At 50.3% G+C, this 71,416-nt stretch overlaps 2 protein-coding genes across 2 annotated transcripts; both read left to right on the forward strand.

The window, feature by feature from the left end:
- The first annotated feature begins 36,318 nt into the window (after positions 1-36,318).
- Positions 36,319-37,290, forward strand: LOC144279555 (olfactory receptor 51G2-like). The gene has a single exon (XM_077841117.1). The coding sequence runs from the start codon at positions 36,319-36,321 to the stop codon at positions 37,288-37,290; it is 972 nt and encodes a 323-aa protein (XP_077697243.1).
- A 14,518-nt stretch (positions 37,291-51,808) lies between these two features.
- On the forward strand, positions 51,809-52,747 carry LOC144279562 (olfactory receptor 51E2-like). Its single transcript, XM_077841127.1, has one exon. It carries the CDS (start codon positions 51,809-51,811, stop codon positions 52,745-52,747), a length of 939 nt encoding a protein of 312 aa, XP_077697253.1.
- The last annotated feature ends 18,669 nt before the right edge of the window (positions 52,748-71,416 follow it).

The following is a 71,416-nucleotide window of genomic DNA, read 5'->3' on the forward strand; positions in this document are numbered from 1 at the left end:
TGGGATTGCACCCCATGAGAGGGCAGGGTATGAGGCCTGACATGTGGACTCAGAGACCTGAGAGAGGGTAGAGATGTAGGTAGCCCTGTAACTCAGAGGGGTATCTAGAGGGAAGAATTGCTGAAGCCCTCAGCCAGTCAGGAAACAGAAATATGCCCTATTAGATCTGTTACCACAGAGCAACACAGCTCTGAATTCCCACCTTCACAATTGAGCCAGAGAATAAAAGCTTTGAAAATTCATTTGCTGATTAAATTTCCAGGAGTAAATAAACCTGAGGCCATTTGGGAACTAGCTATTGATATTCCATGGGGTCTCCTGTCACTCAGCCCCTGGCGGGATCGGGCCCAGAGCACACGAGACCCCTAGAGAAATCCTGACTCAGGCCATGAGGGTTTTAACACTCTGCTTTCTGTGTAGCTTGAATGACCCACCGAGGAACCTGGGAACATGTCGGGGAGGGGTTCCCAAGCTACCAAGTGCTGCCTGCCCTCCAGCCCCTGTCAGTGAGTCACTCTGACCGCCCCGCTGAGTCCTCTGCTGCTGCACAGAACATCTGCCAATGGAAACAGCTTCCAGCCTTTACCCTTCACTTCACATTTTAAATATAGTGAAACCTGCCAACATACCCAATTCCTGCTAGAAGAGGAGCCGCCAGAGGTGTTCATCCTAGAGGACAAGGAGTCATTGGAGCGGTTGCATGGGCAGCAGGCAGTATCTGTTCAGACAGGGAGGCAGGTGTCTTTATGAAGCGTGCCGGCACATTCCCTTGGGGGCCACTTGGCCATCAGGGAACCTCAGCTGTTTGGCTTAGTGTGCACCAGCTTTAACCCTTGGATCGTTCCAGTAGGAGAAAAACTTCTCACCTGTCAGGGTGGGTAAGCACTGGAAGAAATTGCCCAGGTATGTTATGAAATCTCTATAATTGGAGATTTTTAAGAACAGGTCAGACAAACACCGGTCAGGAATGGTCTATATAATACTTAGTCCTGCCACGAGTACAGGGGACTGGGCAGGAGCTTTTGACCTTTCCATACCCAGAGTGAAGCCATAAACTCCGTCACTCCAAACTTCATTTATGTGACGAGGACGAGGCCAGATGAAAAGCCTCCAGTTTCTCTTGGGGATCCAGGCAGCAGCCGCTGGGCAGTATAGTCATAACTCAGCTTTCAGAGAAAAATGATCCGTTGAATGGGTGAAAAGGAAACATTTTTGTCTGAGTCAAAATTTTTCATGGGGGAAAAAACCTCTCTGATTTCCAGTCCAGCTCTAGCGCAAATAATGCACCTCTGTCCCTCGTGCTACAGGACCACACCCCTAGGTGGCAGCACTCGCCCTCCAACAGCCTCTCCCACACTCAGCACCCCCCTGGACTTCTGCTAGGGTGGCTACCCCAGCTCTGTAACAGAGGGAGCCCCTGGAAATGGCTTGTCTGCAGCAGCCCATCCATCAGTACCTTTTCCAGCTCCAGTATAGGGAGATGGGGCAACCAGAACAGCGAGCAGTATTCAAGGTTTGGGCATACCGTGGATTTATATGGAGGCAACATGATATTTTATGTCTTGTTTTCTATCCCTTTCCTAACCGTTCTTCACATTCTGTTAGTTTGATTTGGTTTTGGTTTTGGTTTTTGACTGCTGCTGCACATTGAGTGGATGTTTTCAAAGAACTATGGGTAATGACTCCAAGATCTCTTTCTCGAGTGGTAACAGCTCATTTACACCCCATCATTTTGTATGTGTAGCTGGGATGATGTTTTCCCACGTGCGTTACATTCCATTTGTCAACACTGACTTTTATCTGCCATTTTGTTGCCCACTCACGCAGTTTTGTGAGATCTCTTTGTAATCTGTTTGGGATTTAACTATCTTGAGTCATTTTGTCTCGACTGGAAATTTTCCCACCTCACTGTTTACCCCTTTTTCCAGATCACTTATGACTATGTTGAACAGCATGGGTCCCAGTACAGATCCATGTGGGACACCACTAGTTACTCCTCTCCATTCTTAAAAATGACCATTTATTTCTGCCCTTTGTTTCCTATTTTAACCAGTTACTGATCCATGAGAGGACCTTTCCTCTTAACTCATGACAATTTACTTTGCTTAAGAGCCTTTGGTGAGAGACCTAGTCAGAGGCTTTCTGAAAGTCCAAGTACACTGTATCCACTGGATCCCCCTTTCCTACATGTACCAAGATCACTTCTGGAGCCTTTTTAAAAAATCAGCATTACATTAGCTCTGTACCAGCCACCTGGCACAGAGGTTGATTTAAGTGATATGTTACATACCATGATTAATATTTTTCAATTGAATATTTGCGTTCCTTCAGAACTCTTAGGTGAATCCCATCTGGTCCTGGTGAATTATTATGGTTTAATTTGTTCCAAAAACCTCCTCTAACGATACTGTGGGACAGTTCCTCAGATCTGTCACCTAAAAAGAATCAGGTGCGAGAATCTCCCTCATATCCTCTGCAGTGAAAACTGATGCATTTATCCTCCCTGCAATAGCTTCATCTTCCTTGTCTGCTCCTTCAGCACCTCGAGCATCCAGGGGCCCCACTCACTCTTTGGCCGGCTTCCTGCTTCTGGCGTACTTTGAAAAAAAATTGCTGACAGTTTTTGTGTCTTTTTCAAGTGGTTCTTCAAATTCTTTTTTTGGCGTGCCTAATTCTACTCTTACACTTGACCTGCCAGAGGTTATGCACCTCTCTATTTTCCTCAGGACGATTTGACTTCCAATTTTTAAAAGATGTCTTTTTGCCTCTAATCACCTCTTGTACTCTCTTGTTTAGCCACAATGGTGTTTTTTGGACATCTTCCTGGGGTTTCTTCTGTGGTGGTGGTTATTTAGTTTGAGCTTCTATTATGATGTTTTTAAATTATTTCCATGCTGCTTGCAGGCACTTTACTCTTGTTACTCTTCCTTTTAATGTCCGTTAACTAACTACCTCATTCTTACGTAGTTCCCCTTTCAGAAGTTAAATGTCACCCTGGTGAGCTTTGTTGATATTTCCCTCCCTACAAGGATGTTAAATTGAATTACATTATAGTCACTATTACCAAGTGCTGCAGATATATTCACCTCTTGGACCAGACCCTGAGCTCCACTTAGGACTAAATCAAGAATTTCCTCTCTCCTTGTGGGTTCCAAGACTAGCTGCTCCAGGAAGCAGTCATTAGTGGTACCTAGAATTTTCTCTCTGCATCCCGTCCTGAGGTGACAAGGGGCATAGCGAGCAGATCGAGGGACGTGATCGTCCCCCTCTATTCGGCATTGGTGAGGTCGCATCTGGAGTACTGTGTCCAGTTTTGGGCCCCACACTACAAGAAGGATGTGGATAAATTGGAGAGAGTCCAGCGAAGGGCAACAAAAATGATTAGGGCTCTGGAACACATGACTTATGAGGAGAGGCTGAGGGAACTGGGATTGTTTAGTCTGCAGAAGAGAAGAATGAGGGGGGATTTGATAGCTGCTTTCAATTACCTGAGAGGTGGTTCCAGAGAGGATGGTTCTAGACTATTCTCAGTGGTAGAAGAGGACAGGACAAGGAATAATGGTCTCAAGTTGCAGTGGGGGAGGTTTAGGTTGGATATTAGGAAAAACTTTTTCACTAGGAGGGTGGTGAAACACTGGAATGCGTTACCTAGGCAGGTGGTGGAATCTCCTTCCTTAGATATTTTTAAGGTCAGGCTTGACAGAGCCCTGGCTGGGATGATTTAGTTGGGGATTGGTCCTGCTTTGAGCAGGGGGTTGGACTAGATGACCTCCTGAGGTCCCTTCCAACCCTGATATTCTATGATTCTATGATTCTGCGATTCTATGACATGTCCCTAGTCAATACAGGGATAGTTGAAATCCCCTATTATTATTGGGATTTTTTGTTATTGTAACCTCTCTAATGTCCCTGAGCATTTCACAGTCACTGCCACCATCCTGGTCAGTAATATATTCCTATTGCTATACTCTTATCCAAGCATGGAATTTCTATCCATATGCTATGGTTCAGTTTGATTCATTTAAGATTTTTCCTATATTTGACATTCTCTTTCTTTCACACATAGTGCCACTCCCCTACCAGCACAACCTACTCTGTCATTTCTAGTCTACATTTTGTGCCCTGGTATTACCCTGTCCCATTCATTATCATCGTTCCATCACATTTCTGTGATGCCTGTTATATCAATATCCCCAAACCAAAGGAGTGGTGGCAGATGGTGGGAGTAATGTTCATGGCTGTAAGGCGTTTTTGGTATTTATACTTGCCCACAAGCACAGATTTCAGCCCCTGGAATAAACCCACCCCACCACTTCACTTTGCATTCCCAAGAATACATCCCACAACTTCCTCTCTGCCAATGTACAATGCTCTGTCTTTGCCACCAAGGCCAATTTTTAGTGTCTTTTGCAGTTAGGAATTCTTGGATCTTGGTGGTTTCAGCAGAGCAGGCGTTCCTTCTTCTCTCTTGGAACAGTCATGGTTTTGCATTATACAGGGGAGAGGTTACTAGCACGTCACCCTATAGTGCTTTGGTTTCTTTAGCAAATACTGAATGCAGGTTAGCTCTGTTAGTGGACAAGGGAGAGGTTACTAGCACTTTACCTTGTCCTTTTCCCTGCTGTCCAAAAGGAGGAAAGAAAAAAAAAACCAGAAGGAGGGACAGGCTGATCTGTAGTCGAAGTGAAGTCATCTCAAGTTGGAGGGGTCTTTTTGCAGTAAGAAGTATGGGTCCAGGCAGTCAGTCCTTGGCACTTCACAGCAGTGTTGGTAGTTAGCAGGACTTAATAAGGGCCTTTCCAGCATGGGACCAGAGTAGTCTTTTGTTGATGGACCTTTATTTAGACCCAGTTACCTGGTTTTAACAAATGGCAGGTTTGCTTAGGATCCTTGGAGCAGGACTTCTTTCACCTGTAAATACAGAGACCTCACACATTCTATTAATGTTTGGCAGTGTTTTACAGATCTCACAGCTGCTTGGGCACATTTAAGCCCCCCTCTTTTTTGGCTGTTAGCCAAATTCTAGCTGTGAGTAGTGTCCTTGGGCAAGCCAGCTTCTTATCTTTGGACCGAGCCTGCCAGCTACAGCGTTGAATTAGCTTGTCCTTTGTTTTATTTTTTTTTTCTTTTTGGCTTTTATTAACCTACAAAGGAAACTTTTATTTTTTACTTACACATCTTTGTTCAAAAATGAACACATGTACATTGCCCATTATACAGCACTTTAGTTTTATTGTTTAATGTATGCTACATACACCCTTCTAGGAAAATGACTTTATTACAGAGCTTTGGAGCAACAAGCCAGGACAAGCACACCCACTTTTGAGGAGTCCACTTGGTACAACCTCTGGTGTCCAATAGCTTTCCTCCCTCCCCAGCCCTTTGGCTAGAAATTTGAGGTAGCCAGAAGGATCCCATGTATAATATGGGGAGTGGGTTAACCTTTCATGTCCTTGCTTTTAAAGATTGTTGGTGTGCAAATTTTAACAGCAATTTTTTTTAATTAAAAGATCTGGCCAATTAATTTTTTTTTCTTACTTAAGCAAATGTATTAAACTTTGGTATATTACATTTTTTTTATACTATTTAAACACTTTGTATTTCAAGTTGAATGAAACAAGTATCTGCATTTTGATGTAACCCTTCTATTTAGTTTTAAACTAAACTGTTCTATGAAAAATTAAACACAGCAATTTTGGCCACAAGACAAACATCACAAGACAGGACATAGAACACAGAACAGAATTCCTATTGTGCCAGTAAATTCATGAGATGTTGAATTGCTTTTCAGCTGGCATCAGGTTTTTTTTGATTTTTTGAAAGACAAAAAGAACACAGATTTACCCCTTCTGGGCAGTCAGTCATTGCTTAAAATATTTTTTTTATACAAATACCCGTGTTAATTGCAGGCAAAACAGAGGAATTACACATATTTTTTTGTATTTGTTTTATAGGCAGCCAAGGTTTTAGTGGCTTTTACCTTATTAGTTAGGTAACTTACATTAAAACAAATGCTTTTTGGCTTGCTTTTGGATCCACAGCTTAAAGATTTTTACTTTAAAAAGGGCAAAATAAACTTTACCAGACTTTTGATTGCCTTTTACTTTTAACTTTTGCTGTTAAACACACAGCGACCTGAAAAGGAAGACACCACTTATTGTAGCTCCTTGGAGCCTAATAAAATATTAATTAAGTATAATTAATTATACACTGTATAATTGCATTCCTTTGGAAAAGGGCCCATTTTCCCCAAAATGGCTGCAAAGAAACCAATAATTCTTTTTTTTTTTTAGTATTTTACAAAGTTTAACTGCTTAATTTTTTTTAGCAACTACAGAGTTAACTTTTTACTTTCCTTTTTTAAATTACTTGCTTATCTACCAAAACGACACCCAATTAACTTAGATGTTACCATTTTAGGTATTATTTTGGGATTTACGTTTTTTATTTTTGTAATTATTTATTTCTTTTTTTTCACTATGACCTTCAAGTTTCCAACCTGTTTTTTAATTTTTTTATTTGTTGCCTGCCCGCTTGGGCCCGATTTTGTTTTTCTTTTTGAACTGTTCCTTTCATGAGCACCAGCCTTGTCCCACTACCAATTTAACAAGGAGGGTGGGCTTTTTAACTAGCCCCCCAGAACTTCTGGTCTCTTTTTTTAAATATTTTTACTTACAAGGGCTACCTGAGTTCTCCCCCGTGAGGCTTGTCACCTGGACAGAACGCATGGCCAATTGGCAAGCAAGGAGGTGACGGGCATAGGTCAGAAAGCCGAGGGTAAGCCGGAGGAGGAGCAGAAGCAGGCATAGCACACAGCAGGGCTGGAGACCCCTGAGATGAATAAGAAAAGGAGGAGGAAAGAGGACGTCCTTTTGCACGTGCATAAGCCCAGTTGTCCCATACATACCAATAATATATCTGGGCTGGAGCTTTGTTCTCCAGCCTTTTTCTAAGTGCTGTTAATTTTTTCCCAGCAAAGGAACCATTTGGTGGCCATTTGAAAGGTGTTTGAGTTGTTAGTGCTGGCCACTTAACCTTGAACAAGATTACAGCTTTTTTTTTTTTTAACCTAACCCATGGGTACCAGAAATATTTTCCCAGTTTTTGAGAATTTTAGCCAAAGGGGTCCCCTTACTTACACTCTGCCCAGAAACCATAATGGGCTACCAAAAGGACACCAAATGTGCCACCTTATCGCCTAAGCGACGGCTCACACCCCCGTTCCTTGGAGTTCTTAAAAATGAACTCACCCTGTGCCGGCTGGAGCTGTCCGAGAGGAGGAGTGTAGCCTTGCTTGTTGGGGCGAGCCTAGAGTCCCTTCGTGGTCGCCAAAACTGTTACGAATTATACCTAATTAGTCACGCACACAAACTGCTGCGAATTATACCTGACAGGTCACGCACAGAAACTGCTGCGAATTATACCTCACAGGTCACGCACACAAACTGTTACGAATTATACCTGATAGGTCACGCACAAGAACTGCTGCGAATTATACCCGATAGGTCACGCACAGTTTGAGTCTAGGCTGAGGCACACGAACAAAGTCCACAACTGCAGAGTTCCCAAAGATACTAAGTTTATTACGCTTGAGCGTGGTGCCCCCCTGCTAATCAGGAGGGGACTCCGAATGCAGGTTATACAGAGATTATAGACCTTTTAGCAAAGCATGTTGCCCTCGTGCATTGGAAACCTTAGCCAATAGACAAACCCTTCCCTTATCTACCACCTATCCCTGCTAAGTGCATCCCTCGTGCTAAACCATTTCTTTAACTACACAACATGGTCCTAAAGCAATGCACCAGTAGCCTTTCTTATCAGGATGGGAGGCTCACATCAAGGCCAGGAGGCAGGGAGTTAGGAACAGACAAAGAACAGAAACTGGGAGTCGAGACAGGCTGGAAACAAGGGGGATGGGGGTTCATAGGAATGCAGTATCTAAGGAACACTCCTCCTGGTGCATGATGTGCTTGCTTTTAGACAATGGTGGGCCCCAAACCGAAATGGAGTCACATATGCACATATGCTAACTTTTCCTTAACACCCTACTGCACTTTGTCAACGTCTATCCTCTTTTCTTGCCTAGGATATAGAGTATCCCCTTTAATAAATCCTCCCCTAAGAGATTTATCCAGGCTCTTGGTGGATTCTCCATCACTTGACAATTTTTGAATCACGATTGGCTGTTTTTTCTAAAAGCTCTGCTCTAGGAATTATTGTGGGGCTGGTCTCTGGCCTGTGCTATATAGACAGTCAAACTAGATGATCACGATGGTCTCTTCTGGACTTGGAATCCATGAACCATTCTCCTTAGATCCCCTTAAGTGGAGCCCATGGGAGCCCCAGTTCTCATTGGACAGTACCAGAGAACAGACCCCTGTGTGACTGTATCTTCCCTGCACTGCCTTGATATTCCAAGGAAGCTGGTGCATTTTTCCAGTTCAAGCCCCCCCCTCCCCCCACCACCACCACCCCCACCCCCCCACACACACACACTCTGGGCCCAGTACAGCTACACAATTAACGTGCTTCGAATTCCACGAAGTCAAGGCACTTTGCTGAAGTGGGGACCTCAGTAAATAACCAGCTGGCTGTAACCTTGGTCCTTCTTTATCCATCTCCTATGCACCACTGTTTGACCCTGCCCCCTGCCATGTGCCATGCTGGAAATTACATTGCCAGCCCATTGGCACAAGGACCAGGGTCTAAATCTTATCACTGGGGGTTAGTGGCCTAAACACTCTTTGAAGATATAGGCCCATGTCATTATAACTGAGCCTGGCACACTTCTCCCTGAGGCCCTGTCCCCACGCCACCCCTTTTCCCCGAGACCCTGCCCCCATGCCACCCCTTTTCCCCAAGGCCCTCCTCCCACCCTGCCCCTTCTCCCTGAACCCCTGCCCCCAAACCTTCTCCCCGAGGCCCTGCCCCCACCCCACAACTTCTCCCCAAGCCCCTGCCCCCACGTAACCCCTTCTCCCCGTGGCCCTGTCCCCACGCCACCCTGAGCCCCAAGTCCCAGCCCCCACCCCACCCCTTCTCCCCAAGGCCTTGCCCCATCTCGCCCCTTCTCCCCGGGGCCCTGCCCCCACCCCTTCTCCCTGAGCCCCACCCCACCCCACCCCCAGCTGCCAAGTTGGGAACAGAACCTTAATCCCCCATTTCCCAGCCTAGCCCCCTAACCATCAGACCATCTTTATACATCACAGCACATACAGGGTCATGGGGAAGCAGGGTCCGCCACAACATTATTCTCAGAGGGGAGAGGCTACTGCAGTGCATATGATCAAAGGGTGCAAAGAGATCCTGGAGTCATTGTGGCTGGTTCTCTGAAAACATCCACTCAATGTGCAGCAGAGGTCAAAAAAATGAACAGAATGCTGAGAATCACTATGAAAGGGATAGATAATAGAACAGAAAATATCATGTTGCCTCTATGTAAATCCATGGTACGCCCACATCTTGAATACTGTGTACAGATGTGGTCACCCCATCTCAAAAAAGATATATTGGAATTGGAAAAGATTCAGAAAAGAGCAACAAAAATTATTAGGGGTATGGAACGGCTGCCATATGAGGAGAGATTAATAAGACTGGGACTTTTCAGCTTGGAAAAGAGACTACTAAGGGGAGAGATGATTGAGGTCTATAAAATCATGACTGGTGTAGAGAAAGTTGATAAGGAAGTGTTGTTTGGGAGGGAGATTGAAAACAAGTCTGGAGGGTGGTGAAGCACTGGAATGGGTTACCTAGGGAGGTGGTGGAATCTCCTTCCCTAGAGGTTTTTAAGATCAGGCTTGACAAAGCCCTGGCTGGGATGATTTAGCGGGGGATTGGTCCTGCTTTGAGCAGGGGGCTGGACTAGACGACCTCCTGAGGTCCCTTCCAACCCTGATATTCTATGATTCTATGAAACATTTTTTAAATGGTCCAGTTGTGTTTCTCCCAAAACATTGTTATAAAATCACAATCAAATGGTTGTTCATGAAAGAAAAGATGTCAACACATTGTTGGATAAATTTTTAGAAAATATAATCAAATAAAACCATATTTTGGCAGGGGGATGAAGAATTTTGACAATATCAATCATTTGTTGTACAAATGTATTGGTTTTGAAAAAAAAATCAGCAAATATATTTCTTTTGAAAATTTGGACCAGCTCTCATAATAACACAGAAATGGGTGTTGCTTTAATTCCCAGATTTATCAAAAATAAAACTCCACAACTCAGTTTATTTTTATTTATTTAAACTCTACATGAAAAATAAAAGGGTTCTCAAGAGGTCACAAATGTGTTGCGAACAGAACAGTTTGTACTATATAATTTCAGTATTGTGAACCTCCAGAGTGCAAAATTCTTGAGTCAGGTCCTCCCAGAATCAAGAGATTGGTTCCAAAACCATGATTTTTAAAAAAAAAATAATATATTTGAATTCTGTTTATTCACCTTCTGGGTTTTCAGTCTTTAGGATGCACTTGGGTCACATTTGTTTCTTTTCTGAACAACCATGAATGCCAGAAACTTACTTATTGTTGTCATGGAAGCTGAGAGTCTTGTATAATCACGTGACTCCAGCAGTTGAGGCTTTGCATCAAATACAGTGAATCTCCGGATAAAATGCAAGCATGGGCAATGCTGTGTGAATATGTACAGTAAATGGCGGTGTCCTTAGTCATACTGAGCAGAGAATTGCTTAATCAGATTTTCTTCTGAAAATTCTCCTCTCCTTGTCTCTGAATTGAACAGTGCCAGGGTGGAAGATGGTGGCACATAAGAACATAGGAAAGGCCATATTGGCTCAGACAAAAGGTCCATCTAGCCCAGTATCATGTCTTCCGACAGCGACCAGTGAATGTTGACAGACAGACACCCGGCCAGGGGACCCGTCCCATCCGGAGCCTCATAGCACCTGCCTCATTCACTGTGGTGTTAATCCAATTTAATGCCATTCTCCAAGGGGTTATGCTGGCGAACACCATTCCAGAAGGATGTTGTTGATGAAAGAGAAGTCAGAAAAAAGCCTCAAGAATGATTCAAAGGTTAGAAACCCTGCCTCCTAGTGAGAGACCCATGGAGCTCAATCTCTTTCGCTTGACGAAGAGAAGGTTACGGGGTGACTCGGTCACAGTCTCTAAGTACCTACATGGAGTGCTGGGGAGGGGCTGCAGGGAGGGTCTTGCCCACCTCTGATGCCTGCAGTGGCTTTGTGATGTCAGGACCCACCTGGTCCTGCCCCTTTATGATGCGCCACTGGAACAAACAGCCCCTCAGGAGAGATCCAGCCGCAGCAGCAGCAAGGAGCGCAGCATCTCCACCCCAGCTCGCGTCCAGACCAGTGCCATGTTTGGCACGGGGGTGGGGATCACGCAGAGCTGGTTCTGTGGCTGCTGGGACAGCTCCTGGGTGTTGTACACCTGTGTCCTTCTGGCCCTGGTCATCTGTGTGGCTGTGGTGACCCAGCACAGCTTCTCCTGGAGAAGCAGGATGGTAGGAGGACACCACCCCCACCCCCCGACCACCCTGCAGCCGTCCTGCGCTCTCAGCACAACCTGCCTGGACACAGCCCCATGGAAGGGAGGGCGGGATGGGAGCGCCCGAGGCCCCCTGTTCTGACCAGGCCCCGTTGGGCTGGTGGGGCACATCCGCAGAGAGAGACAGGCCACAGACAGAGCCAGTGGCTCCATTCGTTGGTTGACCAACAAACTCTCCCAGCTCCCTCCCAAAGGCACAAGCTTTCCTGGGTCCCTGGCCTCCCAGCCGGGCAGGGAAAGGGCAGTCAATGGGGGGTGGAGAAAGGGGTAAGCAGGGACAGATCTTTGGAGAGCCGGTGGGTGTGATCGGATGGTGCTCCTGGCTCGGGCGGGCAGAGTCCTGCCTCCATCCCAGATCAGGTGGAGAGCTGGGCTTTGAGGTGGGAATCATAGGAGATGGGGAGAGAAGAGGAAGCCAGAGCACAGTGCGAAGCCCAAGAAGACCGAAGGCCTGATCCCCATTCGACTCATAACACCGGGGGCAGAAATCACCCCCCAGAAGGGTCAGACCCAGGGCCCACGGACAGCGGAGGAACCTGCCGCCCCTCCCCCCGGGTTACTCTGCGGCTGATGCCGTTTCGGCTCAGGCAGGGTGCCCAGCCGGCTACAGTGTCTGTGTTTGATACCCAGCTCCCCAAAACAACTGGGCCTTGAACGGCTCAGCCGGCCCCATTCCCAGAACTAACGTCCCAGCACATGGCCCTGCTCTGGCTTCCTGGGCTCGGGGTGCAGGGGTCCCCAGAGCCCCAGGGGCGATGCGGCAGCTCCTACAGCCTCGGTTTCTTGAACAGGCGGTAATCTGCGTCTCGGCTGGGCCCAGGACAGCAGGCAGCCTGGAGTTCAAGGGACTGAGGGAGTGCCAAGGGCAGCCTGGTGCCCAGGCAATAGAAAGGGGAGCCCGGGGCATTCTCTCCAGCCTGTGTTCCCTGGCATATGGCCATGGGCTGGGTGAGGGGCATGGGCGAGCCAGGGACTCCTTGGCATGTTGTTGGAGAGGGAAGCCCAGGTTACCCGGCTGGGAGGCTGCAGAAAGAGGCCAATTCCTACACTCCGGCTCTGTGGCTGCCCCTACCCAGAGCTAGGGGGCGATTCCCAGCTGGCAGGAGGTTCTCACCGAGTGGGCCCAGTGGTGGCACGGGCAGCGGGAGCCGTGCCACAGGCTAGCTGCCCCCATCCGTACCCACAGCATCCAGATGGGTCTGTACAAGCCTGAGCTGCCGCTGTGTACGATGCGGCGTGTACACCTCTGGCTTTAGCGTGCTAACTGGAGGGGCTATAGCGTGAATCTGCACAAGCTGGGCATCACCCTGCCAGCGTCAAGGGCAGACGGGTCCTGGCTTTTCTTCCAGGGCCCTGCTGTGAGTCCGGTGTGGCGATGGCCCGATGTCGCGGGGGGGACGGGGACACAGGATTGTTCCGATGACACTCGGGTGGGGAGCCTGGGGTGTGGCCGGAGGAGCCTGGAGTTCTCCAGCTGCAGAGGGGGGGAGGGAAGTGCGGGCAGCCCTGGCACCGGGCTGGGATGGGCGGGAGGCTGGCACTGCACAGCCTCAGTCTGGGTACCACATAACTCTGTCTCTTCCTTGTCTCCCGCAGGCCCTTCTGGTCAGCAGGCTCCGGCGGAGGGGGACGGAGGACGAGGGAGAAGGTAAGGCCCTGCCTCGCATTCCCTGCCGGCTCCCGGGCTCAGAATCCCAGGGCCTCTCCCAAGTCCTTCACCCTGGCCCAGGGATCCCACACGAGGCCCCCAGGGTTGGCCTGTCCTTGGGGATGGGAGGGGGAGCCAAGGTGCTGATTGGAGCCGGGATAAGCTGACATGGTGCCAGCGAACCGTCTTCTGGGGGGGATTTGTGGCGACGGAGGCAAACGCCCGATTGTCTGTCCCCTCTGGCTGGTTGTCCCCATGTCCTCCAGGGCTTGGTGCCGGCTGATGGTGAGCATCAGGGGGTGGGGATGGGGGGAGGGGAGCTACCTGCCCTTCCCAGGAGCCTCCTAAACAGGGCAGCTTTGCCAGCAGGAGGTGATGCCTACTGCCCTGCATATCTTGTCTCTTTATTTCACCCCGTCTGCTCTGTCTTGGGTAGGGGTGTAGCCCTCTGGCACTCTGTTGCTGTGCATCGTACCAGGGCTTGCAAGGCCAAGGCAGCTAGGTGCTGCCAGCCCCTGGCATTTGCCAGAGAATTTTCCTGGGATCCCGCACACTGGCTAGACCCATTTCTGCAGGATGGGGCACCGGCTGAGTTATTTGCATTAGGATGATGCGCCATCTGGGTTTCTGGTACTGGGACAGTGCACTGGCCGGGTTCACAGCCCTGGCACGATGCCCTTGCCGGGTTCACAGCGCTGGGACTTTGCCCTGGACAGGTTCGCAGCACTGGGCCAGCGCACTGGCCGTGTTTGAGAGGGGGCCTGGCGTGGTGCTGGCGGAGTGTTTCATCGGGCCGCGTGCTCTCACAACTCAGCATGCCAAGTCCTGGAGCAGCAGCGCAGAGCGGCCAGCGGCCAGGGCACTCAAATGAGAGGGCGGGGGGGGGGGCATGCCCTCTGACTTTTGACTGGCTGTAAGGGCGAGCAACCGGAGGCAGGGGGTGCAGAGAAGAAAGAGCAAGCGGCGGGCAGGGTCTTGGAGGGAAGCAGTGGTGGAGGAGCAGGGCTTGGTGTGGGGGTGAGGCCTCGGGGGGAATGGGTCACATGAGGGCAGGGGCGCCGGGAGAAGGAGGGGCACGGGGCGGGACCTCGGGGTTAGGGGCAGTGGGGGAGTGGGTTTCAGAGTGGGGCGGTGCGGGTGGGCGGGGTCACAGGGCAGGTGCCTATGGCCCCCGCTACATTCAGGGAGCTTCTGTGGCTCCTGGCCCAGGAGCAGCTCCACGTCCCCGTCTCTCCTCAGGAGCCCTCTGTAACGATGCTGGTTCTGGTGGGACCCAACTGAGAGCCAATTCAGGACAAATTGCTTAAAGCAGGGCAGTTACAGCCTAAGGCTGAGGTTTCTATGCACACCAAGGCAAACCAAACCAGCCAAACAGAGCGGCCTTTGGTTTTACCCCACTGGCTAACCACAAGTCACACAAGCAATTCCCTTAGACACTCCAGTTTCCCAGTATCACCACCAGTGCCACTCGTTATGGGGATAAATGGTTATGAAAACCAATGCCCCAGTAAAAGAAAAATGGTTCTCCTGATCCCAAAGGACCAAGCCCCAGACCCAGGTCAATATACAAATCAAATCTTACCCACAAATCATGCTGTTGCCAATCCTTCAGAATCTAAAATCTAAAGGTTTATTCGTAAAAGGAAAAAGATATCGATGAGAGCTAGAATTGGCTAAATGGAATAAATGACATACAGTAATGGCCAAGTTCTCAGTTCAGGCTTGCAGCAGTGATGGAATAAACTGCAGGCTCAAATCCAGTCTCTGGAGAACATCCCCAGCTGGGATGGGTCTTTCAGTCCTTGGTTCAAAGCTTCAGTGTAGCAAAGTCCCTCCAGAGGTAAGAAGCAGGATTGAAAATCAGATGGAGGATATGCAGCAGCTTTTTATAGTCTCTTGTCATGTGGTCTTTCTTTCTGTGTCCCAAAGACAAGCTGCCCATCCCATGGCCTGGAAAAACCTCAGAGTTCTGTCCATAGGCAGGTCCCTGCATGCCTTGCTGAGTCCCAAGGCGTGTCTGCCTTCTCTCAGTGGGTCAGGTGTATCGCTGATGGTCCTTAATGGGCCATCCAGCAGGCTAGGCAGAGCTGACACCAACTTGTCTGGGGTGTCACCCAGAAGCAGAGCACAGGTTTGAAATACAGACGGTACAGAGGCAATATTCATAACTTCAACTACAAAAATGATACACACACACAAACAGCATCATCATAATCAGCAAACCATCACCTTGTCTTAGACACCTCATTTGACCCCCTTTATACAAGATTTGGTGCCACCACAGGACCTTGGTTGCAACGATGATCTATACGGTCCCAGCTTATGTCAATAACGTCACACCCTCTCTGCTGTTCTGTTCTAGGTGCAAAGAAGCAGCGGGTGAAGCAGTCATGTGACCGGCTGTGTCGGGACCCCCCCAGCCATGCTCGCCGGGCCGCCAGGCGCCACTCCATCCGCCAGCTGCTGTGTGACAATGCAGACTGCACCCTGTGCAACAAGGCAGCCCGGCAAGCCGAGCGGCTGGTGTACGCCGACAGGGCCGGCGCGTGGGTCCCTGCCGGGCCAGGGTCACCGCCCCCTCCTGCCTCTGGGCCCAAAGGAAGGAACCTGCTGGACAGCTCCATATGGAGAGGCCTGGACGTGCTGCAGTGGTGTCGCTCTAGGACATGCCTAGGCGACCGGGTCCTCCCACCCGCGCCAGAGCCTTTCCCACCCAGCAAGTCCCGCTCCACTCCTGAGCGCCAGGCAGGCAGGCGGCAAACAGAGCGCCGCCCGCCGGGGGAGGATGAGGAGGGGCTGCCCCGCCCGCAGCAGGCCGAAGGCTCCTCCAGGGAGCGGGAGGAATGTCTCTGCTGCTCCTCTCTCTGGGATGAGACTCTCCTTCGCAGGCAAGAGCAGGCCCAGAGCTTCTCGTCCAGCCACCTGGAGCCGGCCCATCACAGCTGGGAGCAGGCCCAGAGCTCCTCGTCCAGCCAGCCGGAGCCAGCCCATCACAGCTGGGAGCAGGCCCAGAGCTCCTCGTCCAGCCAGCCAGAGCCGGCCCATCACAGCTGGGAGCAGGCCCAGAGCTCCTCGTCCAGCCAGCCGGAGCCAGCCCATCACAGCTGGGAGCAGGCCCAGAGCTCCTCGTCCAGCCAGCCAGAGCCGGCCCATCACAGCTTGGAGCAGGCCCAGAGCTCCTCGTCCAGCCAGCCAGAACCGGCCCTTCACAGCTGGGAGCAGGCCCAGAGCTCCTCGTCCAGCCAGCCAGAGCCGGCCCTTCACAGCTGGGAGCAGGCCCAGAGCTCCTCGTCCGGTCAGCTGGAGCCAGCCCTTCGCAGCTGGGAGCAGCCCCAGAGCTCCTCGTCCAGCCACTACACAGCGTCCTGCATCAGCTGGGATCAGGAGCAGAACGTCCCATGGAGCCAGCAGGAGCCGTTCCTGCACAGCTGGGAGCTAGCTCCGAGCTCCTCTTCTCTCCAGCATGAGCCACCTTTATTCACTTGGGAGCTGAGAACTGGATCAAGCCAGCACAAGACGTTTCTTCCCAGGCATGAGGAGCACCCCGGCCCCTCTCCTGCCCAGCACGAGCCCTTCCCTCCAAGCCAAGGGGAACATGGCTGGGGAGGGAGTTTCCTGTGCAGAGACAGAGCAAGGAGTCCCCAGGCCGCTCCCCAGAGGCAGGCGCATCACCCCGGTTGGGTGCCGTTTCTGGCCCAGTCCCCAGGCGGGGCCAGGATGTCAAGGCGGGAGGCCAAACAGCAACGAGACCAAGACAGCGTAGCTCCCAGGGCCCCGGGGGAAGCTCTGACGTCTCTGGCTGGGAGACCCCCAGCGCGGGGCAGCCCTGGAGCCCTGCGTTTGCCCGGCAGGATCGAACTGGCCGAAGCGGAGACCCCCTTCCTCCAGGGCGATGTCAGGGCGAGTCTCGAGCGGCACGTCCAGGTGAAGAGGCTGCAGCACACCCTGGGGCTGCCCTGCATCCTGCAGAGTGCTTTGAAGATCTTCATGCCCCCAGCACCGAAACCCGCCGCACGCAGACCCGTTGGGGCGGGCAGGGTGGTGACGGTGTCACAAGCCCTGCCCTTCCTGAGCGTCGGCTCCAGGGTGGAGCTGGAGCGGCATCTGCAAAGGATGGTGCAGCTGAAGAGATGGGGGCTGCCCAGGAGGATCCAGGAGTCCTTGAAGCTGCTGATGCCGGCCACACCTCTACGCCCCCGGCTCAGCCCCCTGCCATCTGGTAGATGGGCTCCAAAGGGGCCAGGCCCAGTGACGGGGGCAGCCCAGACGCCTGGCCTCAGAACTAGAGCCCCAGCCCGGCCCTCCCGGCTCCCCACCAGAGCGTCCGAATCCACGCCTGGCTTGCACTGCTGCAGAGACACCCGGGAACTGCAGGGCCACATTGCCAAGAAGGGCTTGGAAATCAGACTGGGCGCACTGCCCGCCGTGCTGAGGAGCTCTCAGAAAATGGCTGCCCTGGGGCGCAGAGACCTGCTCCTGCCTAAACTTATCCCCCCAGGCCACAAGGCCCCCCTGTCCCGCCACCGGCTCGGCCCACTGCTCAGGCACAAGGCGGGCAGCGTGGAGCTGAACGTGAGGCACAAGCACATCCAGTATCTCTGGGCTCTCCCCACCCTGTACGCAGAGTCCCTGTCCAAGATGGTGCCCTGCCCGCCCGGGCCACCCGCCCCCCTGCTGCCCCTGGGAACGGCCGTCGAGTTCTGCCCTCTGGAGACCCCCTTCATGGCCCCCGAAGGCCGGGAGCTGCTGGAGAGGCAGGTCCTGAGGAAGCGGCTGCAGCACGAATGGGGCCTGCCGGGCCTGGTGCGGCGATCGCTGAGGCATTTCATGCCACCCCCGCCCGCGCGCCCCAGGCCCAAGGGGAGCGTCCGGCCGGCAGCCATGGAGCTCTGTGTCAGCAGCGGGGCCCCTCCCATCCCTCTGGCCACCAAGAGGGAGCTGGAAGCCCACATCCAGCAGAGGGTGGCCAAGAGGAGGTGGGGGCTCCCCAGGAGGGTGCGGGAGTCCCTGCGGGGCTTCATGCCCCCCATGACCGCAGCTCCGGGGACACGTCCAGACACGCAAGGCAGAAGGGCCAGCCGGCCTCTCCCGGGGCTGTCAGCGAGACGGGCTCCAAGGGAATCACCCTCCAGAGGGGCACCCGGGGGCCCCATGGCGGTGGCTGTCTCCTTGGCCGGGCCCCTGGGAACTGCATGGAGCCAGCACACATGCCACCAGCTGCTGGAGAGACATGTGACCAGGAAAAACATAGAGATCCGACTGGGCCTGATCCCCCGCAGGGCCCAACACTCGCAGGAGTCCGCCTGCCGGGCGGGAAAGCTCCCTTTGCCCCGGCTCATTCGGCCAGGCCAGAGATCCCTGGAGCTGCGGCCCCGGGGGCTGCTCTTCCTGGAGCAGGCAGCCTCGGATCGCCTGGAGCTCAACCTTCTCCACAAACACCTGAGCTACAGGTGGGGGCTGCCCACGCTCTACCGACAGTCCCTGGCCAAGCTGTTCCATGCAGGCCCCACGTCTGCCCGGCCACCCTCGAGCTACCACAAAGCTGGGACCACGTTCATGGAGCAGGAGCTGCCCTTCCTCCCACTGGGAGCCCGGGAGGAGCTGGAGCTGCACATCAAGAGGAGGAAGCTGCAGCACGAGTGGGGGCTTCCTCTCATCATCCAGAAATCCTTGCAGGGCCTGATGGCAGCTGCCCCCCACCCCAGCCAGCCCAAGGCCCCTCTGCCGGCCGCCAGGGACGTGGCCATTCTCCAGGCCGAGCTGCCCTTCCTCAGCGAGGGCAGCAGACGAGAGCTGGAGCTCAGCCTGCGCAAGAGACTTATGCACCGGCGCTGGGGGCTGCCCAGGAGGATCCAGGAGTCGGTGCGGCTGCTTCAACCTGCCTCACCACGCACAGAGTTCGGGCCCCACAGCCCCGCAGAAAAGGAAGCACGGGGGCATCTCCTGCTGCCATGGCACAAGAGTGACATGCACCTGGAGCGGGGCGTGGGGAAAGCCAGGAGAGTGGTCGCTGCTCCCCGCCCGCGGCTCAGCCTGGGGCGTGACGCTCAGGAGCGGCTGCAGATCCACGTGGCAAAGAAATGTGTGGAGACCCGGCTCGGGGCCATCCCCACTGCAGTGAGACGCTCTTGGCAAAGGCTGCATCTCATCTCCCGGCTGCCCCTCCCCAAGCGGATCCCTGCTGGGGACAGAGCCCCAAAAGCCAGGAGCCCCCTGCTGCCCTTCGTGCACCTGGAGGACGTCTGCCACCTAGAGCTGAATGTGCAGCACAAACGTCTCACGGCCCTGTGGGGCCTGGGCACTCTCTACACCCAGTCCCTCAGCAGGATGGTTCCCCGGGCGCCCCGGGCGCCGGTTCCATCCCGCGAGGCCGTAGTCGAGTTCGGGGTGCGGGAGGCTCTGTTCCTGGGCCTGGAGGCCAGAGAGGCCCTGGAGCTGCACGTCAGGAAGAAGAGGCTGCAGCACGAGTGGGGGCTGCCTCTCATCATCCAGAAATCCATGCGGGGCCTGATGGCGGCTGCCCCGCACCCCAGCCAGCCCAAGGCCCCTCTGCCGGCCGCCAGGGACGTGGCCATTCTCCAGGCCGAGCTGCCCTTCCTCAGCGAGGGCAGCAGACGAGAGCTGGAGCTCAGCCTGCGCAAGAGACTCATGCACCGGCGCTGGGGGCTGCCCAGGAGGATCCAGGAGTCGGTGCGGCTGCTTCAACCTGCCTCACCACGCACAGAGTTCGGGCCCCACAGCCCCGCAGAAAAGGAAGCACGGGGGCATCTCCTGCTGCCATGGCACAAGAGTGACATGCACCTGGAGCGGGGCGTGGGGAAAGCCAGGAGAGTGGTCGCTGCTCCCCGCCTGCGGCTCAGCCTGGGGCGTGATGCTCAGGAGCGGATGCAGATCCACGTGGCAAAGAAATGTGTGGAGACCCGGCTGGGGGCCATCCCCACTGCAGTGAGACGCTCTTGGCAAAGGCTGCATCTCATCTCCCGGCTGCCCCTCCCCAAGCTGATCCCTGCTGAGGAGAGAGCCCCAAAAGCCAGGAGCCCCCTGCTGCCCTTCGTGCACCTGGAGGACGTCTGCCACCTAGAGCTGAATGTGCAGCACAAACGTCTCACGGCCCTGTGGGGCCTGGGCACTCTCTACACCCAGTCCCTCAGCAGGATGGTTCCCCGGGCGCCCCGGGCGCCGGTTCCATCCCGCGAGGCCGTAGTCGAGTTCGGGGTGCGGGAGGCTCTGTTCCTGGGCCTGGAGGCCAGAGAGGCCCTGGAGCTGCACGTCAGGAAGAAGAGGCTGCAGCACGAGTGGGGCTTCCCTGCACTCATCGAACGGTCGCTCAGAGCCTTTGTGCCGGAGCCTCTGCTACCAGGGCCAACTGCGCCCCACCAGCGCACCGAGCTGCACGTCCTCATCCTGGGGCAGGAGCCTTCGCTCATGGACGAGGACACAAGAGGCCGCCTGGAGCACCACCTCCGGAAGATGACGCTGCAGCGGAGGTGGGGCCTTCCCCGGAGGATCCAGGAGTCCTTGCGGCTGTTTGCTGCTTTTGCCCCCCTAGCCGGCCCGCAGCTTCCTGGGGCCGGCGGGGAAGGGGGCATCGGGCGAAACCAGCTGGGGCCCAGCCAGCCAGACGTCCCCGCAGGAAGCCGCTTGGCAGGAGACGGCAGAACCGAAGGCCTTGCTGCCGAGCGAAGGGACAGGCTGCAGCGGCACCTCGCGAGGAAGTGCCTCGAGATCGGGCTGGGGGTGTGGCCTGACCTGGTGAAGAGATCCCAGAGAGCGGCCAGGGCGGGGGAGAGGATACGCCTCCCCAGGCTGATCCCCGCAGGCCAGAAGCCCCCCACGCCCAGGGCCGGCTCCCTGCTCTGCCTGTCACCCACGGCTGTGGATACACTAGACATGAACGTGAGACACAAGCAGCTGGCGTACTTCTGGGGGCTGCCCACGCTGCAGGCGGCATCCCTGCAGAGGATGATGTCGAAGGCTCCGGCTGCGCCGCTGGGGAGCGCAGCGGGGAGGGCCTGGATGCAGATGAGCCTGGCTGGGAGCATGGGGGCCAAGAAGCCGGAGAGGAATGGCTACAAGGAGCCACCTCTGGTCACAGGGCCACCTCTGCTCACAGCCGAGGCCAGGGACCAACTGGAGAGCCACATCCTGAGGAAGAAGCTCCAGCACAAGTGGGGCTTGCCGCGGGTGGTGCAGAGATCGCTGGGCGCATTCACCCCCCCGCCACCTGGGAGGGGGCCCCCGAGGCGGGTCCAGGCCCCAGCCAGAGGGAGTGTTGCCGTGGGCAGCCTGCTCTTCCTGCGCATGGAAACCCGGGAGCGCCTGGAGTTGCACGTGAGGAGACTGGCCCTGGAGCGGAGATGGGGCCTGCCCAAGAGGATCCTGGAGTCCTTACGGATGTTCCTGCCACCTGCCCCACCAGGAGCAGAGCCCAGAGGCCAAACCCAGCTCCTGCTCCATGTCTCCCATAAACCCCCCCAAGGTCCTACAGCCCCCTCCATGGAGCAATCAGGAGAGCTGCAGCCAGGCCCCAGGGAGACCCTCACCCACCAGTCCCAGCACTGGCATGAAATGGGGGTAAAGGAGGGCAAAGCCAGCTGCCCTGTGGCAGTGCCCCAACAATCCCTGGGGAGCAGCGGCAGGAGAAGCCAGGAGACCTCCCAGACGAGTGATGGGGAAGGGCCCTCCAGCTCCCCATGCCACTTCCCAGAGGACAAGACAGAGCTGAAATCCACCCTGGACTTCCCTGGGAAGAAGGTGCTGGGAATTTCCCACAGGGCCCAAGCGTCTCAGAGATGGGCCTCGTGCCCAGCAGCCCATGAGCCTCACCCACAGCAGAGAGAGCAGGGCTCTGAGGAAAGTCCCAGGCACTGGAGGACCCACGATGGCGAAGGAGCTCCGCGGCTGCCGGGGACCGGCGGGCGCTCCCGGACCTCGTCAGTGGAGACAGCCGTTTGGAATGAGAAGAGGATCACACGGAAGCTGGAATCCAGCTTCAGGAGAATGGTCCGGAGCCGCAGCCGCCATGGCCCAGTGGGGAAGCAGCTTCTGTCTCTGGAAATCACGGGCCACCTGGAAATGGACCATTGCACTTGCTTGGACTGCCCGTGCTGTAAGCTAGAGGGGCGGGACGGCGCCCGCATTCTGGGGGCCGGCTCTCCTGTGTGGCATACACAGTGTATCTGTGCAAGGGGGTCAGCAACTCTCCCAGGAGACACGGAAGCTCCAAGCTTTCTGCATGCTGAGCCTGCATGGCAGGGGCAGGGCGGTCCCAGAGCGGCGAAAGATGAACCGTCTGCCTCATCTCCGTCGTCTCTGGAGGGCAGCGAGTCCAGGGTCTCTGACTGGTCTGCGGGAGAAAGCGCTCACAGTGCCTCTCGCCCAGTGCCCGACGAGCCCTCGCTGGCACGGGTGCATCTCACTCCTCCGCGGACCGCAGCACACCAGCTGGACATCCACCTGGCGCAGAAGGCCCTGGGCTCCTTCATCCTGCCGCCCTGCGTCATACGCTCCCAGGCCACCTATGCTGACATGGAAGCTGAACGGCTGAGAGCCGCTGCCCAGGAACACAGGCGGGAAATGAACATCCGGCTGCAGCGCAGGAGGGCCCGGAAAAGCCAGCTGGGAGGGCCCCGTCAGGAAGCCCTGGGAGAAAGAGCCCACCCCATGGGCACAGGGCAGCCGGGATTCCCGACAGCTGGCTCCTTGGGCCAGAGACTGATCAGAGAGTCCCAGAGCCAGGCAAACCAGTACCTGTGCGAGACGTGCCACGGCCTCTTCACCGCTGGTGAGGAGGGACTCAGCCCCCCGCCCTGTCCTGCCGAGGGGGCTGGGAAGTCAGATGTGGGGAGGACTCAGCTAGACACTCGCGTGTGCCCAAGGGACAGGGAGACGTCAGGTGACGTCTGCAGAGGGGAGCAAGGTGCAGCCTACCAGCAGCCTCAGGATCTGGGCCGTGCAGCTGGCACCCCCCTGTACGAAGGTCTCCCTGGCCCTGAGGATGGAGAGGGAGCTGGGGGCCAGACCTGGGCCCCACCAACACATCACCCCCAGCCAGTAACCAGAGACGATGCAGGAGACAGAGGCTCGCCCGCAGTCTCCGATGAACTTGTGTGCACCCTGTCCAGCAGCCAGTGGCCAGCCAGCCCCATGGAGCAGCGTCCCCGGTCTGCAGAGGGGCTGTCCCAGTTCAGCACTGAGGGCGAGTGGGAGATGGTCGGGGACTGGGACAGCGAGGCCGTGGCAGCCTGGGACACGGAGGGGGCAGGCAGCCTGGGGTGGAAGGAGAGGAGAAACACCGAGGGGCAACACAGCATGGGAGAGATGCCAGCGGAGGGGACACGCCCCAGGCCTGGAACCAACATGAGGCAGACAGAGGCGCGGGTGCTGACTGCGGCACTGCCCAGGGCTGAACAGCCGCCCCGTGCACCTCCAGGGAGAGGGGCCGAGCCACCATCTGTCCCCTGCAAGGGGAAGGGCCCCACCTTCCGGGGAATCATGCTGGGCTTCCTCAAACGCGTCACCTCCAGGGCATCAGTGGGGAAGAGAGAATGGGTCGGCGGGTCGGTGGCTGCACCCCGCGGAGCCCCGCCACCCCCTCGGAAACTCGCCCCATCCCCCAAGAGCGTGACCTTCAATGCCAAGGTCCATGTGCGGGCAGAGGTCAGGAGACGCCAGCTGTGTTCCAGCGGGGAGGAGATGGACGGTGCAGGGAGAAAGGATCCAGCTGCAGCCGCTTGGAGCAGGGGGCTACCAGGGAATGGGGCTCCCCAGGGAGCTGGGGCGGCCTCCACCGATACCAAGCGAGGAGAAAGGCAGAGGGGCAGCGTGACCAGGGGAGAAGAGCCTTCCCCAGAGGGAACAGGGCCCTCAGCAGAGTATGGTGGATACCAAGAGCGGATGACTCTGACAGTGACCAAATGCAGGGAGGGGAAGGCGCATGACCACAGTGGGACGCCGGCTGCGCCAACGGGACCTGCCGCCCCATGGCCACCACCCCCAGCCTGCCCTGCCACCAGGGGCACCAGAACAACCGGCAGGCACATGGGAGAAGGAGGCGGAGTCACGTCTCTCAAGGCGGCAGACCCACAGCAGCAGGGGGCTGGGCGGGCACACGGCCACGCAATCCGGCACGTGTCCACGGCAGGAGCCTTCACCTCAAGCCAGCTGGACGAGCAGATGGTCGTCATCGGGCTGATCCTGGAGAAGAAGCTGGGCTTGCGGCATGGCCTGTATGCCTGGGAGCGAAGCCAGAGGAGGAGGAGAGCCCTCTGGGGTCCGGGAGGCAGACAAGAGGGTGCCGGTGCTGAGCGTGCTGGGGACATGGGGGACACAATGGAGGAAAGCCAGTTGGATGATGGGAGTTGCGTGGCCAGGGCTCATGCAGGTGCTGGACCCGCTGTGGAAGGAGCTGTCAGAGCAAAGAGGACTGATGTACCCCAGGGCCCAGGCACCGACCTTCCCTGGCCGGCCGGGGCCGAGAATCCAGAGCCCGTCCGAGGTCACAGCTCCAAAAGGCTGCAGCGGCAGGAGCACTCGGCAGGAGTCTCAGAGTCTGGCTCCAACCAGCCGTCTCCCAGGGAGTCCTCCAGAGCAAAGCCCAGAGAGCAGAGGGGTCGGAGACTCAGCCCTTCACCCCCCCGGGGCCAGTCCAGGAGCCCGGTGGAAGGCCCGTGGGGCAGTGGCAGGGCCGGGGGAGCAGACAGCAGGGGGATCCAGGCTCGGAGCAGAGAGCAGAGATCCAGCAGCAGAGGGAGGCCCACCGGCAGAAGAACAAGGTCCAAAAGCAGAGAAGGGGAATCCCTGGTGCGAGAGGGAGTCCAGGATCGGCAGGGCGCACGCAGGAGGCCAGGCAAGGCCAGCTCACACAGGGTAGCCCCGCCAGCCAGTGGGGTGGAAGGGAATGCCACCGAGGACGCATCCGGGACAGTCAGAGCTTCTCACCTGGAGCGCCATGGGCACCAGGCCGGGGTGGAAACTCAGCCGGGGCCGCAGCCGGGGTCACGTCCTGCCAAGAGCACAGGCCACGTGTGCTGGTTCCACCAGCATCATGCTCACGCCCACCTTCGCAACGTACACGACAGAACGGCAGCGCTCCGCCAAGAGAACCTGTGTGCCCTCCGGGAGAAGATGCAGGCCCGGCGGAGGAAGCTGTCCCCGTCACTCAACAGCGCTGCCTCCGAAGAGGAGAGCTGCCTCCGGGCCTTGGACCAGAGTTAGGGTTGGGTTTTGGAGTTGGCTAATAAACCTCTATTTTGCGTGCAATCCACAGGAGTGATCTGGGGCCGACATAGCAGCAGGGGGGAGGGCAGGGTCTAGTGGCTGGCGCTACTGTTGCCAGGTGTCCAGTTTTTGACAGGAACTCCTGGTCGCTGACCAGACCATTAAAAGTCCACTTGGCTGCACAGTGGGGCTAAGGCAGGTTCCCTGCCTGCCGTGGCTTCGCGCGGCGCCCGGAAGTAGCGGTGTGTCCCCCTTCCGGTTCCTACGCATAGGGGCAGCCAGGAGGCTCCGCACACTGCCCCCACCTCAAGTGCCAGCTTCACAGATCCCATTGGCTATCTGAGGACAGGGCAGCGCACAGAGCCCCCTGGCCGTGCCTCCGCATAGGAGTCGTAGAGGGAACATGCCACTGCTTTCAGGAGCTGTCTGAGGTAAGCGCCACCTAAATCCTGCACCCCGACCCCCTCCTGCGCCCCAACCCCCTGCTCCAGCCCTGATCCCACTCTCCAAACTCCTCAGCCCCATCCTGGAGCCCCGTCCTGCACCCCAAACTCCTCATCCCCAGCCTCACCCGAGAGCCTGCACCCACAGCCTGAGCCCTCAAACCTCCCCCATGCCCCAAATCAATGCCCCAGACTGGAGCCCCCTCCTGCACCTCAAATCCCTCATCCCCGGCCTCACACCGGAGCCCACATGCCCAGATGAAGTCCTCTACCCCGCCCCACACCCCAACCCACTGCCTCAGCCTGGAGTCCCCTCCCACAAGCCCTGGACTCCTCATTTCTGGCTTCACTCCAGAGCCTGCACCGCCATCCAGAGCCCCCATCCCCTCCCGCACCCCAACCTCCAGAGCCAGCCCAGTGAAAATGAGTGAGTAAGTGAGGGTGGGGAGAGTGAGCGATGGAGGGAGGGGGGATGGAGTGAGTGGGGGGCGGGACCTCGGAGAAGCAGCAGGAGGCGGGGCAAGGGTGTTTGGTTTTGTGCAAGTAGAAAGTTTGCAACCCTATCAGTGCAGTGCCTGGCACAACAGGGCCCTGATCCCAGCTCGGGCAGGGCCTGTCTCACGCTGTGTCTGGGTAGCGCCCGGCACAACGGAGCCCCGATCCCAGCTGGGGCAGGGCCTGTCTCTCTCCGGGTCTGGGCAGCGCCCGGCACAACGGGGCTCTGATCCCAGCTCGGGCAGGGCCTGTCTCACGCTGTGTCTGGGTAGCGCCCAGCACAATGGGGCCCCGATCCCAACTGGGGCAGGGCCTGTCTCACGCGGTGTCTGGGCAACGCCCGGCACAACGGGGCCCCGATCCCAACTGGGGCAGGGCCTGTCTCACGCTGTGTCTGGGTAGCGCCCGGCACAACGGGGCCCCGATCCCAGCTGGGGCAGGGCCTGTCTCTCTCCGGGTCTGGGCAGCGCCCGGCACAACGGGGCTCTGATCCCAGCTCGGGCAGGGCCTGTCTCACGCTGTGTCTGAGCAGCACCCAGCACAACAGGGCCCTGATCCCAGCTGCAGCCTCTCGGTGCTGCTGTGAGATAACTAATGATAATGAGCAGGAGGTGAGCTGTAATTAGCATCCTTCGAACTGCATTCAGGCCCATCAGCCCCATACCGGAGCAGAGTCCCCTGTGCTGGGCAGACATGGCATATCCCAAGGGGAGAAGTGTGGGGCATTAACGCTGGGGCCCAGCACCTCCACAATGCTCCTCCTGTCTGAGTGGCAAAACAGGGTGGCTGGGCAACAAAATGGCAGATGAAATTCAATGTTGATATATGCAAAGTAATGGACATTGGAAAACATAATCCGAACTACACATATACAATGATGGGGTCTAAATTAGCTGTTACCACTCAAGGAAGAGTTCTTGGAGTCATTGTGAAGAGTTCTCTGAAAACATCCACTCAATGTGCAGCAGCCGTCAAAAAAGTGAACAGAATGTTGGGAATCATTAAGAAAGGGATTGATAACAAGACAGAAAATATCAGATTACCTCTCGATAAATCCATGCTACACCCACATCTTGAATACTTCGTGCAGATGTGGTCGCCCCACCTCAAGAAAGATACATTGGAATTGGAAAAGGTTCAGAAAAGGGCAACAAAAATGGTTAGGGGTATGGAATGGCTTCCGTATGAGACAAGATTAATTAATAAGACTGGGACTTTTCAGCTTGGAAAAGAGAAGACTAAGGGGGGATATGATAAAGGTCTATAAAATCATGATTGCTGTGGAGAAAGTAAATAAGGAAGTGTTATTTACTTCTCATAACAGAAGAACTAAAGGTCACCAAATGAAATTAATAGGCAGCAGGAAGTATTTTTTCACACAACACACAGTCAACCTGTGGAACTCCTTGCCAGAGTATGTTGTGAAGGCCAAGACTATAACAGGATTCAAAAAAGAACTAGAGAAATTCATGGAGGATAGGTCCATCAATGGCTATTTGCCTCAGGGCTGGAGAAGCTCTCACTCCCCGCTGCGGCCATGGGGCCGTGGTGGGGGAAAGAGCTTCTCTGGTCTTGGGGCCTTAGGGGGCAGAAAGGAGCGAATGGGGGGTGGGTCCACAGTGGGGGGGGTGGAATGGGGCAGTACTGTGGGCAAAATGGGAGTAGAGCCACATGCGGAAGGGGCAGAATGGGGGCAGGATCGCAGGTAGAAGGGGTGGGGCAGGTCCATGGTTCTGGCGCCAGGGCCCCCCCACTTGCTCTGGCCCATGGCCCCAGGAGACCATGGACCCGACCCACCCCTTGATCTGCCTCTGTTCAGTAGCTATCTCCCCACAGCCAAAAGAGCTGAGAGAGAGAGAAAGAGAGAGAGAGAGATCTTCTCTGCCCCCCTCTGTGCCTTTTAACAGGGCCATTGGCTAGCACGTAAGTCATATTTTAGGATAGTTTGTAACTTTTTATTTGAATCCATCATTTCTTTTACATGTTAATAAAGCAAACTGTACCAAATGAACCACCCCACGGACGTATGAGATCTGCATGCTATCGCTGAGGGAGATGGGATGGTCCAGTGGAGAGGCTACATGGGACTCGGGAGACCTGGCTCCTCGGGAAAGTCACTTTACCTCTCTGTGCCTGTATCTGGGCAGGTGGGGCGCATCAGCTGTGGTAGGTCATCCCCCTGGGGAAGGGAAAACTCTGATTTCAAACCAAGAACATCAGACCTGGCCAGCTGCTTTGTGAAAGTTGTATCAATCACACACTGTGGGTCTGCATTGACTAATGGGACAAGGTGAAAAGACGACATACCATAGCTAAACTAATTTAACTTTGAAGAGCTACAGATCAAGCCAAGGGCACTTATTATTTCCCGGTTGTCTTACAAATCATACTCATTTGTATCCAATAAAATGCCCAGCAACCACAGAGTCATTATTGAAACAGCTTCAAATCCAAGACCAGAATTGCTCTGTCGTATATTCACATCTATTATATTAGATACATAAAGAAATATGTTATGCTTTTAGATCTTCTGTCTGTAGGGTGATTGCTCAGCACACAATCAGGCGTGATTTAAACGTTATAAGGCCATTCTCTTTTTGATCATGGTGCTGCTATATTCTCTCGGTGTTGCAGAGATGTTTTTCCCCTTCATAGTGAGTGAGATCCCCTGTTGACTAAATTTCCCAAATGGGGTTCAATGTAATATAATATTTATAACAAAGCTAGGCCAGAGAATTTTGGGCAAAACTTTTTTCAGCGAGAAATGCAGGTTCGATGACACTGAAAAAGTTCGTGCCAGTTTCACTGCATTGCTCAGGTTGGAGAAAAAAGAGGAAAAAAAATCCTCAAAAAGTCAAGATGTTTCCTTTCAACTTTTTTTGAAAGAAAACATTTTGGTTTTTAGATCAGACGTGACTTTTCATTTTGAATTGTCCTTCACTTTGATTTTAATTTTTTTAAATATTTAAAAATGCTCAAAAGTGAAAAATAAATGTTTAATTCGATCTGAACCCTTTTTTTGTCCTTTTCCTTTTCGGTTTCCCAGACGCTTAGGAAATCTTTCATTTTGGATCAACCTGAAATTATTATTGTTTTCCCCAGCACTGCCAGCGAAGCAAACAACCAGTGAGTCACACAGCTCGGTAAAGTACGTCCCTCCCGCCTCAGACCCCGTCTAATGCTCTTGGGAGCGGGAGAGAAAACGGTGGGGAGAGGAGGAGGGATAGAGATTGGGAAATTAAAAGAGGGAAATGGAAAATGAACAGAAGGGAAGAAGAGAGGCGTTCTTTACGGAGTCACTAGGCCACCAGCAGCTCTGCCCACCTGCCTGGGAAAGGAGCAGCCCACGCTCCAGGAGTTGGCTAAGCCAGCTCTAAACCTACCTGCAGGCAGGAGCAATCTGTTTGAAATCGGGTAAGGTATCAGTCCCCGTCGTTCAATGGAACGGGCCCTTGCTATTGAAATAAAGGGCATCTGCATTCAGGAGCTAATGGGCGGCTGAAAGTGCTGCTTAGGAATTGCCATATTGGGCTTCATCTTGTTCAGTATCCTGCCTCTGGCAGTGGCCAGAAGGAGCCACCACGAGGAGCCACTCACGCAGCAAGCCTGGGCTAATCTGCCCCTAGTTACATCCCAAGCCCAAATAGCTAGAGGTCAGCTCATTCCCCAAAGCAGGAAGGTCCAGGTCCTGCCCATACTCTTGTCATAGTGGGCCTTACTGGCTCAGCTCGGGGTGTTCTCATTCCTCACAGACATGCCTGCTCTTCTCCTGAGTCCACTTTTGCAAGCTAGCCTTTGCCTTTGGCAAATGCTGCATTCTGGTTTAGACACAGCCATGCTGCCATCTCTCCAGACCGTTCCCTCCCCTGATGGCAGATCAGGTGAATGGGCTGTCAACGGGGCCATGAAATCTCTCCTCCGCTACCCCATCTCCTTTTAGCAGTGGTGTTATTTTTGTACAGTTGAACAGACTGGATCACTGGCTGTAGCCAAAGGAAACCGAGGGTTGTAAATAGATGCTCACATGTGTTTTCCTTCAGGAGAGGAAAAACCACCACTCGTCCAGGTGCCTGGGACTCTGTGGGCCTTGGGATGGTCCCAGGAGCTTCTGTTGGGCTCTGCCAAGACCTAACAATAAGCTTTGGTCTGTCCCTGCGTTTCTTGCCTTTTGATTCAGGCGCACGTGGCAGATCGTTCTCCGGCTGTGGGTGCTCAATCCCAGAGGAACCCTGCATCCTGAGCACTGCTCAGAGCATCACGGAAAAGAAATTGGGGTGAAATTCACAGTGGATCAGCCATGCACGGCCTATGCACCATTTGAGGGGGAATTTCCACACCGGCTTTAGATGGTGTCACCATTCCCCAGATGATGCTAGCTCGTTTTATCCCTGGAGCTCGTCTACAGACATCCCAAGGGTGCCTTTTTGAATGTGGTGGATGTGCCTGATCGCACAGATATCGTCAAAACATTTGCCCATGGGAGGATCCCCCAGTGTCCCCTGTTCCACATGGTCCCTCTTCACCCTCATATCAAAGTTCACTAGCTAACCCCTGCACTGCATTATAAATATGAATAGGATCAGGGACAAGGAACATGGAATAAACATTGCTGGAAATGCACTTAACTTCAGCATGTTTGCCAAGCGAGGCTGCCTCCCTCCAGGGTATGGGAAAGTGGCTTTTGTCTCAATGGGAAAGCAAAGCAAGGGATTCCCCAGTTTCTGGTGTCCCTCTTTGCAGCATACCCAGCCCTGGGAAATGGGATTAAGCAAAATCACAGGAAGAATAATTGTGTGGGAGTAAATTGTTCAAATGTCACAGCAATGAGCTCTGTGTGTGTGAGAGAGAGAGAGAGAGACCCAGCTAGGGGGAAAGTCAGCAGATTCAGATGTCTACACAGCTACTTGTATAGTGCTAGTAAAGTGGGGTAGTAGCCACCCAGTGGGCACGGGACTGGGGCTCAGGACCCCTGGGTTCTGTCCTGGCTCTGCTGCTCAGTGACTGTGGGAAAGTCACGCCCCCTCTGGGTGCTTCTATTTTCTCTCCCAAACATCTGCTTTGTCTGTCTAGACACTGAGCTCCATATGTGCACCCAGCATGCTGCAAAATGGGGCCCCAAACTCAGTGGGTCCCTCTAGGTCCTGCCGCAATGACGGGCGATCACTCGTTACCGAGTATGATCATCTTCCATGGGAGTGATGGGTCCTCAGGTGGCTAATAAGGCCAATCCTTGAACCACAAATTCTATTACAATGTGGGCAGATGTTTTCAGGCTCAGCAGGAGGCTGCTGACAGTGACTGGAAGCCAGTCTCTCCTTCCTCCTGCACATCATGTCCTCTTCAGCTTCAGCCTCTTCCTGCCGCAATAAAATCATAATATGAAACCCCGAATGGGCAGGGGACAGAATTAAGGTCTGAGGTCAAGGTTCATTCTGGCATTTCCAGCCTCGTATTCTTGACCCTGCAGCTTTAATCGTTAGGGAGAGACATGTACATGTAGACACACAATTGAGTCCTGTCGTGCTCATCACAGATTCTGTGCAACCCCTGCGCAGAAGCTGAAAGCTCACAGAGAAATGAGGAGTACTTGCTTGACACACAGGATAAAAGGAGGGGAGAGAACCCAAAAAGGAAGAGCTGTCAGAAGCCAAATAGGCCAGCGATGGACTCCAATAGCAAGGCTATGAACTGAACCATGGAAGGGCCCGGGGGACACCCACAAGAGAATCCCACGGGCGGGATGCTTGACCCAGGATATGCAGGTCTCATGTGGACCTTGGGTTGCAGGAGATGGAACAGACAGAAGTTACTACCTGGGCTGGGGCTGTTAGTAGCGGGGAGGCGGTGGGGGGGCACCAGAAGTGAGTGAAATAGAAATACCAAGGGCCATATCCTGCTCTCGTTTACATGGGTGCAACGCCTATTAACTTCATTGGGAATTGCACCCATGCAGATCGGAGCAGAAGTTGGCTCCCGGTGTGAAAATATGACCTGGTGTGTATGGCAAATATGGCTTATGTCTAGGCCATTTGAGAGATTCCCTTTGAATGTTCCAGAACTACAATGAGTCTAGGGAAACACATATGGAAATGATCCAGGAATGCAGGGTACATTCATTTGCAGCGCGGAACTGACATTTCTCTCCTCCAGCCTGAACACAAGTCGCCAAATCCGTGCATGTCACTGGACTATGATGCATTTAACAGATTGGATGGAAGGATGCTGTTTTGGTTAATGAACCCCACTGGGACATAGAAGAGGTCACTTCAATTCCCTGCTCCGCTACAGGTGCTGCGTGTGAACATGGGCAAGTCCCTTCTTTTTTCCGTGCCTCAGTTTTCCCCATCTGTAAAATGGGATAACAGCGGTTTTCCTATCTCACAGCAGAGGTTGTGAAGATAAATTTATTAACATGAGAAACTCAGCTACTGCATGGGACTGTACGAGTCATTAGCTAATAATGCTTCTTTTTCTGGCGCTGTAATATTTTGTCTGGTTTTTATTGTGCATTCCATAATATTTTATGGTTTTTAAATAAATCCGAAGCACAGTGGGGAGGGCTGGTGCCCTTTCATCTCCCTTATTCCCTTAGCAGCATGTGATGTGTGTTTTCCTTACAATTTATTACTTTTTTAATTACAGTTTCAATCTCACAATAAAAGTTATTTATATCCCAGCCCGCTGCTTTGTCAGTCATAAATCAGGGCTAACTGTAAATACGCTGCCCAATAAGCCAGCAGGGGAGAAGTAGGTCTACTGAGAAAGCCTTATAAATGGAAAGATCATTTGCTTTCCACAGTATTTTCCCTTGCACATTTCATATTGTTTACACTCAGAAAGCTCAGGCTCCCCTGAGACCCTTGATTGGTTACATGACCTCAGCTCGATCATTTTCAGGATGTGTTATATATACCGTCTGCCCCACCCTGGGAGACGGATGTCAGTCCTTCGTTCGGTCTGGAATTGGATTGTGCTGCTTTGTAACGTATGGACAGGCCGTAACCTCCCACTGCTGTGTGATCCCGGTGAGTAAGCTGTTTTAGCAGCGTCTTGATGGTTCCTTGATGTGTTAAATTCAGCGTGTAGCTAACAGGAGGGATATAGTTTATGGAGGGGGCGTGGACCTTTAAAGTCGGGAAAAGTGTCTCTGAAACAGCATCGGGGGGTTCCAGGTAGCTCAGTGATTCGGTTGAGAAATAAGATGTGTCGTTACTAGGCACTGATCAGATCCAAAACCCTGCTAGAGCCTCATCGCTAGTGATGCTGGCCCAGCCGAGGGCCATGGTACCAGACAGGTGTAATGAACCTCTGGTGCAGCTCGAGGGAAAGGCTCGGCATTGAAATCTGCACCTGCTGTCTGAGCCTCATAGGTTCCAGTTCTCTCTCTCCCCACTTTACGGCTCTGCAGGGCCAATGGAAGTAACAGACAATTAATTTTGGCCTCTGCAATCACAGCACTCAGGGTTTCAAGGGGCTGTTTTCAGTCACTTTTCTCACCACCCCTGCTCCTTAAGTCAATGGCCATATCCTGGCTGTCTTCACGTGATGTTCAGCTTGACAGGCGGCGAAGGCAACGAGTGACCAGCTCTCCCCCGGATGGAGATGGTTCTCTGCCGGCCCCGTAGAATTGTGAAGTGCCCTAGATTCCCTTGCAGAGACAGCTCGTGGGGAAAGCTTTCTCGCCAAAGCCACAGACACAAATCACACCAGAGCTTCCAAGAGCATTGGCAAAGGTAAAGGGCAGAACCCTCCACCAAGTCTGCTATAGCCCATCAACAAGGACTGCCATCTTTGTTACTTGTCTGTACAATGCCTAGCACAACTGGGCTTTGGTCCTTGACTGGTGATGACTAGGTGCCAGTGTAACCTAACACTGCTAACAATACTAACCTGCCCAGAGGACAGTTTCTTCCCAGTGCCTATTGGTTAGACATTGGCGTGTGGCCCAAGGAGGAGAATTCATGTCGCTTTTGATTTCATTATCATATTTACAAGCATGTTTAGAGACTAATGGATGAAATCTTGCTAGGAATGAAAGTCACGTGTCACTGAATATTCATATAAGAATATATGGTCATACCAGGTCAGACCAGAGATCCATCTACCCAGTATCCTGTCTTCCAACAGTGGCCAATGCCACTGCCCCAGAGGGAATGATCAGAACAGGTAATTAGCAAGTGATCCATCCCCTGTCGCCCATTGACATCTTCTGGCAAACAGAGGCTAGGGACACCATCCCCACCCATGCTGGCTAATAGCCATTGGTGGCTCCATCCTCCGTAAATTTATCTAGTTACTTTTGGAACCCTGTTATAGTCTAGGACTTCACAACATCCTCTGGCAATGAGTTCCACAGGTTGACACATATTAATCTGAAATGAGCTCTATTAAATGACGCATTCTGCGCCTGCAGCACTATCATAATTCAACTACGATCTCGTCACACTGATTACATTTTATACCGAGAGTTAAGTATTATTTAGGTCCAGGACAACCAGGCTCCTTAACAGAACTTTTCATTTCAGTTTAGACCAAGAATAAGAAAACACTTTAATTTGTGTGTGTATTGTCATAGGGCCTAATGGCTCCAAGTGAGATCAAGGCATCACTGCACTAGGCACTATACAGTCTCTGCCCTGATGAGCTTACAATTTTTATAGACCAGACAGACAAAGGATAGGGGAGGAAACAGAGCCCCAGAGAGATGAAATAATGTAGCATCCAGTGCCAGGTGCCTCCGAGGAAGCTGCAAGACACCCTGCAGCGGGTGGCTCTGAGTAATCTGTTCTCAAGGACAATTTCCTTCCTAACCCCATTAGTTAGAGGTCAGCATATGTGCTGAAGCATGCCAGATCAGATATCCACCATCATACAGCGCAGCTGGGTAGATTCTGATAGCACTTTCGAATGAAACACATCCCTGGCAGATATTGGTGCCTGCTCATTGCTAACTAACAGAAGCCTTGTGTCAAACTAAGCAGCCTGATTGTCAGAGGTGCTGAGCACCTTTGGCTCCCATTAATGTCAGAAGGAATTGACGGTGCTCAGCACCTTTGAAAAGTCTGGCCTCTATCCCTGCCCCTGAGGCTGAATGCATTGATGGCTGACATTCACCTCAAAGGGGCAGAGATATAGGCCAGCACTAACTCTATGCCTCACTGGACACCTCCAAACAAGACTTCAGTGTCTGATGAAGTTTTTGAATTTCACCCTGATGTTTGTAAAGCCCCATACAAGCCTCAGACAGGTGCCACAAGAGAGGTTCACAGTATTGTCCACAAAAATCACAGGTGCTCTTTGAGTAGAACTTTCTCTCATGGGTTTTCCTTCCTCTGGGGGCTCTACCCCTCTCTGCCGGCCATTGGATACTGAAATGAAGGAGGACTGGCTGTAGACCAGTATTGTAGAAACTGAAGCTCAGATGTCTTGGTCTGGTGGATTGGTGAGAGGACAAATTCAGAACTGAGGGTGAAGGAGGCTGACGGCTCAAATCTCCATTCTGCAGTGTCATTTTGACACTGGAGTGACTGCAAAATTGGTGTAATAGCAGCGAATCAGACCTTAACTTTCACCTTCTTCCGAGCCTTCAGCGCCATCTACACCAATTTGTACCTGCTTCCCAACAACACCTCAGTCTAGGTGGCAATTGTGGTAGAGATTCCCTAGTGCCTAAGAAATTCTATAAAGAGGCATCAGTGATACATGACAGTGTCCAAACATGGGGGTTTAGTGGTTGTTAAATGGATGTATATCCTGTAGCGCAGTGTAATTACATGCAATTTTGTATCATTACATGATTGTAGGTTCAGTAGAGCATCTAGTCATATGGGGGGCTTTGCTAGTTATGTGGTCATATGTACTACAGAGCAGGTAATCAGATGGGCGGTTGTGGTTTTAGGGTACACTGTACAGAATCAAATGACATGGGCAGTTTGTTGTGGTTTTGTTTTTAACTCTAGGCTGTGCGACATCTGAGGTGGGATGGAGCAGCCCCAGCACACCATGCCACTTGTCAATTCCTCCTTCTATCAGCCTTCCACCTTCCTCCTGACGGGCTTTCCAGGTCTGGAAGCCAATCACCACTGGATCTCCATCCCTTTCTGCGTGTTCTACCTTATTGGGCTTTCAGGGAACTGCCTGATCCTGATCATCATCAAGAAGACCCAAAGTCTTCATAAGCCTATGTACTACTTCCTTTCGATGCTGGCTTTGATGGACCTGGGCTTGGCTTTGTGCACCCTTCCTACCACGCTGGGCATCTTTTGGTTTAAGATCAGAAAAATTGAGTTCAATGCCTGTCTCACCCAGATGTATTTTATCCATATACTGTCAGTGATGGAATCCTCGGTGCTCCTGGCCATGGCCTTCGATCGTTTCATCGCTATCTCCAACCCTCTGAGATATTCATCCATCTTGACCAAGTCAACCATCATAAAAATAGGGCTGGCAATTGTTTCAAGAGCTGTGATCTCCCTCTTCCCAATACCCTTTCTGCTCAAGAGGTTAACCTACTGTGGGAACAATGTGCTTTCCCACTCATTTTGCTTTCACCCTGATATCATGAAGCTGGCCTGCGCGGATATAAAAGTCAACATCCTGTATGGTTTAATTGTCATTCTTTCAACGGTGGGTGTGGATTGTGTGTTCATTGTGCTATCTTATGTTCTGATCATTAAGACTGTGGTCAGCCTCACAACCAAGGAAAAATGTCTCAAGGCTTTAAACACATGTGTCTCCCATATCTGTGCTGTCCTAATCTTCTTCATTCCAATGATTGGGCTGTCATTTCTCCATCGCTTTGGTAACAATGTTCCCCCTATGGTTAACATCGTGGTGGCCTATATCTACCTTATTGTGCCCCCTGTCTTAAATCCTATCATATACAGCATCAAATCCAAACAGATCCGCAGAGCCATGCTCAGAACACTGTGGTGGAAAAACGATTCAACGTGATGGACTTTCACCATCAGGCTTCCCAGAAAATTCAGGTGAATTGCTTCGTCATGTTAAATCAAAGGGTGCCCTGTGCTTAGCCAGAAGAAGAAAACTGCAATTCCACTTGGACGTTGTATCCCAGCTCAATGTTATGTTCTTCCATTTCCTCCTAGAATCACTCCCACTCCCCTGCCAACTTCATCAAACCAAAGGCCCTGATTGCCGGGGTCTGCAAGAAGGGTGGGATCCACCTATGAGGATGCAATTGCAAGATTTGGGCCCAAATCAATTATTTTTTAAAATGACGTAGGGCGGTGGAACGGGGAGCCACTAACATGTAGACCCTGAAAAAGCTAGTCACCTAATCAATCGGTGTAAACCTCCCTTCGCCCTGCTTGCCTAAGGTCCTCTCTTCCTGCCTCATGCTGTGCCCTATCTAACATGGTCTGTAAGTGCCTCGGGGCAGGGGCTGTGACCAAGCTTTCCAAAAGCGCCCGGTGATTCTGGGCGCTCCAATTACTGGGGGCTCAACTGGCGGCACTCAAAGGGGCCTGATTTTCAGAGGGAGGGGGTGCTGAGCACTTTCTGAAAATCAGCCCCTTTTAAGGTGTCTCAACTCAGGCACCCAACATTTTCAAAAAGTTCGGCCCAGATCTTTAATTGTGTCTGTAAAGCACCCGGCTCATCTCTGGTGCTGTACACAGTGGTGCTTTTGCATCGGTTGTCGCTTTCAATGAGCCTCACTGGCTTGTTTTGCATGTTGTTCTGTCGGCTGTTCTGCACTGCACATAATCAATATGTGTTTTACAACATCGCGCCCACAGTAAGGGAGATTTAGCTATTTAAAGTGGTTATGAGAAATAAGGACGTCATTTTTCTGTGTGCTTGTAAGAGCTGGGATTATGCTAGGGTAGTACTGGCCTCCTGGTCAGAGCCAGTATTAGTATTAATATCAGACTGGAAACAAGGGGTACATTTTTAACAGTCAGAGTACTTAACCATTGGGACAATTTACCAAGGGTGGGAGCGGATTCTCCATCACAGGCAATTGTTAAATGAAGACAGGATGTTTTTTTTTCTAGAAGACCTGCTCTAGGAATTATTGTGGGGCAGGTCTCTGGCCTACGCTCTACAGGGGGTCAGACTAGATAATCACCATGCTCCCTTCTGGCCTTGGGACCTATGAATCCAGTAGACATCATGCATTCACCACTTGGCTATTGTTTTGGATTCTGGATGCAGGTAGTGCCCCTAGTGGCTGAGAAGAGGAAGGACTCAGTTGCAGTGAGTCTAGCACTGAATGGGAAGAAACGGTCAATTTTCAACATGGCACCAGGCTGGCAGCAGGGGGTGGGCCAAGATTCAGTACCTGGGCTGATGTTTAATATAGTTATTGATGATCTAGCAAAGGGCTGGGGGTGGGGGGGGGGAGACTGAGGTGGTAAAATTTGCAGGTGGCACACAATTAAATTAGTGAAGAGTGAGGAGCTGCAGAACCCAAGAAAGGGCGAAGAAAAGGCAGCCCTATGGCATATGAAATTCAGGGTTGGCACATGCAAAGTAAAGTAACATTGGAAGGAATCATTTGAACTACTGTAAACATCTGGGTTCTAAATTAACATAACAGCTCAGCGTCTCTGAAAGTCAGCTTTCCCCATCCATCGTGGGCTGCTTTCCTAGAGAATGCTTCATTTTAAGAGCAAGCTCATCTGGGTGGACTAAATGACTCCAGCTGGGAAGTGTCAGTGTGCAGTATAAATATTCCCTGAAGCTGCAAACCCAGCCTTTAGTGATCCCCGCTTAGAGACTATAATGGGGTTTGCGTTCCTTGCAATGTGAAGAACACTCTTCTCCACCCCCACTCCAGTAAACAGGACATCACGGAATTAAGCGTTTGATCCTGTTCTATGGAAGTCAGTGGGAAAGTTGCCACGGCCTTCTATGGAAACAGGATGAAGCCAAAGGTTAGTCAGAAGGAGCTTTGCTTGTAATGGGCCTTCTCCTGCCTGATACTGAGCACTTGCAGCTCCCATTGGGGAGATCAGACCATTCAGAGTCTGGCCGCTCCTAGATCATGCTCCATCCCCCACCCTAGCTGGAATAAAGAAGGAAAAGAATGGTGTGGAGAAATCCTCCATGAACCTGAAAAGGTGAAAGAGAAAACTGGGTAGCACCTTCCTCCATGAATGGTCCCACTGACGTCAACGGGGCTTCTCATGGGAGTCAGTGTGTAAAAGGTCTCTGAACCTGGCCCTGGAATGAAGTCCATTTTAGGTCTCACAGTGCCAATCTCATTTATCTGGGAACCAACTAGATACTGTTGTAGGAGCAGCAGTGATCTGTATGCTCTGTATGACTATGCTATGTATAACCTCTATGCTCAAAAGGTCTGGTACACCCCACCCCCCTTTTATCTCCTCTCCCTCTTTGAATACCTGTGAAGTGGCTTTCCCCCTCCCACTCCCTCCTGGAATGCTTGTGGGATGAATGGGTTGCTTCAGAAGAGCTCCAAGGTAGACAAGTTGTCTGGGACTCTGACTGGACAGCAATCACACACCCAATGCATGGACACTGCCTGAGGTGGAGAGTGACCAACCAGATGCAGCCAACTCATCTCTAGTCACAGGCCATGAGGAGCAGGTCCTTAAACAAGGGGACAGGGCCTTGCGCTCAGGAGTGCACTCACAAGCTTGTACTTCCCAAAAAGGCCCTTCGCCCGGACCACCTGACCAGGGGTTCGCTGAGTTGCATTCCATCGTGCCTCAGGAAGACTTACCTTCATCACACCATCCATTGCTGCGCTGTGGGACACTTACCTTGAAGGATCCTGACATCTCCAGTGCCAGACCTGTCCTGGGAGAATGAGTATGTGAGTGTGAGTGTGACCCGATCCCCCCCCCCCCTTTTCTTCTTTGGAGCTGTCATAAATATAAAGGGAAAGGTAACCACATTTCTGTATACAGTGCTATAAAATCCCTCCTGGCCAGAGGCAAAATCCTTTCACCTGTAAAGGGTTAAGAAGCTAAGGTAGCCTGGCTGGCACCTGACCCAAAATGACCAATGTGGGGACAAGATACTTTCAAATCTGGAGGGGGGGGGAAGGCTTTTGTCTGTCTGTGTGATACCTTTGCCGGGCACAGATCAAGGATGCAAGCCCTCGAACTCCTGTAAAGTTAGTAGTAATCTAGCTAGAAAATGCATTAGGTTTTCTTTGTTTTTGGCTTGTGAAATTCGCTGTGCTGGAGGGAATGTGTATTCCTGTTTTTGTGGTTTTTTGTAACTTAAGGGTTTGCCGAGAGGGATTCTCTATGTTTTGAATCTGACTGTCTGTAAGGTTATCTTCCATTCTGATCTTACAGAGTTGTTCTCTTATCTTTTTTTGTTCTTCTAATAAAGTTCTGTTTTTTAAGAATCTGATTGGATTTTTTGGGTCTTAAAAATCCAAGGCTGGTTTGTGCTCATCTTGTTTATTCTCAAGCCTCCCCAGGAAAGGGGGTGTAAGGGCTTGGGGGGATATTTTGGGGAAATAGGAACTCCAAGTGGTCCTTTCTCTGATTGTTTGTTAAATCACTTGGTAGTAGCAGCATTTACCTAATCCAAGGGCAAAGACTTTGTACCTTGGGGAAGTTTTAACCTAAACTGGTAGAAATAAGCTTAGGGGGTCTTTCATGAGGGTCCCCACATCTGTACCCTAGAATTCAGAGTGGGGAAGGAACCCTGACAGGAGCTTAGATATCAGTGTAATAAACATTCTGCTTTCTGCCAAATTCTGGTGGGTCATTAATTATCCCTAAGCTTACAAGCTGGCCCAATTTCGGGTAACAGATACTACAAGAAAGTTGAGGACACCCAGACACACTTTAGTGGGAGATAAGTTTGCCCAGCATCTCTCAGAATCACTTCCAGTGTTTGTGTATCCAAGACAGAGCTAATATATGGGAGCAAGCAGCCCAAGGCTTGAATAGATTACTCCACAAGAACGTAGACTCCACACAGCAGAGACTAGACAAGGGTTCTGTTCTGGGAGACGGCACAGTTCTGTGGTGAAACCCCTGCAGGCTGGAGTCTCCGTCCTGGAGGTGTTCATGCTCAGAGAGTTCCAGGACTGTCCTCGGGCATTCAGACGATCAAGGTCCGGGCAGGTGCATGCAATGATAGGAGAATAAGTAGGAACTGTAGGTTTGTTGCAGTAGCACGTCTGAAAACACACGTTGGGCTCCACGCACACAGCTCAGCTCCTCTGAGCCGGCCATCGTATTCTAAACCCCTGTTCTGGTCTTTTGCAGCTGGCAATTGCTCAGCGCCTCAGAAAGCCTCACAGCTTAGCTTTAGGAGCTTAAATATAGATTTAGGTGCCTAGTATTCGCAAATGTTGGCCGTGGCTCCAAGCTACTAGATGAGCTTTAGCTGACACTGATGATTGTGGGTCAATATCTGCAGCGCAGCCAAAAGAGATCATCACGCCCTTTAAGGCAACGGCATCCCAGCTTCCATTCTGTAATGCCCCAGCTCATGCCTGCTTGCTTTGCACCATTTCATCACCTACCATGTTTATCACTGGCTTTTTTTCCCACAAGGAATTGGAGCGGGGGTAACAGCTGAAATCACACCTTAGATTACAGCATACACGTACCCCAAGGAACTTGCATAAGGTCACAGAGAAAGTCTGGGGGGAGGGGGGGAACAAGGACTTGAACCTGGGTGTCTGGAGTCCTAGTCCAGTGCCCTACCACAGACTAGCCTCTCTCTCAAAGCGAATTCTTCCATCAATCTAGCTAGTGCCTAGCAGTCCCTTTGGTGTAGGAGCAGCCTGGCCCTTGTGCAGGGGGCAGTAGGGGTAAGCAAGGATACTTGCATGCCAGAACCAGGCCCGGGCAGGCCCCTACTACATATGGGTGCCAGCTCTCAGGTTCCTCAGTTACCATTCCTGCTAGCAAGGCTCTCCATCTCTCTCTCTCACCAACAGGCAGTTTTATCAAAGCTAATCGCACCTAATTCCTTGGCCTCCTGGTGCTCAATCAAGAGCCCCTAGGGGATCTATCAGCTTTCCACCGCCTGCTTCTGGATGGGAGGTAGGGCGGGTGAGCAGGGAATTAACTCTTTCCCTGCTGGACGGAGCAGACGTTTCTGCAGTCCAGTCACAAATTGACCAGGACATATAGATACCGGACCAGATGGTCAGCTCTCCCCGTTTATAGTAGCCGAAGAGCTGACCCAGGAGTCAGGACAAAGAAGGGTTAATATAAAGTGACTGGCCGGCAGTTGCCTCGAGCACCCATTTCTGTTTAGAAGTCATTTGAGAGGCCTCAGTGCTAATGCTGTGACCCCAGTGGGCTTTCCAGAAGGCATAATATAAGCCGCCCTCCCTGACAAGTCTTAGGTGCTGCAGGCGGGCAGGCGAGAGCTGTGCGTGGCTTTTCTTGGATGGTGAAGAAATCCTCCTTGCCTGTTTCATTCTGGTGAGTCAGAGGCTTTGTGTGAGCCTGGTTCCATAATTAGAAGGTCAGGGGCACTGCTTGCAAGAGAATTCGGGCTGCTGCTTGTAGCAATCATCCGGCTGCAGGGATCAAACCACACTTTGCCAAAGTCTGGGTTTGTGCTGCTTGCATGTGCTTTGCCCTTGATGCCGTTGATTCCTGAGGCTTTTGGCTGGAAGACTCAAGTTAGAAATACAAAAGTGATTGCTTTGAAAGACAGGGACCCATTCTGAGTCTCTGTTATGGCTACGCTTAAGCAAGACCTGATTTTTAAACCGTGCTCAGCACCCATGATCAGAAAATTAAACCCTTTTAACCTGTCCCAATTTGGGTCCCCAAAATTACTTGTCACAGTTGAAAATCTTGCCCTGCATATACATGATCCAAATAGGGTCGCCAGATGTCCTGATTTTATAGGGGCAGTCCCGATATTCGGGGCTTTTTTTTATATAGCCACCTATAACCCCTCTGTCCATCCCACCCCCAAATTTTCACACTTTCTAGATGGTCGCCCTAGGTCCAAAGAACCGGAGTGAACTACAGCTAGGAAAAGATCCCCTGCTCGTTTCACCTGTTTCTCTGCCAGTCACCCTGTCTTACAGTGTTTTAAAAGGATGGGGCTACTTGTCCAACAGGAGTCTCACAATGTGATCACACCCTACTTATATTTTAAAACGATTAGAAGGCGAAACTGACTGATTCTGTTAGTTGCTATTAATAATTCAGGAGGCTTGTCCCTTTTACCTAATCATTAATGCAAGTGGGTTATTGAAATGTTCAGCAGTAGATTTTTGGCCAACTGTATATTACGCTCCCATTTATAACGGGTTAGTAAGTGATTAACAGCTATTGCCATGTTACACACTCAAGTAGTATGTGTTATAGGTTATTATAAGCACATCGGTAGAAGGTATCATAAAAGGCTTTAAGCCGTAGTTACAAACAACAAATTAACCCATCAGACTCTATAACAATTGGCCAATCATTTATCAAAACATCCGTTAATCATTCATGAACCCTCCATAATGTATTTGCAAAAGGAGCATTAATACAAAGTGGGAACCTGTTGCTAGAGATTGTGGCAAGTGAAAGGCTGATCCAGGGATGTGGCATGCTCGGAACGTCAGAGTGTTTAAAAAATATATAAGAGAGAAGATGGAATGAGGGTGTGTCTGTCTCAAGGCCTATGTCCAATGGAGCTCGGAAGTGAGCCAAGGACTCTCTGGCATTCACAGGAAAGCCCGACCTTGAGTGAAATAATGGTCATGGTTTAGCTCTGATCCAAAGCCCATGGAGGGGACAATGGAATGCCTCCAATTGACAGCAGCGAGCCTTGGATCAGCTCCATAGAGCCACCGGTGCTCAGTCTGCTTTCATTAGCGATGGGCCTGAACCCAAACTGCAGATGGGAACGCCGCCAAATCTGGGGGAGACCAGGGCCCAGATGCAGCTCAGGGCCGTTTCGGCTGTGCTGAGCTATCAGGGCTCATGTAGCAGCTCACCCAGCGCTCCGTCCCCTCTTTTGTGCCTGGCCCTGCGGAGACGGACTTGTACAGTAACTCACACAGTGCATGGATTGAGGAAACTAGCTAATCGCACAGCTGCAGCCCTCTAAGCCCAGGCAAGACACTACAAATCCAGGAAACAAAACCCCAGCAATAGGACAGAAGGGAGTTTGAGCCAAAAATAATCTCTCTCTCTCTCTCTCTCTGCTACAAATATTTCAGCACACTTTTTCTCTAATTACGTTTGTTGATTTACTAAACAATATTGTATTAATATTCTGCAAACCCCTCTTACCGGTTGTCACAGCCCCACAGGATCAGTGCTATGCCCCCAGCTTTGGGACGGTCTCTTGGAGGAACCCCTCGGTCTGCCAGACCCGGTAGGGGTCTCACTCTGCCTCTGGGGTAGGTTCCACGCGGCCTCACCACCTCCCATGACTGAACCTCTGGGGCTCCAGCCCTCCTGCTTCACACCGTGAGCTCTGTTCAGTGAGGCCAGCTGAGCTAGACTCCTGGTGGAGACTTGTCCATTCCTGGTGAAGACTTAACACACTTCATTAACGACTGGCAATATGTGAGTATTTTATTATCATCCAGCAGCAGGTCTTTCAGGTGTGGTGGCACAGGGGGAGCAGCAGGAAGTCTCATTCGTCTTCCCATGAGGATTTCATGGGGGCTGAGTCCGGTCTTTCAATTTACAGTGGATTTTATGCTCATAAGAGCAGGTGGCAGGGCATCGGGTCAATTCAAATTGGTTTTCGCAGGATGCCATTTTGGCGCTCCTCTGTCCCGGCAAACTGCGGGTGGTGAGGCAGTGGAGATTGTGCTTGATCTGTAAAGCTGCACATAACTTGTTATAATTTATCCAGTCCATGATCACCGATGCTATGCCCAGGTATGCCGAATCGTGGTACAAAATTCTTAAACAGAAGTTTTACAACAGTTTTTGGCATCTGCCTTTTTACAGGGAAAAGCCTCAACCCATTTGGAAAATACATTAACTAAAACTAACACACTCATAATTACAATATTTAGACATTTAAACAAAATTAATTTGAATATTTACAAAAGGTTCCCAGGAAGGGGGATGTGCTGCCTGCCTAACCTTGACAGCTTTTCCAACGTTATGCTGCTGGCAGATTACACAAAAGGAAAATACAATCAGTTTGGGCTTCCCCTTTGGCAAAGTGACCGTTGATTACACAGACCGTTGATTACACAGAGCCACCTTAAGACTTAGTGCGGGGCACTGACTACAGTTTCTGTCTGCTATTTGTTACCAAAACAGATTTGAAATCTTTTTTTTTATTCTCCTGGCTTTGACTGCCCTGCTGCAGCTCCAATTCTGGTTTTTATTAAAAAAACATTTTAAATCTTGTAAAGCATTTAGTTACCTTCAGGATTAAATGCTGAATACCAAAATTAAACAACACAAATTTCTTTTGTCTGTCAAAAGTATTTGTTCGGTTTTACAACCTGAAAACACCAATTTATCTCAAACTTATAAAACAAAGACTGTACACACCAGGAGTGTTTTTTGAGCAAATTTGACTAACTTGTTTATAGTCAAATGATTTTACTTAAATAACCTCTTGCCTGGATTATTTACAGACAGTTTGTTTAATTTCTTCCAGTAACTACAGAGTTAACTTCTTACTCGGTTTTTTTAACTTCCTCAAACTGCTGCTGTATGCTTGTTTGGCCCTGATCCTTTTTTCTTTCTGCATTATTTTGTTTTCTCCCAGGCAAAGGCATTGCTCTACGACCAATTGAGCAAGGAGGGGGGCTTTTTGACTAATCCCCCTTTTATTTATTTATTCACACCTAGTGACATACACACCCATTTATTTTTTACATCTAGATGCATTTTATTTAACAATAGCCTTCATTTGTCATGTCCAGGCTTAATACAACCTTTCCCTTATTTGAGGCGGTACCAACCCCTCAGCACCAGTGCAGCGTAGGAAAGGACAGTAGCAGGGCTAGGGGCAACAGGAAAGGGAGGGAGAACAGCAGCATTAACAACACGAGAAAATGGGGGAGTTACACTCACTGACCGTAGGAATAGTAACTCCCTGCTGAATCAAGGAGGTGACTACAGGGCAGATACCTTTCTTGGCCTATTTTGAGAGAGGATTTAAACGAATTTTAGGAAAGGGTCTTGCTCGGTTCAGGAAGAATTTTAGCCGGTTGGGCAGACCCAATGTGCCCAACCTAGTCAGCATGATTAGCCCACAAGGAGAGAGGGACCTTAGCCAGCAGTTCCTGTTGCAACAAGGAAGGACTGCAGTTGGTCTCCTCTTTTGGAGCGTCCGCATACAAAACTGCCAGGACCTCACTGTGAGCAGGACCAGGCACATCCAGATACACACCATCTGGGGTACAATAGATTGCACAATTTAATTTACACCGCAAATCCTTTTCCAAAAGGTTAACAGGTGAACAAGGGCTTAGGAGGAAAGCATGATGGTTCAATAAGGACAGGTGCAGAGTCCTGCACTTAGGACGGAAGAATCCCATGCACTGCTACAGACTAGGGACTGAATGGCTCGGCAGCAGTTCTGCAGAAAAGGACCTAGGGGTTACAGTGGACGAGAAGTTGGATATGAGTCAGCAGTGTGCCCTAGTTACCAAGAAGGCCAATGGCATTTTGGGATGTATAACTAGGGGCATTGCCAGCAGATCGAGGGACGTGATCATTCCCCTCTATTCAACATTGGTGAGGCCTCATCTGGAGTACTGTGTCCAGTTTTGGGCCCCACACTACAAGAAGGATGTGGAAAAATTGGAAAGAGTCCAGCGGAGGGCAACAAAAATGATTAGGGGACTGGAACACATGACTTATGGGGAGAGGCTGAGGGAACTGGGATTGTTTAGGCTGCGGAAGAGAAGAATGAGGGGGAATTTGATAGCTCCTTTCAACGACCTGAAAGGGGGTTCCAAAGAGGATGGCTTTCTAGACTGTTCTCAGTGGTAGCACATGACAGAACAAGGAGTAATGGTCTCAAGTTGCAGTGGGGGAGGTTTAGATTGGATATTAGGAAAAACTTTTTCACTAGGAGGGTGGTGAAACACTGGAATGCATTCCCTAGGGAGGTGGTGGAATCTCCTGCCTAAGAAATTTTTAAGGTCAGGCTTGACAAAGCCCTGGCTGGGGTGATTTAGTTGGGGATTGGTCCTGTTTTGAGCAGGGGGTTGGACTAGTTGACCTCCTGAGGTCCCTTCCAACCCTGATATTCTATGTTTCTATGGTCAAACAAAGGACCAGTAGAAATGGACAGAGGTAAGAGATGGGGTGGGGAATAGGAATATTGCCCACCCCATTACATTTTAAACATAAATCTATAAGATCCTTAGAGGGATCTGTGGGGGTACCCCGAAGAGGCCTTGAAGGGTAGAGAGAGATATCTGCTGTTGGCCCACAGGAGTTTTGAGGAAAAGATAATCTCTCTTGTCTTTTTTAATGGTGTTTTAAGTATTTTCTGGGAGTCCTTGAGACTCCTCAACTGAGATTTATGGTGCCGTTTTTCTGTTTTCCTATACCAATCAAAATATGCATCAAACTGACCTTATCCAACATTATTGGCGAGAAGTGCGCCTTTGAGGTGCACAATCTTGTCAAGGTCAAAACTTCCCTCTAAGGGAAACTGTAATTTTGGATCATCCCTGGTATACCAATTCCATTTCTCTAAAAACTTGCAAGTGAAAGGACTATAATTTGCGTACATGTAGTACGCCGGTGTGCCTTTTGGCAGGCGGTGATCCTTTTTGACTCACCGGCCCCCATCTGTACCTAGCGAGAGCGGAATCCTCTTGGATCCTCCGGCCCCCAGTACTTCACCTGGAGAGAGGGGGAATCCTTTTTGGATTTCCCGGCCCCCAGTACTTAACTCAATTCACTCGTCACACTTACACAGGGAAGGTTTTGTTTAGGGTCTCCACGAGGTCTTACAGCCTCCATTCAGCAAAGAACGTCGGCTGGTGCCGCATACTCTGTAACTTCAGGTGAGGTGATCAGACCGTCAGTGGCTTGTCAAGCCGCCTTCAGTGCGGGAGCTAGAGACAGGGGAGGAAAGAGGGTCCTGAAACAGACTGTCCGAGGATGGAAGGGATGGGATTACACATTCCTAGACACAGACAGGCCCCTTGCCGGTCATGCCATGCAGAGGGAAACTGCCGAGGTCAGGGCATTATCACGATGCCCACTAGATGGAGTCACAGGGCTTGCTTTATAGACACCCCTGACTTTGCAGGGCGCTCTGGGCATTTTCCTGTGTCTCACACTCACACCGGTCTACCAACCTTCACTTTCACACTGGCACACAGACCCAGGTCTATCCATGACCTGCCCAGCCACAACCAGTGGCTCTTCCCAGGGAAACCAAACCTGGATGGGACTCTAACCCATCCCAAGGGCATCAGGCGTGTCTGGCAGCAAAAGGTCCAGATAGAGCATACAACTCACCCAAGCCCAGAGCCTATGGGCGGTCCTCCACCAGAAACCCAATATAGAGATTTCAAAAGGTCTCTTACCTTTCTGATGGGCCCGGGGTCTGGTCGGGAACAACTTGTGGTCCTTCGGCTCTCGGGGGTCGCCGTCTATCTGAGTCACGGCACCAATTAGTGGCAGAAAAACGTCCAGGTGTTGTGTTTGATCAGAACCAGCCTGAGGCCCTTTATTTCAAGCAATGCGCATTGCAAGGAGAGACAGGCAGGGCTGCTCTGCCGAATACAGAAATACAGGCGCTTATATCGCTCAAAACCACAACCAGTTACACATACTTTCACATCGATATTTTGCCTTGTTAGGAATCTATCAAAACAAGCTTCCTTATTTGGGGTATAGGAAAACAAGCTTTTTCCTGTTATTCACAGGTGTTTCTCTTTTGGTTTAACATCCTTTCTAACACTACTGTTGTGGTTACACTTTAACGTGCCTGTCTGTTACAAATTGTTCTGCTTAAAACTTTTCATTTTGCCTTCCCTCCTGCCCCTTATACACAGAAACAAGCTTGACCATAGTCTAAGGCCTAGACAGGCTTGACCAAAGTCTGAGGCCTATTAAATTTTCCTTCACATTATCGATCCCTTTCTTAATGATTCCCAGTATGCTGTTCGCTTTTTTGACTGCCGCTGCCCGTGGAGTGGATGTTTTCAGAGAACTATCCACAACGACTCCAAGATCTCTCTCTTGGGTGGTAACAGGTAATTTAGACCCCATCATTGTATATGTATAGTTGTGATGATGTTTTCCAGTGGGCATTACTTTGCACTTATCAACATTAAATTTCATCTGCCAGGTTGTTGCCCAGTCACCCAGTTTTATGAGATTCCCCTTTGTAGCTCTTCGCAGTCTGCTTTGGACTTAACTATCTTGAATAATTTTGTCTTGTATGCAAATTTCTTCACTTCACTTTTTAACCCTTTTTCCAGATCTTTTATGAATGTGTTGAATAGGACTGGTCCCAGTACAGACCCCTGGGGGACACCACTATTGACCTCTCTCCATTCTGAAAACTGACCATTTATTCCTACCCTTTGTTTTTTATCTTTTAACCTGTTGCTGATCCATGAGAGGACCTTCCTTCTAATCCCATGACTGCTTATTTTGCTTAAGAGTCTTTGGTGTGGGACCTTGTCAAAGGCTTTCTGAAAATCTAAATACACTATATCCACTGAATCTCCCTTGTCCACATGCCTGTTGTCCCCCTCAAAGAATTCTAATAGATTTTTGAGGCATGATTTCCATTTACAAAAACCATGTTGACTCTTCCCCAGCAAATCATGTTCATCTATGTGTTGGATAATTCTGTCCTTTACTATAGTTTCAACCAATTTGCCTGGTACTGAAGTGAGGCTTACTGGTCTGTAATTGCCGGGATCACCCCTGGAGCCTTTTTTAAAAATTGGCGTCACATTAGCTGTCCTGCAGTCATCTGGTACAGTGGCTGATTTAAGCGATAGGTTACAGACCACAGTTAGTAGTTCTGCAATTTCATATCTGAGTTAGTTCAGAACTCTTGGGTGATACCATCTGGTCCTGATAACTTACTACTGTTTAATTTATCAATTTATTTCAAAACCTTCTCTATAGACACCTCAACCTAGAACAGTTCCTCAGATTTGTCACCCAAAAAGAATGGCTCAGGTGTGAGAATCTCCCTCACATCCTCTGCAGTGACCCATCCTGGCTCACACAACTGGGTGACATTCATCCCCATGTCTCTTAGGCTTCCCTGAGCTTAATCCCTTTCCCCCTGAACTTGGCAACAATGCAACATATAGGGTAAACTGAGGCACACATAGGGGTCATAAAAATAGTGCAGAAAATTCCCGTTTCATCACACCGGTACAGGGAGTAAAAGTAATATTATCCTGCAGCCAAGCAGCATTCCTAATGGTCTTCAGATGCTCAGAGCTACATACATGCACCTTAAAATCTCAGCATGACTGCAGGGGCTGGAGATGCAGGACAAAGGCAAACGGAAAGTCGCCCAGGGCATCCAAGCCAGAGAAGCAATTGAAACATTCTGCAATGGGCACTGCATGCACTTTTCCCCCCTGCAGCCCTCTCCATGGGGCTACCCACCCCTGACCCCTTTGGGGTGTCCATTACATTAGGTGGGGCTACAACCTCCCTGCTCCTTTTCACTCAGGGAGCAAAGGGCCCAAAAGTCAGGCCTCTCCCTGGTCCCTGTGAACAGACCTGGGCCAGCTCCCCTGGGTCAGAGCAGGTGAGCCCAATCCAGCCGATGGAAAGGGGCTGGGCTGCACCTGGGCCTATTAAGGGCTGCAAGAGGTCAGCAGAGGGTGATTGGCGCAGGCAGTGATGGGGAAGGGAGGCCGCAGTGGAGTGGCGCGAACTCCTGTGGTGGGTCCCTGAAGGGAGGGGCTCGGGGCTCAGGGTGGAAGCCCTGGGCCTGCTGCGCTGACCAGAACTGGGAAGCAAATTTCTTGTTCATGGCGTGGGCAGCGGGTGTCAAAGGCCAGGGCAGGCAAAGCCTCCCCTGACCCAGGCCCTGGTCCCGCCCGTGTTCTGCCCCGAGGCCCTGCCCTCACTCCCCCTCTACCCTGAAGCCGGCAGGGGCTCACTCAGCTCAAGCCGGTTGCCTGGAGCTCAGGCCCACAGGTGGCCAGAGGCAGCCCGGGGTGGTGCTTGGGCCAGCCTGGGGGCCAGTGGCCTGGGTGGCACTGGGGGGGGTGGGGGCAGCAGTTCAGCCCAGCACTGGGGCCAGCGCTTGGGGGGCTGGCAGGCATGGCTGTGGAGGGTGTGGGGGAGAGTCCTTGGGGCTCCTCCAGCCTCACGGGTTGGGGGGTCCTCAGGGATCCTCTGGCTGAGCAGGGGGCGGGTCCTGGGGCAGATGGGGCAATGCTGGCGGGCTAGCCTCTCCGAAGGAGGGGTTTGTTCGCCGCCCAGGGTTAGTGGCACCTACTTGCCGAAATCCCTTCAGACGCAGTATCACTAGACGTGCTTCATTACAGTACTCTTTCTCTGTCCCTGGCAGAGCCGAGAGACGACATGGAATAGCGTCACTGGATTTCAGCCGGCACACCATGCCCTCTCCCAACAACACCGACTTCAGCCCTTCCTCCTTCATCTTGTCTGGCACACCTAGTCTGGAAGTTGCCCATTTCTGGCTGGCGTTCCCTCTGTGCTCCATGTACCTCATGGCCATTGTAGGCAACGGCGCAGTGGTGTTCATTGTAAAGACGGAGCGGAGCCTCCATGCCCCCATGTATTTCTTCCTCTGTATGCTGGCTGCCGTCGACCTGGCGCTATCCACCAGCACCATGCCCAGAATGCTCTCCTACCTGTGGTTTGACTGGAGGGAAATCAGCTTCGGCGCCTGCCTGCTCCAGATGTTCCTCATCCACTCCCTGTCCGCTGTCGAGTCCACCGTCTTGCTGGCCATGGCCTGGGATAGGTACATGGCCATCTGCCACCCTCTGCGGCACGCCACCATCCTCACCAATCCAATGACGGCGAAGATAGGCCTGGCCGCTATGGCTAGGGGCATGCTGTTCGGCCTCCCTTTGCCCTTGCTCATTCTTCGCCTGTCGTTCTGCAGCTCCAACGTCCTGTCGCACTCCTATTGTTTGCACCAGGACATTATGAACCTGGCCTGCACCAGCACCACAGCCAATGTCATCTATGGCTTGACTGCTATCCTCTTGGTGATGGGCCTCGACGCGCTGCTGATTGCCTTGTCCTACTTCATGATCATCAAGGCTGTCTTGCAGCTGTCCTCGAGGAAGGAGCGTGTCAAGGCTTTCAGCACCTGCGTGGCCCACCTCTGTGTGGTCCTGGCTTTCTACGTGCCACTGATTGGACTGTCCGTGGTGCACAGGTTTGGGAAAGACCTCACTCCACTGGTTCAGGTTGTCATGGGGGACGTCTACCTCCTGATGCCGCCCCTGCTGAATCCCATTGTCTATGGAGCAAGAACCAAACAGATACGCAGACGGATCCTGAGGTGGATTCTCCATCACTGACCATTTTTAAATCAAGATGGGATGTTTCTCTAACAGCTCTGTTCTGGGAATAATTCTGGGGCAGGTCTCTGGCCTGTGCTACGCAGGAGGTCAGACTAGATGATCACAATGGTCCTTCCGGCCTTGGAATCCATGACTTAAGATAGTTAATGAAGGAGCCACTGAGAGACTTGCCTCCACTTTGTCTTCTGGATCCACCTGTCTTCTCTTAGAATCATAGAACATCGGGGTTGGAAGGGACCTCAGGAGGTCATCTAGTCCAACCCCCTGCTCAAAGCAGGACCAATCCTCAATTTTTGCCCCAGATCCCAAATGGCCCCCTCAAGGATTGAACTCACAACCCTGGGTTTAGCAGGCCACTGCTCAAACCACTGAGCTATCCCTCCCCTCTTGTCTTATACTGAGATTGTCAGCTCTCTGGAGCAGGGACTGTCGTTTTGTTGTATGTTTGTACAGCACCTAGTACAACAGGGTCTTGGTCCATTAGTTAGGTTAGGTTCATTAGTTGTGTTATTTGTGTTGACTGCTAGGAACCAAGTGGTTGGGGGTGCCAAAAAGCGGTGCCCCCCAAATTTTTTTTAAACAATGGAACACAAGGCTACCGCTGCTACCCACCTCCCGGCTCCAGAGGGGCTGCCCGTGGCGTGGCCAGTCCCTCCCCCTGGGGGAGCAGCCGGCGGCGGAGCGGGGCAGGGGAGGGTCTAGCACTAGCAGCTGTGCCTTCTTCCCCGCACCGCGGGCCGAGCCGAACTCCCCACCGCCCCTGGGGCTCTCAGCAGCTGAGAGCCGCTGTTGAGAGCCCCGGGGACGGTGGGGAGCCTAGCTCGGGCGCGGGGGGGCTGGCTGCCTGCACCGCCGCTGAGAGCCCCAGGGGCGGTGGGGAGCCCGGCTCGGCCCGCGGCGCGGGGAAGAAGGCGCAGCTGCGCTCTGCATTTCGGGCGGAGAAGGTGGGTGTCTATGCCGCCTGCTAGGTGCCTGGCTGGGCCATGGGGAGCCGCGTGGGCTCGCGGAGCGCGAGGGGGTGGGCAGGTCCAGCCCCTGGCCTGGGGAATGGTGTATGTGAAAGCAACCCAGGCACCCCTCCCCCAGCCAGTGCCACCCCCTCCAACACCCACCAACCAGCTACCTTCTCCCCTGTGAACCCCTCGCCCCAACTACCCACCCTGTCCTGCCACTTTTGCCTCTGGGCAACCTCCATCTGGCAACCCACCCACCCCCAGCCACCCACGATCACCTTCACCCCTGAATCAACCTCGGGACTGCCCCCCACCGCCTGCCATCTCCCTCCTGCCCACTCCTCCCTTGTGCAAACCCCTCCCTGCCACCTTCACCCTCCTGCAACAACCCCAGGCACATACACACCCCCACTAGCCAGCCCTTTGCAACAACCCCCTCCTGCCCACTTCTCCCTTGTGCCACTCCTTCCCTGCCACTGCACCCCCTGCAATGAGCCCCTTTTGCCTCTGTGCAATCTCTTCCCTGCCACTACACCCCTGCCTCCTCCACTCTTGGCACTTCCCTTAAATCAGAACTTTTTATAGGGAACCGTTTGTTAAGATTTTGGCAGCTCATCGAGGCTTGTTAAGTATCTGTAGACCCTCCCCTTTCTAGGTCCTGAGATCCAATCTATCCCCGATTAGTGACAGAGCTAGGTGAACACTGCAAAAAGTTATCAGCTAATATTCATATGAATTTTCAAATGAATTCTCCTTGTTCATGGCTCTTTTGCTTTCACTTTCCAAGCCTATTTTAGCAAACAAGTTTTCTGGCAGGCACATGTGCAGAAACAGTGAATTTGAAGCAAATATAGCTGAGTATTCACAAGAAGCAACTTGATAGGAGCCAAACTTCACATCAGGAACCTGATCGAGAGTCATGTTTCTCCAGTAAGGGACCAGGAACAGTGACCCATGTGTTCAATTGAAAGAGCTCAGATTCCTCATCCAATCATCCATTCCATCCACTTCTAACAAACAGCTCATGAACAAGCTACAGCCCAAAAGTTATGCTGGAGGAGTGTATGGCAAATAATTTCAAATAATGAACACATTCAAGAAAATCATAATCTGTCTACAGATAAATAGGAAGTAGTGAACAAATGTAAAATGCATAGGAGCCTCAAACTTGCCATCCCCTCACTGCATTGCCTTTCCACAGAAACCTGCATCAAGTTCAAGGTCTTTATCTTCAAGGCTCTTAATGAGTTGGTCCTGGGATGCATAAACAAGTGACTCTCAAGTAGGAATAGAGATGGCTTTTTTACCTCTGAAGTTGGCACTGGTGCAACCACTGCTGGAATTCTGTTTTTAGTTCTGGTGCCCACAGTTCAAGAAGGATGTTGATCAATTGGAGAGGGTTCAGAGAAGAGCCACGAGAATGATTAAAGGGTTAGAAAACCTGCCTGATAGCGATAGACTCAAAGAACTCAATCCATTTAGCTTAACAAAAAGAAGGTTAAAGGGAGACTTAATCACAGTTTATAAGTATCTACATGGGGAACAAATATTTAATAATGGGCCCTTCAATCTAGCAGAGAAAGATCTAACACAATCCAATGAATGGAAGTTGAAGCTAGAAAAATTCAGACTGGAAATAAGGTCTAAAATTTTGACAGTAAGGGTAATTAACCATTGAAACAATTTACTAAGGGATGAGGTAGATTCTCCATCACTGATAACTTTTAAACAAGATTGGATGTTTTTCTGAGAGATCTGCTCTAGGAATTATTTTGGGGCAGGTCTCTGGCCTGTGCTGACTCGATGGTGGGCAGACTCGATGATCAGTGGTCCCTTTTGGCCTTGAAATCTATGACTCAATCAAAAGATTGCCTCTTGGTCTGGGATGAGGACCACGGTTGTTAGAGGGCTTTCCCTTCACCCCCTCTCCTGACTCTTATCATGCAGACAGAACACAGAAGACCAGAAGCGCGAAGTTCAGACAATACAATGTTTATTGGGGTTAGTTCCAAGCAAGCATGTCCATAGCTCTACACGCCGGCAGAGTCTGTTACCCAGTGTTCCATTCCCAGCTCTGATGCCACAGAGCCTTTACCCCGTGTCCCCCTTCCCCATTTCCTATTCCCACCTCCTCCCTCTTAGCAGGCCCAAATATACCTGCAATGCAGGCCCCTAGTCACACCCCTTACAACTTATGGTCATATTCCGTTTTGAAGGGTTGTGAGTCTGGGGTCTTCATCCCACCTCTTTTGTATCCCATTGGAGGGGTAAGGAGTGAGGTTGTGTTCTGCCCAAGGCTAGGCTTTTCTTTGCCTTTTAGTGTTTCTGATGCCTCCCTCCCATCCCTCCTTGCCTTCCCGACTGGTTGCTTGACCTTGGCTTGTGATAGGAGTTGAGTCAGTCTGAAAGTATGTGCCCGTATATTACACTCCCACCATGCCCAGTAACTCTTTAACTGTTCTTATCCATCCCCACTATACTAACAAACCCATCTGGCCAGGCAGAAGCAACACATACAGTGTCTTTGTTCTTTGTTCACACATATTAGTATAAGATATAAGAGTATCAAAAAGTCAAACCCAAAATTCTATCCCAGGCTAACAAATAGGCCTATATACTAATACGAGTCAACATCCCCGATAATGTCACGGCTAACCTGGTGGCTGAACTTTGTGACTTTGTCCTTACCCATAACTATTTCACATTTGGGGACAATGTATACCTTCAGATCAGCGGCACTGCTATGGGTACCCGCATGGCCCCACAGTATGCCAACATTTTTATGGCTGATTTAGAACAACGCTTCCTCAGCTCTCGTCCCCTAAAGCCCCTACTCTACTTGCGCTATATTGATGACATCTTCATCATCTGGACCCATGGAAAAGAAGCCCTTGAGGAATTCCACCATGATTTCAACAATTTCCATCCCACCACCAACCTCAGCCTGGTCCAGTCCACACAAGAGATCCACTTCCTGGACACTACAGTACTAATAAACAATGGTCACATAAACACCACCCTATACCGGAAACCTACTGACCGCTATTCCTACCTGCATGCCTCCAGCTTTCACCCTGACCACACCACACGATCCATCGTCTACAGCCAAGCTCTGCGATACAACCGCATTTGCTCCAACCCCTCAGACAGAGACAAACACCTACAAGATCTCTGTCAAGCTTTCTTACAACTACAATACCCACCTGTGGAAGTAAAGAAACAGATTGACAGAGCCAGAAGAGTTCCCAGAAGTTACCTACTACAGGACAGGCCTAACAAAGAAAATAACAGAACGCCACTAGCTGTCACCTTCAGCCCCCAACTAAAACCCCTCCAACGCATTATTAAGGATCTACAACCTATCCTAAAGGATGACCCAACACTCTCACAAATCTTGGGAGACAGGCCAGTCCTTGCCTACAGACAGCCCCGCAACCTGAAGCAAATACTCACCAACAACCACATACCACACGACAGAACCACTAACCCAGGAACTTATCCTTGCAACAAAGCCCGTTGCCAATTGTGCCCACATATCTATTCAGGGGACACAATCACAGGGCCTAATAACATCAGCCACACTATCAGAGGCTCGTTCACCTGCACATCCACCAATGTGATTTATGCCATCATGTGCCAGCAATGCCCCTCTGCCATGTACATTGGTCAAACTGGACAGTCTCTACGTAAAACAATAAATGGACACAAATCAGATGTCAAGAATTATAACATTCATAAACCAGTCGGAGAACACTTCAATCTCTCTGGTCACGCAATCACAGACATGAAGGTCGCTATCTTAAAACAAAAAAACTTCAAATCCAGACTCCAGCGAGAAACTGCTGAATTGGAATTCATTTGCAAATTGGATACTATTGATTTAGGCTTAAATAGAGACTGGGAGTGGCTAAGTCATTATGCAAGGTAGCCGATTTCCTCTTGTTTTTTCCTACCCCCCCCCCCCCCGATGTTCTGGTTTAACTTGGTTTTAAACTTGGAGAGTGGTCAGTTTGGATGAGCTATTACCAGCAGGAGAGTGAGTCTGTGTGTGTATGGGGGTGGGTTTTTGGAGGGGGGTGAGGGAGTGAGAGAACCTGGATTTGTGCAGGAAATGGCCTAACTTCATTATCATGCACATTGTGTAAAGAGTTGTCACTTTGGATGGGCTATCACCAGCAGGAGAGTGAATTTGTGTGGGGGGGTGGAGGGTGAGAAAACCTGGATTTGTGCTGGAAATGGCCTAACCTGAAGATTACTTTAGATAAGCTATTACCAGCAGGACAGTGGGGTGGGAGGAGGTATTGTTTCATATTCTCTGTGTATATATAAAGTCTGCTGCAGTTTCCACAGTATGCATCTGATGAAGTGAGCTGTAGCTCACGAAAGCTCATGCTCAAATAAATTGGTTAGTCTCTAAGGTGCCACAAGTACTCCTTTTCTTTTTGCAAATACAGACTAACACGGCTGTTACTCTGAAACTTTTTACCAGAGGATCAATGGAATATCTGCATATACATTCATGTAACACGGTACAATCCCTGCCTTGAAGAGATGACAATCAAAGGGCCCAATGGAAGCCTCAGACCCTGATCCTGTCTCATAAGAGCTGTTCACACAGCAGTGTAACAAGAAGTTTTATTTAGCCCACAAACTCATGAGCAACACTCATGTTCCAAAGACAAGCTGTCCATCACATGGCATGGAAAAACCTCAGAGTTCTGTCCCTAAGCATGTCCCTGCATACCTTGCTGAGTCCCAAGGCATGTCTGCCTTCTCTCAACGGATCAATTGTATAGCTGATGGTCCTTAATGGGGCATCAAGCAGGCTAGGCAGAGCTGACACCAACTTGTCTGGGGTGTCACCCAGAAGCATAGCATAAAGACAGTATAGAGTCAATATTCATAACTTTAAATACAAATTGATACATGCATACAGATCGCATAATCATAACCAGCAAACCATAACCTTGTCTTAGACACCTTATCTGACCCCCCTTTATACAAGATTTGGTGCCACTATGGGACCTTGGTTGCAACCATGTTCTATATGGCCCCAGTTCAAGTCAATAACGTGACACCCCCAATGCAAAATTGATGCAGGAAGGGATGACACAAACATTGCTGACTGCATCTCAAGAGCTCCCCATCCTTGGTTCTGCCTTACTACAGCTAGTATTGGGTTAGAAGCTGTACCAGTGTATAACAGAAATGGTTTATCAAAGTCATGTTCAATAACGTGATTGAATCTCTTTACAAACTCAAGGTAAAACTTGGTTAGAACAACAGTGGATTGGATCTGCTCTTGCAGCATGGTTCCTGTATGTCTCATGTGATCTTGCCAAGAGCTAAAGAACAGAGCTACTTTATCCACACAAGCTCTGGCAAATGTTTGAAACCCAATTAACATCAAGTTAATGTAGATATTACTGTTGTTTATAGTACAGGAATCTTGGCATTTAGCCGTGAAAGCAATATGTTAGCATGCCTCAGTTTCCCTTTTCATACAGCCCATCAGGTCTGGAATGTCTTTTCCCCTGTGAAAAGTTCCAGGACTGTTTACAGGCTCTAACTGTGACACATCAGTATAACAGGGCCTTTTAACATAAAGAGTGTTTTTATGTATCGCTCTTAGCATGTTTAAGGGATTTTCCAAAGGGCTAGGCACATTGTACATTTTTACAGTTCTTGGTAATAGCAACACATTAGTTACAAAATTTACCATTAGCAATAACAATGTTAGGTGAGAAAAGCTAAACAGGAGGCAGTTATGCCACCAAACCAAAGTCAGGCTAAGAGAGGCTGCTGGGAAAGTCTCTGGAAGTAGAATGAAGGAATATTTGTTTAAGTTACAGAGAGTGAGAAAAAAGGGGAGGCCTGCATTCCTGCATTTTTGTACCAGATGTGCTGGGAACAGTCCTTGAGATACAGAGGCTCTGTTTTCCACTCCCTGCTTTTGTGTTATGCCTGTTTAACTCCTTGTCTCCTGGTTGATACCCATACCGATAAGAAAGTTTACGATTTGCTAAAAGTTATCTGCAATAAGGGGGGTAGATGTGCATGCATATAGAGAAAGAGGATTTTAACTAATATGGGGGAGTGGGCTGCTTTATGAATAAATCTGTGACGCGACGGGACTGTCTATAAAAACCTATGAGTTTTACTTAGAGGCTGCCTGGTTCTCTTTGGAGTGTGCACTCTTCAATAAAGAGCGTTGGGTTCGGACCTTGCTGGTGTTGCCAGTCTCTCTCCGGTCAGACAACGTACCGTGCCGTCTGGGGTTCGAGTTCTCGACAATTTGGCGACTCCGCCAGGACCCGTCTGACTCTCCGGCGAGGGATCAGACTCTAAAGCAACGCAGCGCGCATCCTCCGGCTTCGAGGAGCCTTGCTAGTGATCTGATCCCTGCATCGGCGATAAGGCGTGTTCTGTGAACCAGCAGGAGCCCATAGAAATCCAGCAACATCCACCTACCCGTTGAGTTGGCTCCAGATCCAGGTCTTCGGGGTTTGAGTCCCTGGAGAGGGTCTTCAGGGTTCGAGTCCCTGGAGAGGTAAGCGATCGCTTGATACTAAGAGTTGGGGATTGTGGGTTTGAATCCCCTTTCCACCTAGGATGGGACAATTTGGCAGCAAATGCCCGGGGGATGCCCGTTGTCTCTGATACTCAGAGATTGGAAGGGAATCTCTGGAACTCCTGGGTTAACTAAATCAAAAATGAATAATTTATGTCAGGTTCAATGGCCAGCTTTCACCACTCATTTGTCCCCAACTAAAGAATGGCCGGCCTTTGGAACTTTTTCCGCAGACAGGATGGATTCCTTAAGAGATATTTGGGTCGATATTAGACCGGGACAAATGGATTATTTGTTTGTATGGTATGATTATAAGCCAAAAGAAGGACATCCTCTTTCCTCCTCCTTTTCTTATTCATCTCAGGGGTCTCCAGCCCCGCTCTGTGCTATGCCTGCTTCTGCCCCTCCTCCGGCTTTCCCTCGGCTTTCTGACCTATGCCCAGGACCAGTTGCAAGCCTTAAGACAGAACTTCCAGGCAGAAAAGGAAGCACTGGCTAAGCAAGTACCAGTCCTTCAGAGACTTGTCAAAATTCAACCATTTGTGCTCAGCATATGCCGTAACAACAGTGTGTCTGCCATAAGAGGAAATTGAATAGTTAAGCCACCAATTGGCTGTGCGTTCTGTCCAGGTGACAAGCACCCTGGGGGGAGGACTCGGGTAGCCCTTGTAAGTGAGAATATTTAAGAAAAGAGACCAGGAAGGCTGGGGGCTAGTTAAAAAGCCCACCCTCCTTGTGAAATTGGTAGTGGAACAAAGCTGGTGCTCATGGAAGGGACAGTTCAGAGAGAAAAACAGGATCGGGCCCAAGCGGGCAGGCAACAGATAGATTGGACACCAGGTTGGAAACTTGGAGGGCATAGTGAAAAAAAAGAAGTAAATAATTACAGGAATGGGAAACTTAAATCCTGGAATAATACTTGGAATGGTAAAATCTGAGTTGATCGGGGTGTCGTTTTGGAAAATAAGCAAGTGATTTAAGGAAAGAAAGTGAGAAGTTAACTCTGTAGTTGCTGGAGGGAATTATGCTAAAGAAAAAGAATTTTTGGTTTCTTTGCAGCCATTCTGAAGGAAAAAGGGGCCTTTTTTTCAAAGAAATGTCTGTAAATAAATCCAGACAAAGAGACTATGTGATTGAAATCATTTGGCTACGAAAAATTTAGACAAATTAGCTAAAAGAACATAAGGGGTTTTATTGGAACTTAACTGCCCAAATGTATAAAGGAATGTAAATATATAATGCTACTTAATTAAGATCCTATTAGACTCTAAGGGGCTACAATAGTTGGTGTTTTCCTTTTTAGAGTTGTGTGTTGTGAAAACAGGAGTTAAAAGTAAAAGGCAATCAAAAGTCCGGTAAAGTTTATTGTGCCCTTTTTAAAGTAAGAATCTTTAAGCTGTGGATCCAAAAGCAAGCCAAAAAGCATTTGTTTTAATGTAAATTACCTAACTGATAAGGTAGAAGCCACTAAAACCTGGGCTGCCTATGAAACAAATACAAGAAAATATGGGTAATTCCTCTGTTTTGCCTGCAATTAACAAGGGTATTTGTATAAAAAGAAAATATTTTAAGCAATGACTGACTGCCCAGAAGGGGTAAATCTGTGTTCTTTTTGCCTTTCAGAAAATTAGAAAATACTGACGCCAGCTGAAAAGCAATTCAACATCTCATGAATTTACTGGCACAATAGGAATTCTGTTCTGTGTTCTATGTCCTGTCTTGTGGTGTTTGTCTTGTGGCCAGAATTGCTGTGTTTAATTTTTCATAGGACAGTTTAGTTTAAAACTAAATAGAAGGGTTAAATCAAAATGCAGATACTTGTTTTATTCAACTTGAAATACAAAGCGTTTGGGTAATATCAGGAAAATGTGATATACTAAAGTTTAATACATTTGCTTAAGTAAGAAAAAGAAATTTAGTTGTCCAGATCTTTTAATTAAAAAAAAATGTTAAAATGCGCACACCAACAGTCTTTGGAAGCAAGGACATGAAAGGTTAACCCACTCCCCATATTATACATGGGATCCTTCTGGCTACCTCAAATTTCTAGCCAAAGGGCTGGGGAGGGAGGAAAGCTATTGGACACCAGAGGTTGTACCAAGTGGACTCCTCAAAAGTGGGTGTGCTTGTCCTGGCTTGTTGCTCCAAAGCTCCGTAATAAAGTCATTTTCCTAGAAGGGTGTATGTGGCATACATTGAACAATAAGACTAAAGTGCTGTATAATGGGCAATGTACATGTGTTCATTTTTGAACAAAGGTGTGTGAGTGGAAAGTGAAAGTTTCCTTTGCAGGTTAATAGAAGCCAAGAAGGAGAGAAGAAAAAGAACGGAGGACGAGCTAATTCAACGCTGTAGCTGGCAGGCTCGGTCCAAAGATAAGACGCTGGCCTGCCCAAGGACACTACTCACAGCTAGGATTTGGCTAACAGCCAAGAAAGAGGGGGGCTTGAATGTGCCCAAGCAGCTGTGAGATCTGTAAAACACTGCCAAACATTAATGAAATGTGTTAGGTCTCTGTATTTACAGGTGAAAGAAGTCCTACTCCAAGGATCCTGAGCAAACCTGCCATATGTTAAAACCAGGTGACTGGGTCTACATAAAGGTCCATTAACGAAGGACTACTCTGGCCCCATGCTGGAAGGGCCCTTATTAAGTCCTGCTAACTACCAGTGCCGCTGTGAAGTGCCAAGGACTGACTGCCTGGACCCATACTTCTTACGGCAAAAAGACCCCTCCACCTCGAGATGACTTCACTTCGACTACTGATCAGCCTGTCCCTCCTTCTGGGTTTTTGTCTTTCCTCCTTTTGGACAGCAGGGGAAAAAACAAGGTGAAGTGCTAGTAACCTCTCCCTTGTCCACTAACAGAGCTAACCTGTATTGCACCGCTAGGGAATCTGACCTGGAAAAAGGTTCCCCAGAAGCAGACGGCGTCAGACTTCGAGGGAGCCATGCACATTCACCCCACCGTGACCCGGGTGAATCAGAAGCAGACAACATCTGTGCTCAAGACAAATGGACTGCTACCCCTTTGGGCAACCTGAAGCTCCGGCTGCAGCTAAAAAAACCTTGAGTTGGTGGTGTCCTCTCAAAGAAAGATGGCCCCGTTCTCTAAGCTGGGTTCTTGTGTTTTTAATCTGTTTAGTATTTGTTATCTTTCTTTTCTGGGGAGTTGAGACTATAGAATCACACAGTTCTAACACATTTATACGTCTTGCCCATGAAATGAAATCTCATATGCCAGACTTACAAAACACTTCATGCTGGGTGTGCTCATTAATACCAGCAGATAGCCAAAAAGGTCTTTGCAGGGCTCCTATTCCCCTTAGTGCAATGAATATGACCTGGACCCCGTCCTGAAAGAATTCTTCAGGCAATTGAAATATTACCTGGGCTGATACTGGCATCTCTGAAAGCAGGTATCTAGTAGTTTGGAAACGAGTTGGTCAATGGTGCCTCTTAAGAAAAGGGAAAATAGCTTTGGGTAATACTGAGTGCACAGCCTACTTTAACGGCACTCATTTCGGGAGTAAAAGAGGTCCTAATATCTCTCTCTCCCGGATGGGGCAACCTCTTGCACCTCCGCGTGGTGTAGATTTGCGGGTAACAAGTGCAGTCTGCAAGGGGAAGAACACTTTTTGTATAAAGATCATATGCTGATTGACTATTGTGTTATAAATTGCACGCTGGGGTATAACCTGCCAACTCGTACTATGTGTTTATGTTCCTCTAACGCCCCCGTGGCTAAATTCTCCCTCCTGCCATCTTGGACCGGATGGTACAAATGTATTAATAATACCTGGTCCAAAGTCATGCCTACCCTTTTTGAAGTATACCGGGTGTGTGGTAACAAGGCATACCTGGCCCTCCCTCCTTCATGGAGTGGATCCTGCTACTTGGCTTGGTTAGAACCACCTGTAGTATATCTCGCACATCTCCCTAAAGGGGAAATCAGAAATGTAAGAGGGGCTGAGGAAGATGCGAATGACTCTCGCCCCCTTACTTGGCGTGCCCTAAATGATTGGACGGGTGCTTGTGCAGGATTTGTCTTTGCCTGAGGCGGTCCCACCTGGCGTAGTGGGGAAGGAGTCATGAGACTTCAGGGAGTGTTGGAGATGATGGCAAATACCACTGCCGATGCCTTGGTAGATTTGGCAACCAAACAAAAAAAAACTAAGGCACATGGTTCTCCAAAACTGCTTGGCATTAGATATTTTGCTGGCCTCTCAGGGAGGAACACGTGCGTTAATTGGGCAAGAATGCTGTGTATATGTTCCAGACGTTTATAACGCCACCTGGGAAAGAGCAAACCACCTTATGCAAGTTGCAAAAGACCATGGAGGAGAGCAAGTCAACTCATGGTGGAGCAATTTGTTCAATTGGGTTCCAGATATAGGTGCCTGGTTACATAACTTGCTTCGCAGTGCCGTTGTAATTGTTTGTGGCCTAATAATTTTGTATGTTATGTTAAGATGTGGCTGTTGAATGGGTACCAAGCTGTGCCCTACCAACCAGTGATTGGTCCCCAGTCACTACCCACAGAGGCCAGTATGTCCCAAGAGTTCCCCTATGGCACTCTGGGGACAAAGGGGGGACTGTTAGGTGAGAAAAGCTAAACAGGAGGCAGTTATGCCACCAAACCAAAGTCAGGCTAAGAGAGACTGCTGGGAAAGTCTCTGAAAGTAGAATGAAGGAATATTTATTTAAGTTACAGAGAGTGAGAAAAAAGGGGAGGCCTGCATTCCTGCATTTTTGTACCAGATGTGCTGGGAACTGTCCTTGAGATACAGAGGCGCTGTTTTCCTGCTCTTGTGTTATATCTGTTTTAACTCCTCGTCTCCTGGTTGACACCCATACCGATAAGAAAGTTAGTGAAGCACTACGATTTGCTAAAAGTTATCTACAATAAGGGGGGTAGATGTGCATGCATATAGAATCATAGAATCATAGACTATTAGGGTTGGAAGGAACCTCAGGAGGTCATCTAGTCCAACCCCCTGCTCAAAGCAGGACCGATCCCCAATTAAATCATCCCAGCCAGGGCTTTGTCAAGCCTGACCTTAAAAACTTCTAAGGAAGGTGTCATAAATATAAAGGGAAGGGTAAACCCCTTTAAAATCCCTCCTGGCCAGAGGAAAAATCCTCTCACCTGTAAAGGGTTAAGAAGCTAAAGGTAACCTCGCTGGCACTTGACCAAAATGACCAATGAGGAGACAAGATACTTTCAAAAGCTGGGAGGAGGGAGAGAAACAAAGGGTCTCTGTCTGTCTATATGCTGCTTTTGTCGGGGATAGACCAGGAATGGAGTCTTAGAACTTTTAGTAAGTAATCTAGCTAGGTATGCGTTAGATTATGATTTCTTTAAATGACTGAGAAAAGAATTGTGCTGAATAGAAAAACTGTTTCTGTCTATCTTTTTTGTAACTTAAGGTTTTGCCTAGAGGGATTCTCTATGTTTTGAATCTAATTACCCTGTAAGGTATCTACCATCCTGATTTTACAGAGGGGATTTCTTTACTTCTATTTACTCCTATTTCTATTAAAAGTCTTCTTGTAAGAAAACTGAATGCTTTTTCATTGTTCTCAGGTCCAAGGGTTTGGGTCTGTGGTCACCTAAGCAAATTGGTGAGGCTTTTTATCCAACATTTCCCAGGAAAGGGGGGGGTGCAAGTGTTGGGAGGATTGTTCATTGTTCTTAAGATCCAAGGGTCTGGGTCTGTAGTCACCTAGGCAAATTGGTGAGGCTTTTTACCAAACCTTGTCCAGGAAGTGGGGTGCAAGGTTTTGGGAAGTATTTTGGGGGGAAAGACGTTTCCAAACAGCTCTTCCCCAGTAACCAGTATTTGTTTGGTGGTGATAGCGGCCAATCCAAGGACAAAGGGTGGAATATTTTGTACCTTGGGGAAGTTTTGACCTAAGCTGGTAAAGATAAGCTTAGGAGGTTTTCATGCAGGTCCCCACACCTGTACCCTAGAGTTCAGAGTGGGGGAGGGACCTTGACAGAAGGAGATTCCACCACCTCCTTAGGTAATGCATTCCAGTTTTTCACCACCCTCCTAGTGAAAAAGTTTTTCCTAATATCCAGAGAAAGAGGATTTTAACTAATATGGGGGGGGGCTGCTTTATGAATAAATCTGTGACGCGATGGGACTGTCTATAAAAACCTATGAGTTTTACTTAAGAGGCTGGCTGGTTCTCTTTGGAGACGGGCTTCTCTCTCTTGTTGTGTGCACTCTTCAATAAAGAGCTTTGTGTTTGGACCTTGCTGGTGTTGCCTGTCTCTCTCCGGCCAGACAACGAACCGTGCCATCTGGGGATTCAAGTCCTCGACAACAACAAATCCATTGCAAGTGTCCATCTACAATCATGTTTGCTATGCCACATCTCTGGCTCAATACCATTGGGATTTGGGACTTTTAGGGTCACCCTGCAGCTTCCCTTTGCAAAATTAAGTTCTCTTTTTCCTCCAGTGTCCTGAAGGATCAAACCCTGATTTCTCCTGCTTAACAGAATTCACTGGCTGATTGGGTTTGCTCTCTGTGCTAACAGCTATTAGCAAGTCCTTCTTCTCCCTGCCAGCCAAGTAATTTGCATTACCACAGACAGGAGCCAGTTCATCAGTTTTCAGATCCTTAACTGCTACCAATTCCAAGGCTGGACTCTGTCTTAAAGGGATACCATCCATTTTCACTAACAAGCCAGACTCCAAGTTCTGTTGTTCTTCCCTTACCAACCTCTGCTTCCACATGGAATTAGATGATGTTAAGCTCACTGAGAGAACAAGAAAGTATCTAGAGATGAGAGTATACCTGCCATCCCCTGCATTCTCGAGAGATTAACTGCCCAGCTGTTCTGCTCTGCAGACTCAGCTACCCAGTCTTCCCTCTGAACCTGAGCTTCAGACTGTTCACTCACAGAATCAGCATGGAGACATTCCTCTCTCAACAACCTTGTCTTCCCAACAAGCTGGCCAAACACAGCCACTTGGTTATAGGACTGTTCAACTTTCTTAACAGCTTTCACTCCATCTGAGACCTTCTCAAAGCTCTCCACACTGGGTCTTTCAAAAAGAAAGTTAGTGGATCCATTCACAACAGAAAATCTCTGGCTGTTAGGAACTGAAACTTCCTTGATTAAATCACTTTCACACCCTCCAGCTACAGCAAACTGCTTGCAAAGACTACCATGAGGAGTCCTTTCCCCAGGAATTTCTTTAAGCAGCAATTCACCCCTCACAGAAATTCTGCCTTTACCCTCTTCACCTAGGGCTTGCTCTACAGGAACACTTCCCTGAGCAACAACAGACTCTTTCTGGGTCTCACGTACATCCAGAATCACCTATGGCCCATCAGGTGGATTCCAACACAATTCCCTTTCAGGGAAACTTATAGACTTCCTAGATAAAAGGTTAGAAGCCTTCTCCTTCCCTTTGCCACACACAAGCTCAGGAATCTTTTCCTTCTTGCTACAAGTTCCCACACCATCAGTAGGTAACACAATCACAGAATCATAGAATATCAGGGTTGGAAGGGACCTCAGGAGGTCATCTAGTCCAACCCCCTGCTCAAAGCAGGACCAATCCCCAATTAAATCAATCACATCACCTTTCTGCTCTCCTTGTGCCCTGGCGAGGGTATCACCCTGATTAGACAGAGTTGCTACACCCTTTCCCAGCCACACATTAGCAACAGGCAAAATACAAGCACCAGAATTGTCTGGTATCTGGGATTTTGCTAGGACACTAACTGGATGCGACCTAGTTAGAGTGCCATTCTTCCTAGCAGACACAAACTTAGGACCCTTCCCTTCCTGGGCTTTAGCTGAATCCAGAACCAGCTCTGAGACAACCGCACTATTCTCAACCATCACAGGCTGAAAGGCCCCTTCTGTCTGCTCCACAGACAAAGAAGAGCCGGAGATACATTCTCCTTTAGCAGACACACAGCTTGGGATCTCTTTCCCCTTGTCCCAGCACACAGGGCTGGTCACAGACAACTGCTTGGAGATCAGGGTAGCTCCCTCCATAGGCAAGTCAATACCCCTGACAGACACAGGCACGTTTCCTTCACTGTCACAATCCTCCACACAGGTAACAGGTAAGGTATAGGGACTCTTGTCTTCCACTATCCTGGCCTTCCCAAACTGCTGACTAGACAAAGCCATCAGCTCACACTGCTGCCTAGGCTCATCCAAACTTTCCTTACCAAGCACCTTGCCACTCCCAACTGACAAACTGCTGCTCTTCTCAGTACCCTGAGCTACTTCCAGCAAATCACAGTTACCTTTTCCAGGTTCACTTTTACAAGCTGTACTAGCCAACAATCCATCACCCATCAAAAATTGACCCTTTCCTTCCTCAGTTCAGGCTTTAACCTGACCATCCACTTTCATCTGCTCCTGAGAAACATTTTCCTGACCAATGAGTTCTTTCTGCTCTTTATCAAACTCCAGATTCACTTCTGTCACATTAGACAGAAACTTCCTGCACAGACAAACAGCTCTTTTCCTTAGACAAACATTCCCCAAGCAAATCATCGGCCATAATAGACACAGGTTTAAGATCATCCCTTTCCTGTGACTGGTTACCTGGACTGAAAAAAACTTTAATATTTTCCCCAATCAAAAGATCCTTAGGCAATAACTTCCTTATACCAACTCTAGCTTCATGCTTAGTACCATTCCATTCAAGGGGGATTCTGGCTAAAGGCACGCTTACAGTAAACTCATAGAGGACTACAACATTCACACTCTGATTTGCTAAGTAATCTTCTTCTTTGACAAGATCTGCTTTAACAAGACTCAGAGTAACAGCCGTGTTAGTCTGTATTCGCAAAAAGAAAAGGAGGACTTGTGGCACCTTAGAGACTAACCAATTTATTTGAGCATAAGCTTTTGTGAGCTACAGCTCACTTCATCGGATGCATACATCAGATGCATCCGATGAAGTGAGCTGTAGCTCACGCAAGCTCATGCTCAGATAAATTGGTTAGTCTCTAAGGTGCCACAAGGACTCCTTTTCTTTTAACAAGAGTGATGTTAGAAGCCATAATTTGCCCTAAACAGCTTTTTCCATGGACTTTTACGCTCTCTATGAATTTTTCATTACCACTCCCATACAGAGCATTGGCACAATGTATGGGGCCACCCTCTACTGAACTCACAGTAACAGCATTACATAAAAGGTGGCAGTGTTGGGGTACATTTGGTTACACCCAGACAACTGCTCAGAGTCATACAACAGATCAACATTGTTATATACTGGACTTTCAAGAGGATACAATTTCTGCTGTTCTTCCATTGCTTTTTTTGACTTGGAGCTGAAGTCTGACTGTCTCCTGTTGCATCTGGTGAGCTTTCTTCTTCCTTTCATCAGCTTCTTTTTCTCTCTCAGCAGCTTCTCTTTCAAATTCAGCGTTCCTGTCTTTGGCTTCTTTCTCCAGCTGGGCCAAGGCTTGCTTCTCTCTCATTCGAATGTCCGCCAGTTTTTGTTCATACAAGTTGCAGTTTACTCACTGCCTTTTGCATTCCATTGCTTCTGCAGTCTCTGTAGCATCAGCTAAGGGCTGTGGTCCTGCCTCCTGATCACTGGCCACCAACAGATCTCTCAGTTCTTGATTCGTAGCTTTCTTTCTAAAACTTATCATCTTTTCTGAACACAAATCTTCCAGGGCTTTTTTGTCAAGGCCCTCATATGCTCTTTGCTCACCCATTGCAACTGCTCTTTAACCATCCAAACTCTCAATACCAAAATTCAAATTTGGATAGCGTTGGGTTCTGACCCAAAGCTTAATTGACCTGCTTCTGTGGATCCTAGCACAACTACGCCACTGTAACTCTGAGGTTTTTCCAGGCCATGGGACGGGCAGCTTGTCTTTGGGACAAAGAAAGAAAGACCACATGGCCAGAGAATATAAAAAGCTGCGGCAGCTCCTCCATCTTGTCTTCAATCCTGCTTCTTACCTCTGGAGGGACTTTGCTACACTGAAGCTTTGAACCAAGGACTGAAAGACCCATCCCAACTGTGGATGTTCTCCAGAGACTGGATTTGAACCTGCAGTTTATTCCACCACTGCTACAAGCCTGAACCAAGAACTTGGCCATTACTGTATGTCATTGATTCCATTGAACCAATTCTAGCTCTCATCGATATCTTTTTCCTTTTATGAATAAACCTTTATATTTTAGATTCTAAAGGGTTGGCAACAGCATGATTTGTGGGTAAGGTCTGATTTGTGTATTGACCTGGGTCTGGGGCTTGGTCCTTTGGAATCGAGAGAACCTTTTTTCTTTTACTGGTGTGTTGGTTTTCATAACCATTTGTCCCCATAACAAGTGGCCCTGGTGGTGATACTGGGAAACTGGAGTGTCTAAGGGAATTGCTTGTGTGACTTGTGGTTAGCCAGATAGTAAAACCAAAATCCTCTCTGTCTGGCCGGTTTGGTTTGCCTTAGAGGTGGAAAAACCCCAGCCTTGGGCTGTAACTGCCCTGTTTTAAGCAATTTGTCCTGAATTAGCACTTTCAATTGTGTCCTGCCAGGACCAGAATCGTTACAAAAGGCAAAGCATGTTTATCTGCAAAATGTACTGTATCAGAATGAAATTCCCAGCTGACTGAGCCGTGTCCTGGTGGGCGGTTCAGAAGGCTGATAAATAACCCAACTCAGTAAGCCTGACAGATGGCAAACCCAGGCCGTGTGCAGCACTGAGCTTTCCTGTCTGATGAAGCAATAAGAATTCTCGGCGTCCGTTACTGGCGGACCCTGGTGAGTTTGGACGATGCTGGCTGAAATGTCCTTAAACTGAGCTTGATTGTTCTGAGAGCCATATTCTACCACCTCTACTCATGTTGAGTTTATAAAACAACCCATCTCCCACAAGATGATGAGTGCCCTCGGACATGCTGAACACCCTTAGCTCCCCTTGACTTCAGCAGGAGTTGGGGTTTGTCAGCTGCTGGCAGAATTGAGCTCTTAGTGTAGGCAGGGTTTAAAGGGATGACCGCAGGAGACTTCTCAAAGCGCCAGAAGAAGATACTCAGAGGCTGTTTTTTTGAGGGAACTGAGATGTGGTGAGTACCTTTTAGTATTGGTAGGCGTATGTAAGGACTAGTCATCCATTTATTTATTTTGCCATTTAACAATTT

This window comes from Eretmochelys imbricata, chromosome 1 (genome assembly GCF_965152235.1).
Source record: "Eretmochelys imbricata isolate rEreImb1 chromosome 1, rEreImb1.hap1, whole genome shotgun sequence".
Taxonomy (NCBI): Eukaryota; Metazoa; Chordata; order Testudines; family Cheloniidae; genus Eretmochelys; species Eretmochelys imbricata.

What these genes read in the sequence shown, in the direction of transcription:
- LOC144279562 (XM_077841127.1), top strand. Translation starts at nt 51,809, where the DNA reads ATGCCCTCTCCCAACAACACCGACTTCAGCCCTTCCTCCTTCATCTTG.
- LOC144279555 (XM_077841117.1), top strand. Translation starts at nt 36,319, where the DNA reads ATGGAGCAGCCCCAGCACACCATGCCACTTGTCAATTCCTCCTTCTAT.